This window comes from Salmo trutta, chromosome 10 (assembly GCF_901001165.1).
Source record: "Salmo trutta chromosome 10, fSalTru1.1, whole genome shotgun sequence".
NCBI classification, from domain to species: domain Eukaryota; kingdom Metazoa; phylum Chordata; class Actinopteri; order Salmoniformes; family Salmonidae; genus Salmo; species Salmo trutta.
Window position 1 is genome coordinate 27,048,773 of NC_042966.1, and position 72,089 is coordinate 27,120,861.

At 40.9% G+C, this 72,089-nt stretch overlaps 1 protein-coding gene and 1 long non-coding RNA gene across 4 annotated transcripts; one reads left to right on the forward strand and one right to left on the reverse strand.

The window, feature by feature from the left end:
* Positions 1 to 7,982: 7,982 nt before the first annotated feature.
* Positions 7,983 to 9,376, reverse strand: LOC115200861 (uncharacterized). The gene is made up of 3 exons (XR_003879621.1): positions 9,304 to 9,376; positions 8,606 to 8,664; positions 7,983 to 8,479 (listed from the first exon to the last, which is right to left on the reverse strand). It is a non-coding gene; the product is annotated as an uncharacterized LOC115200861 (long non-coding RNA).
* A 12,165-nt stretch (positions 9,377 to 21,541) lies between these two features.
* Positions 21,542 to 60,169, forward strand: rgs17 (regulator of G protein signaling 17). 3 transcript variants are annotated; one of them, XM_029765148.1, is made up of 6 exons: positions 21,542 to 21,724; positions 28,374 to 28,508; positions 35,827 to 35,957; positions 53,769 to 53,840; positions 56,316 to 56,547; positions 56,868 to 60,169. In XM_029765148.1, the coding sequence occupies exons 2-6, from the start codon at positions 28,506 to 28,508 to the stop codon at positions 57,054 to 57,056; spliced, it is 627 nt and encodes a 208-aa protein (XP_029621008.1). In that variant the 5' UTR covers positions 21,542 to 21,724; positions 28,374 to 28,505; the 3' UTR covers positions 57,057 to 60,169. The 3 variants fall into 3 exon arrangements, with proteins under 3 accessions (XP_029621008.1, XP_029621006.1, XP_029621005.1); XM_029765146.1 differs by having other exon boundaries at positions 21,543 to 21,724; positions 28,374 to 28,646; XM_029765145.1 differs by lacking the exons at positions 21,542 to 21,724; positions 28,374 to 28,508 and adding an exon at positions 30,962 to 31,192.
* Positions 60,170 to 72,089: the final 11,920 nt, after the last annotated feature.

Consider the following 72,089-nt stretch of genomic DNA (forward strand, 5'->3'; position numbering starts at 1 on the left):
GCCTTTATACATCTTCTTGTAGTATACCTATATGTATTTAGACTAGAGAATATAAAGTTAGTTCATCCCTATTTCTAGAAGTATGTAAATGAATCATGGTCCACTCATTTCATGTGAAGGATTTTAGGAATTTAAATAGAAACCAAACTGAAAAATGTCCAATGTTGGCTGTGACTAAGTAAAAACAAGGTGAATGCACCAATTTGTAAGTAGCTCTGGGTAAGAGCGTCTGCTAAATGATGTAAATGTAAATGTAACAAGTTACTGAAGAGTTCTCTCCCCCATTAGAGCTGTCAGGCCTGTAATTGTGCCTTGATAAACACCCATTTCCTAAATTCCCAGGAGAAGGACAATCTAGTCTGCCGTAATAGACTATACTATCAGCTCAATTGGTGTCTATTGGACATATCCACAAGTGACTTTCCAGAAGCCCGCTTTCCAGGAAGCTATTATTACTGACTCATAGACCTACTCAAACATTCCATTAATTCCATGTTCCAAGTATGGCTTAGCTTTTTCCAGTCATCGCTGTTATTCTCACTTGTATGCACTTGCCTTTTGCATTATTCTTGTGTTTTTTTGTATTTGTGTGTGTGTTCTTTGAAGATTAATTAACATTTAATTAATGGGCAATGTACCACTGTTTTTGATTGAAGCCAAGGTTAATTAATGGTATAAATGGAACTGAGACTCTATAGGTGTGATTGATTAGACCAGTGGAGCCTAATAGCCCAACAGTGATTTCCTCTGGGAGCTGATGCAGTGTTTCTCTAGCTTTTTGTGCTAGGAACACACTTTAATAGAGCTGAATCGATCCCGTCTAATCTGTTGGGAAGACAGGATATGGTGGTGGGCAATATTTAACTCGAACAAAATGTTCAAAAAAATGTCCATTAAAAACGCAGCAGCATTCCTGATTGCAGAAGTATTATGGGATGCAATAAAGGTACACACGTGTCTAACATTGGACTGCAGTACCCAATTTGACCAATGTCCAATTTTAAACACACTTTGGTTATTAATTATTTAAATGAAGAATGTATGATGGAAATAAAGAAGAACCCAGTTTGTCGTGTTAATTGTTTCATCATGAACAGTTTCTGGGTTAGAGAAGGTTAATTGGTGAATGTGAGACAGGTAATGTTATGTAAACTCCAATCCTAGCAGATGTATTACATAATACTGGCACATACAGTACACTCTTAATACATTCACATGAACACTAACACTGTTAATGTGAGTGTATTAAGAGTGTACTGTATGTGCCAGTATTATGTAATACATCTGCTGGGATTGGAGTTTACATAACATTACCTGTGTCATATACAGCCAGTGTTAAGTAGCAGTAAATGTAAATTAGACACTGAGGGGAGCAATTTTCTCTACTGAGGGATGTTATGGTTTTTAATCCTTGCTTGTTTTGTGTAATGTAATTATGTAGAGCTCTCTTAATGAGTGTTTGCTGTACTTTCACTATTGGTCATTTCAATTACCTATTAAATCCAGTTGGTAATTACATATTGTGATAATGCTAATCCAGTGATCCAGCATGGTACTAGCAAGGGCCCCCCCTTTTTGCCATGGGGCAGAGAGGAAAATGTGTAGTTTTATAGCTAATCTCATGCTATTTTTTTTTTTAATTCCCCCACAAAGACCAAAGTATCAGCTATCATACCATGTAAAGAAACAACCTAAATGTATTTTTTTTCCATAAAATACAACTAACTGTATTTATGTGACCTTCATCAGTGTCACGTCCTGGCCAGTATATAAGGTTAATTGTTTTGTAGTTTGGTCAGGGCGTGACAGAGGGTATTTGTTTTATGTGGTTCAGGGTGGTGTGTTTTGTTAAAAGGGTGTTTGTTTTAGTAATTCCGGGTGTTGGTTTATGTTTAGGTATTTCTATGGGGAGTCTAGTGAATGTATGTCTATGTTTGGTTAATTGGGGTTGGGACTCTCAGTTGAAGGCAGGTGTTGTCTATCTGCCTTTGATTGAGAGTCTCATATAGTAGGGTGTGTTTGTGTTTGGGATTTGTGGGTGATTGTGCTGTGTTGAGCTTTGCTTTGCAGACTGTCAGTGTATTGTTCGTTTTCTTGTTTGTTGTTTTTGTATTCGTGTTGAATTTCATTAAATGTTCAAGATGAACTCTATCGACTCTGCTGCGTATTGGTCTACCTTTTCCGACGATGATTTCGTTATATCGTCTGAAGACGAAGATATTCGTGACAGAATCACCCACCACTCAAGGACCAAGCAGCAGAGGAAGGAGCAGACGGCGTTCGAGGAGGACAAACGAGAGAGATGGACTTGGGAGGAGATCTTGGAGGGAGAAGGCTCCTACACTTGGGAGGAGATCCAAGCAGGGAAAGATCGCCTTCCTTGGAAACAGGTGGTACGCGAGAGAGAGGATAGGAGTAAGGCTGGTATGGACCGGGAACGTTTCCGAGGGACAAGACTGGCGTTGAAGCACGAGAGGCACCCCCAAGAATTTTTTTTGGGGGGGCACACGGGTAGTTTGGCTAGGCCTAGGAAGAGCCGGAAGCCAGCTACCCGTGGTTATATGGAGGAGCGTATGAGGTGGGGAGCGCCATGTTTTGCTGAGAAGCGCACTATCTCACCCATACGCACGCACAGTCCGGTGCGAGTTATTCCAGCCCCTCGCAGGTGCCGTGCTAGAGCGGGCATCCAGCCTGGTAGGAGGATGCCTGCGCAGCGCATCTGGTCGCCGGTACGCCTCCGAGGACCAGGCTACCCAACTCCCGCTCTACGCACGGCTACCATCAGGCCCCTGCACAGCCCAGTCTGCCCTGTACGAGCACTCCGCTCGTACAGGGCTACTAGTTCCATCCAGCCAAGGCGGGTTGTGCAGGAGGTAAGATCTAGACCGGCTGTGCGCCTCCATAGCCCTGGGTTTCCAGCTCCTGTCTCTCGTGCGGACCCGGAAGTGCGTCCACCCAGTCCGACTCGTCCTGTTCCCGCTCCCCGCACTAAACGGCAGGTGCGTAAACCCAGCCTCGCCAGTCAACAGTCGTCGGAGCTGCCCGCCAGTCAACAGTCGTCGGAGCTGCCCGCCAGTCAGTCGTCGGAGCTGCCCGCCAGTCAACAGTCGTCGGAGCTGCCCGCCAGTCAACAGTCGTCGGAGCTGCCCGCCAGTCAACAGTCGTCGGAGCTGCCCGCCAGTCAACAGTCGTCGGAGCTGCCCGTCAGTCAACAGTCGTCGGAGCTGCCCGTCAGTCAATAGTCGCCGGAGTGGTCAGACTGCGCTGAACTGCCGGAGTGGCCAGACTGCGCTGAACTGCCGGAGTGGCCAGACTGCGCTGAACTGCCGGAGTGGCCAGACTGCGCTGAACTGCCGGAGTGGCCAGACTGCGCTGAACTGCCGGAGTGGCCAGACTGCCCTGAACTGCCGGAGTGGCCAGACTGCCCTGAACTGCCGGAGTGGCCAGACTGCCCTGACCTGCCGGAGTGGCCAGACTGCCCTGACCTGCCGGAGTGGCCAGACTGCCCTGACCTGCCGGAGTGGCCAGACTGCCCTGACCTGTCGGAGTGGCCAGACTGCCCTGACCTGCCGGAGTGGCCAGACTGCCCTGACCTGCCGGAGTGGACAGACTGCCCTGACCTGCCCCGAGTTGCCAGACTGCCCAGACTGTCCCGAGTTGCCAGACTGCCCAGACTGTCCCGAGTTGCCAGACTGCCCAGACTGCCCCGAGTTGCCAGACTGCCCAGACTGCCCCGAGCTGCCAGACTGCCCAGACAGCCTGGAACGGCCTGAGCCGGAGCCACCTCCAAAAAATAGGTGGGTTGGGGAGGGGGGGTGTAGCACAGTGCCGTCGTTGACGGCAGCCACCCTCCCTTCCCTCCCTTTAGTAAGGGGGAAATTTTCTTTTGGGTATTGTTTGGGGGTATTTTTTATTTTTTTTGTTAAGGTGCTTCCGGGGTAACACCTTTAAGGGGGGGTACTGTCACGTCCTGGCCAGTATATAAGGTTAATTGTTTTGTAGTTTGGTCAGGGCGTGACAGAGGGTATTTGTTTTATGTGGTTCAGGGTGGTGTGTTTTGTTAAAAGGGTGTTTGTTTTAGTAATTCCGGGTGTTGGTTTATGTTTAGGTATTTCTATGGGGAGTCTAGTGAATGTATGTCTATGTTTGGTTAATTGGGGTTGGGACTCTCAGTTGAAGGCAGGTGTTGTCTATCTGCCTTTGATTGAGAGTCTCATATAGTAGGGTGTGTTTGTGTTTGGGATTTGTGGGTGATTGTGCTGTGTTGAGCTTTGCTTTGCAGACTGTCAGTGTATCGTTCGTTTTCTTGTTTGTTGTTTTTGTATTCGTGTTGAATTTCATTAAATGTTCAAGATGAACTCTATCGACTCTGCTGCGTATTGGTCTACCTTTTCCGACGATGATTTCGTTATATCGTCTGAAGACGAAGATATTCGTGACAATCAGACACCATAAAAGGCATTTTATTTGTACAATTTTTGTTCAACAAGTGTTTGAAGGCCTTGCTTGTTTAATTCTGACATTAGATTATTTAAATATGTCATACAAATTTCTAAACATCTTTTTCTTTAGTTTTATAGCCCTATTAAGTGCTCCAGGGCTAATTTTGTTAGCATTCTGGCATGTTGTACTAGATTTAGAACTTAAAACAACATTTCTAAAATAAACATTATCCCTTAGGTTTAGCACAGCAAATGCTTCAATTGTTTAAGCATATGTTGCAGAGAAGTTAATAAAATATTTGTTCATAATTTTGACACCGAAAAAAACAACTTTATGGTTATTAGCCATCAGTTGACAAGCCATTGACGGAGTTGTTAACAGATATTCAAAACAGACATATTTTAGCCTCTAAAAATAAAAGTTCAATACAAACATTTGCAAAATATAGAAAATTATTCATTTGAAAATCCTTAATGAAAACATATCCATTCTCAGATCTTTCAGCACTCTGATGGAGTTGACGTTAGACACAAATATGACGGAGTTCATGTTTTACAAAGTTGACATAAATTGCATTTTTCTTCTTCATTCAAGTGTTATACACAGTAGCAATCTAGATTTTCCTAAATTGCTTTATAACTCTAAATCCTAATTAAATGTAAGATATTTGAACCAAAATGTATATTCTATTGTAATCTATCATTCAGATGGATTTGACAGTTAATGGTTGTGACTGTGACCATACCATGGTGCTTCCAATATTGTTTGTTTAAATCTATCAAAAGTAGAGAACTTTACAGACCATGTGTGGTCTTGTTGCACTACATGCAATGAAGACATGAATAGGGGGTCCTTATGGTATAGCTGACCCTGCTCATTCCTGATTCATTTAGGATTTTAGACAAATCTGACGGAATAAATCAAATCTCTGGACATCTTTTAGAAATCACTGTTTTGAGATACATTTTCATTAAAGATAATTTTTCAGTTGTTATCCATTATTGCCTGTTTTTAGAATTTTATACACTGTTTTGGAGCGTTTGAAATTGGAATCTTTTGCTCCAGACGGGCATTTCTAAGCATAGAACCAAAATGGAAATACACAATATTGAAAGTATTTAGAAAATTCCCAAAACAAATCTTTTCCTGATAAAATTATTTGGCCTCCTGGGAGCATACACCATTTGTCAGTCAGCTGACAGCTAGTTTCAACAGGTTTCTCACAAACTTAGAAAAAAAGTTCCTTAACGAAACAAAAAGGGTTCTATCGCTTGCTTCATATATGGAACCTCTAAAAGTTCTATACAGAACCATTTCATAGGGTTATTTGATCAGAACCCTAAAGGTTCTTCTTCACTGAACCTAAATGAACCTGCCCACTGCACTGAGGATAGGAAACTCTGTCACCACCGATAAGCCCACTATAATTGAGAATTTCAATAAGCATTTTTCTACGGCTGGCCATGCTTTCCACCTTACTACCCCTACTGCATTCAACAGCACTGCACCCCCCACAGCTACTCGCCCAAGCCTCCCCCATTTCTCCTTCTCCCAAATCCATTCAGCTGATGTTCTGAAAGAGCTGCAAAATCTGGACCCCTACAAATCAGCTGGGCTTGACAATCTGGACCCTTTCTTTCTAAAATTATCTGCCGAAATTATTGCAACCCCTATTACTAGCCTGTTCAACCTCTCTTTCGTGTCGTCTGAGATTCCCATAGATTGGAAAGCAGCTGCTGTCATCCCCCTCTTCAAAGGAGGTGACACTCTTGACCCAAGTTGCTACAGACCTATATCCATCCTACCCTGCCTTTCTAAGGTCTTCGAAAGCCAAGTCAACAAACAGATTACCGACTATTTTAAATCCCACCGCACCCTCTCCGCTATGCAATCTGGTTTCAGAGCTGGTCATGGGTGCACCTCAGTCACGCTCAAGGTCCTAAACGACATCGTAACCGCCATCGATAAGAAACATTACTGTGCTGCCGTATTCATTGACCTGGCCAAAGCTTTTGACTCTGTTAATCACCACATCCTCATCGGCAGACTTAGTAGCCTTGGTTTCTCAAACGATTGCGTCGCCTGGTTCACCAACTACTTCTCTGACAGAGTTCAGTGTGTCAAATCGGAGGGCCTACTGTCTGGACCTCTGGCAGTCTCTATGGGGGTACCACAGGGTTCAATTCTTGGGCCAACTCTTTTCTCTGTATACATAAATGATGTCGCTCTTGCTGCTGGTGAATCTCTGATCCACCTCTACGCAGACGACACCATTCTGTATACTTCTGGCCCTTCTTTGGACACTGTGTTAACAACCCTCCAGACGAGCTTCAATGCCATTCAACTCTCCTTCCGTGGTCTCCAACTGCTCCTAAACACAAGTAAAACTAAATGCATGCTCTTCAACCGATCGCTGCCTGCACCTGCCCGCCCATCCAGCATAACTTCTCTGGACGGTTCTAACTTAGAATTTGTGGACAACTACAAATACCTAGGTGTCTGGTTAGACTGTAAACTCTCCTTCCAGACTCACATCAATCATCTCCAATCCAAAGTGAAATCTAGAATTGGCTTCCTATTTCGCAACAAAGCATCCTTCACTCATGCTGCCAAACATACCCTCGTAAAACTGACCATCCTACCAATCCTCGACTTCGGCGATGTCATTTACAAAATAGCCTCCAATACCCTACTCAACAAGCTGGATGCAGTCTATCACAGTGCCATCCGTTTTGTCACCAAAGCCCCATATACAACCCACCACTGTGACCTGTATGCTCTCGTTGGCTGGCCTTCACTTCATCATCGTCGCCAAACACATTGGCTCCAGGTCATCTACAAGACCCTGCTAGGTAAAGTCCCCCCTTATCTCCGCTCACTGGTCACCATAGCAGCACCCACCTGTAGCACGCGCTCCAGCAGGTATATCTCTCTGGTCACCCCTAAAGCCAACTCCTCCTTTGGTCGTCTCTCCTTCCAGTTCTCAGCTGCCAATGATTGGAACGAACTACAAAAATCTCTAAAACTGGAAACACTTATCTCCCTCACTAGCTTTAAGCACCAGCTGTCAGAGCAGCTCACAGATCTCTGCACCTGTACATATCCCATCTTTAATTGAGCCCAAACTACTACCTTTTCCCCTACTGTATTTATTTATTTTATTTATTTTGCTCCTTTGCACCATATTATTTATATTTTAACTTTTAACTTTCTTCAAACTACAAATCTACCATTCCAGTGTTTTTTTCTTGCCATACTTTATTTACTTTGCCACCATGGCATTTTTTTTTTTTTTGCCTTTACCTCCATTATCTCACATCATTTGCTCACATTGTATATAGTCTTATTTTTTTTCTACTGCATCATTGATTGTATGTTGTTTTACTCCATGTGTAACTCTGTGTTTTTGTATGTTGTCGAACTGCTTTGCTTTATCTTGGCCAGGTCGCAATTGTAAATGAGAACTTGTTCTCAACTTGCCTACCTGGTTAAATAAAATAAATAAAATAAATAAATAAAATGATTCCATATAGAATCCTGCATGGTGCCATTTTATGAATTATGGCTGCTACTATTAAATAGTAATATTTTTTAACTAACAGCATCATTTAATAAACTATTCAATAACGGAAAAAAATATACCAGCATAGTTTTAGGAATGTATTGTCATTATATTCAAACATAGTTTGAAAATTTGCACTGGTGGCCAGGGAGCCATCTCTTTGTTTGAATGATGGCCCATGTCAACCCTGGCTGACTTCTTTAGAATACAATACAATGCAATCCAATACAACTTTGCCCATTAGTTACAATGAACAACAAAAATGTGTCTTCTGCTCCATTCTCAACCCCCATAAACAGCAGACCTCACACATACAGTTGAGACGAGCATAGGTTCAAGCTGCAGTGCAGCAGCCCTCCAATTGTTAGATCAATTCCACTTTTCGGCCACAGGTCAAACTCCTGCATCAGGAACCACTCATAAACCGCTAGGCAGCCTTCCGCCAGTACAGTATGGGTTGTTGCAAGACTGGTTCTAGAGAAGAAGAAAAAAGGAGCAAAAACATAAATTAATCTTCAGAAATAAGCTTGAGTTAATCTGCCAAAACGAAGACAAAAGCCTATGCAGACATAATTATTAAGATGTAGAAGAACAACTTACAAGCAGTGGCTGTCAGTAGCAGCAGCAGCCAAAAGAGAGATCCTCAGCCTCTGATAGTTCTAAGTTAATGCCAGACAGAGCAGAGGCTATTGAATCACCAAAACATGTTATACATAATCTATTATAAATCATTTATACATACCTCAGTCTTCTAATGGCTTCATGAAACATTTTCATTTATACATTTTTTTATTTAACCTTTATTTAACTAGGCAAGTCAGTTAAGAACAAATTCTTATTTACAATGATGGCCCAGGAACAGTGGGTTAACTGCCTTGTTCAGGAGCAGAACGACAGATTTTCACCTTGTCAGCTCGGGGATTCAATCCACCAACCTTTCGGTTACTAGTCCAATGCTCTTACCACTACGCTACCTGCCGCACAACATAGTCCCCTCAATGAATTCCACATTGAAATACTGAAATAAAAGTAACAATTGCTAATTGACAATGTCAGGCTGGGTCTGTAGCTGTATTTGGCATATCCCATAATAACAAATAATATTTATTTGAAAGAGTTTGCTGGCTAGCTAGTAAAGTGGTGAATTAGCCTAAAGTGGCCTTGCTTTTTCTGTTTAGCTAGCTAAGTTTACAAACATGCTCACATTCTAATCAAGTTTCAACTTTATTTATCAAGCCTATAGTTTATCATATGACTTTGGTCTCATATATTTGAAATAAATAATAAACTTTGCTTACCTTAATACATTGAAAAATAATGTGCTTATTGGTAGGCTACTTCCAAGTTGGTTCAACAATCATCCCCTTGAATGGTCATGCTGGAATGGCAGTTGGTTTTATAATAGGAATGGCAGTTACATTTTGAATTGACCAACATTTTCTATAAATGTAACATCTTTTTGATCTAAGGGTGCATTCCTAAATTCACTCTGGCTATCTACTCCGATTCCAGAGCACTTAGTGTGCCAGAGCGCAGAATAACTGATGAATTTACGAACATGCAACACTCACTGAATATATGACCGGTGTCAGTGAACTCAGCAAAACAACATCATTAAATTGTTGCCAGCAGCACAGTTACAGTCACCAACTCCAGATAACATGAAAACAGCCTAACCAGCTCTTCTCTGGCGAGTTAAATGGTCAGAGTAAGGTGTTCTCTCATTTGTGTCTGGAAGTAGCTAGCAAGGTAGCCATTTTTAGCCTGTTAGCTTGGGTGCTTGACTGCCTTTGTGAGGTCAAAATGCTCGGATCAACGCTATTCCTCGGCCAGTGTCCAGTGCAGTGTGCGCTCTGAACGCTCCAAGAGCGAACTTAAATCTTACAGTACATTGCTCTGCATGTACGAACGCCCAGAGCGCACTTTCGAACACACCCTGTTTCTATGAACCTTGTTGTTTGTCACTCAGACCTCGGCAACAATGTTGCAAACTATGAATTCCATCTCCCCCTCTGCCATAGAGAGCTAATGGTGTCAGACATCAGCTAGCCATTTTTCTGACCAGGCAAAATCATACAGCAGAATCGTTAATATGAATATAAATATCAATGCAAAACAGCTAAAACAAATGAAAACAGAGATAATCAGCTGTCATTTCAGAATTTGATGTGACTGGCTTAGCTTTTGTTATCTGTTGTTGTCTAAAATCCCCATTACACAAGGGGGAAGAGACATCATCCTCAAGGTTGTTTGCCTTCACTGGGTACACAGCATACACCTTTACTTTATCCACATTTTGTTGTGTTACAGCCTGAATTTAATATGTATTACATTTAGATTTTGTGTCACACTGATCTACACACAATACCCCATAATGTCAAAGTGGAATTTTGTTTGTCTGTATTCAACCCCTTTGTTATGGCAAGCCTAAATAACATTTACATTTACATTTAAGTCATTTAGCAGACGCTCTTATCCAGAGCGACTTACAAATTGGTGCATTCACCTTATGATATCCAGTGGAACAACCACTTTACAATAGTGCATCTAAATCTTTTAAGGGGGGGGGGGGGTTAGAAGGATTACTTTATCCTATCCCAGGTATTCCTTAAAGAGGTGGGGTTTCAGGTGTCTCCGGAAGGTGGTGATTGACTCCGCTGTCCTGGCGTCGTGAGGGAGCTTGTTCCACCATAGGGGTGCCAGAGCAGCGAACAGTTTTGACTGGGCTGAGCGGGAACTGTGCTTCCTCAGAGGTAGGGGGGCCAGCAGGCCAGAGGTGGATGAACGCAGTGCCCTCGTTTGGGTGTAGGGCCTGATCAGAGCCTGAAGGTACGGAGGTGCCGTTCCCCTCACAGCTCCGTAGGCAAGCACCATGGTCTTGTAGCGGATGCGAGCTTCAACTGGAAACCAGTGGAGAGAGCGGAGGAGCGGGGGAGCGGGGTGACTAAATAAGGTCAGGAGTACAAATGTGCTTAACAAATCGCATAATAACTTGCATTGACTCATTCTGTGTTCTGTAATAGTGGTTAACATGATTTTTGAATGACTACCCCATCTCTACACATCACATATACAATTATCTGTAAGGTATCTTAATCAAATAGTGAATTTCAAGTCCAGATTCAAACACAAAGTCCAGGGAGGATTTTCAATGCCTCGCAAAGAAGGACACCGATTGGTAGATGCTGAATATCCCCTTTGAGCATGGTGAAGTTATTAATTAGGCTTTGGATAGTGTATCAATACACCCAGTCACTGGCAAGACTTGAAAATGGCTGTCTAGCAATGATCATTAATCAACATGACAGAGCTTGAAGATTTTTTTCAAGAATAATTGGCAAATATTGTACAATCCAGGTGTGCAAAGCTCTTAGAGACTTACCCAAAAAGACTCACAGCTGTAATCACAGCCAAAGGTGCTTCTACAAAGTATTGACACAGGGGTGTGAATACTTATGAAAATGAGATATATCTGTATTTCATTTTTTTATAAATTCAGGCTGTAACACAACAAAATGTAGAATAAGTCAAGGGGTATGAATACTTTCTGAAGGCACTGTATATATATAACCTTTTTCAGTAAAGGGTTCTTTAAACTCATCCAAAGAATCATAAGGTTCTATACACCTCAAGTAACCCTTTTTTTCTAATAGTGCATGGCTTTTCAATAGTGCATGGCTTTTTGCCCTTTCTCTCTCTCTCTCTCTTCCGAAAGGGATTCCAAATGCCAGATTGTTTTCTAGTTTTTGTGAAAGCATGGGTGCCTTGAGGCGAGCAGTGAGGTTTTGTTTTTGGTGGGGGATTTTCTTTTCTAATTTGAAGCTTAATCTGCATTTCCCTGATTGCTAAGAACAATGGCTTTGGAATGCATCTGTATGGTTTGAATTTATTTGCTTGAATGAGGAAGAGAATGACTGCCCAGACCTGATATCCACAAGCAAATGATGAGGATCAATGATTAAGGACAAATCTTTTGTTTACACAAGGACATTTAAAAGTGAGTTAATTGAGTTGCCATGGAGGGACAGTATATTATAAAGGCAATGCATTTGATTGCTTTGGTTTTGTTGTAACCTTTAATAAAATAGATTTTGTTATCATCTCTGTTCACATTTGGGAAGGGCCTGTAGTGGCAGTTTAGGCAGATTGAACTTCTTTATGCCAATTTCTGTAAGTAGGAAGCTACCCTGCTTTGGTTCAATATGTCATATTGCAGTTCATCTTTCATGTCATTAATACATTTCATGCCGTATCTTTGTCCATAGGCTGTGGATGTCAAACTAGATTCAGTACGATAGTGTGTGACAGACATCTCATCTGTATTCCGTATGAAATGTCAAGTGGATAAGAGAGAGGGATGATTTCATCTGGGGGATTCTGAGCCTATCATTATGTTTGAAAGCATGAAACTGCAAGCAAACCTTGTTATCCTTGGACACTGAACAAGATTCCAGGACTTCATTTTAATCGCTACCCTCTATAAATCAGCTAAGCCTGCTCCCTTGCTGTGTGAATTGACTACAGCATATTTAGAGGTGGAAATCAAATCAAAGGTATAGCATATTGGTAACTATTCAATTTGCCCTGGATCAAACATTCCATTCAGTTACAAGGGTATGAATCCTATTCAAGACAGGCTCTGTAGTGTGTGAAACTTAGACTAAAGATGCTATAGTTCATGTCAAGCTGTTAAACTTTTACTCACTTTCTTGCATCCACAATACGTTACATATTAATGTTATATTTGATAAGGACTAGGGAGTTTTTTAGGATGAAAAAAACCCGGAATCGAGCTAAGCACAGGCAAAATCCTAGAGGAAAACCTGTTTCAGTCTGCTTTCCAACAGACACTTGGAGACCAATTCACCTTTCAGCAGGATAATAACCTAAAACACAAGGCCAAATATACACTGGAGTTGCTTACCAAGACAACATTGAATGTTCCTGATTGGCAAAGTTCCAGTTTTGACTTAAATCGGCTTGAAAATCTATGGCAAGACTTGAAAATGGTTGTCTAGAAATGATCATCAACCAACTTGACAGAGCTTGAAGAATTCTAAAAAGAATAATGTGCAAATATTTTACAATATAATTGATGCTCCAAATACATCACATAACTGGTAAGTACTCTCAATTAAAGAGGAATAAAGTATGGATATGTTTGAAGTCTATAAACAAAGAATATTAAGGAAGCTTAGTAAATGAAAACATAAGTCACCTTCATTGCCTTTAACAATGCAATTAGCAAGCAGCATTTTAATTATCTTTCAACTCTCTAAAGAAATATAAGATACCTCTGATTTCTAAGTAAGCAAATTAACACATTTTGCTGTGGCTATTCCTTCATGAACATCTCACATTCATTTCAGTCTGATGAAGCTGTCACCTTGACGACGCTGGCACCTAAGGCCCACTCATTGCAATATAAACAGCTCCACAAAACTGAAAACCTAAGTGTTGATCTATTATAGCACTAAATGGATTTTATTGAAATCAAACTTTTATTTCCCTAAAGCTTCACTTGAAATATCCAAATGCTATTGTAAAGTGGTTGTTCCACTGGATATCATAAGGTGAATGCACCAATTTGTAAGTCGCTCTGGATAAGAGCGTCTGCTAAATGACTTAAATGTAAATGTAATACAGTATCATAAATGGCCAGTCCTTACATCCATAGCTCTGCCTATCAATTTGAGAGTGGTTACATTTCTCCAGCTCCAACCCTCAGCTGTTTACTAAAACAGTGGCGGGATGTACGCTCTGTTAATGTGTGAATTTCAGATTGCCTGACATTAACGATGGTCCCTCCCTGATCTTAATTCTGTGTGAGAACATCCTGACAAGGACATTCAAGGACATTCAAAGTCACTTGTGACATCATCCCCTCAGTCCATCATCTTTACCAATTTTTCAATGACTCAGACTCACTGAAGGAAAGTTTTGTTCTTTGAATTTACTTGTGCAATTTCAATACTTTCTTTCAGCGATTCTTTCTCTTAGAGCAGCATAATAATTGCGCAGTATTGGGGAGAGTAATACATTTTTTCTGAACACAATGATTAAAAAGGAAAAATAGCTGCTTGCAAGCTAAGTAAATTCTGAATATTGCATAACTAAAAAACTATTCTGAATTTTTATTCTCTTTAATTACAAGTTTTTATTTTGACTAAATAAGAAAAGTAAGCTCCATTATTAATCGTTATACATTTTTTGTTTACTGAGTGGTGGCCATCATCCCCTGTGTTTTAATGCCAGCCAGTACATAGATTACCTTTTTCGAATAGCATCTATACCAAGTCATCACAACCTTATAGTTTTTACTAATTCGAGGGCACCAGCACTTTGTTTTTCATATTTATTTATTATTGTGTAGCAAACAAGTTCACTTCATGACACCATGACTCACAATGTAGTGAAACACATTTTGCAACCTTCCATTTGCTCCTTTGTACCTTAACCAGTGGCGTCATTCGTCCCGAGCCTTTTGATCAAATGTTTTTTTACATTTCAGTCTGATATGAGATTAAATAACCACAAATCACTTACGTTTTACTGACACATTTTTATGACAAAAATAAAAACTACAATATACTGCACTAGAAAGTAGCTGGCATTACAAGAAGCCCCTGGAGTGACGAGGTGTCTGCTGTGTTTAGTTGAGATTTCACATCACAGTGGACCTCTCCCATCCCTTGACCCCTCACCCACCCCTACAGCACCGGTTAGATATCAATGTGGCATCGATATGAGTCAAAAACATTTATTCTACTATCAAAATTGACTACAAAGTGTAAAAAGTACAATTTCGGTCATGCAGTCTTCTCCAAAACTGAGTTGTGTGAGACTTGTGGTTGTGACTGCATCACAACATAAATTAAGGTTGGATGTGTTTCAATCCTGCCCACATGCCCACAGCTGGCAACAGGCAAGTAAATATCAATTCAGAGTGCAGCTACATGCAACACAATTGTAATGCCTGTGGTAAATTTGGGTTGACTTTGAATATCCCTTTGGGGCTAGTTAGGGACCATTGGCAAATTACACAATGTACATGGGACAACATGTTCAAATTCCAATAGCTCTAAACTTAAAAACCTCAAACCAACTATGAATTGTAGAAATTCATATACAAATATTGAAAGCATTTAATGAGAAAACTTAAAGGTGTGCTACATGAAAATATTGTCTCATTTACATGTATTTATTAACGGTCCTTAACTAGCCCCAGAGATAGGCAATCTAAAGTCAAAGTCAGGTCGCACACCAGCCAGCTGAAGCTAATTTGCTAAATAATTTGGCTATCTCATCCCACCTACAAACACACACACAAGACACCCACATCAAACCACACCCCGAAACCAACTCACATTTGAATTTACTCATGGCCGCTAGCATTTCTTAATTTCTTACCTTATTTACATAAGTATTCAGACCTTTTGCTATGAGTCTCGAAATTGAGCTCAGATGCATCCTGTTTCCATTGATCATCCTTGAGATGTTTTGACAACATGATTGGAGTCCACCTGAGGTAAATTCAATTGTTTGGACATGATTTGGAAAGGCACACACCTGTCTATATAAGGTCCAACAGCTGACAATGCATGTCAGAGCAAAACCAAGCCATGAGGTCGAAGGAATTGTCCGTAGAGCTCCGAGACAGGATTGTGTTGAGGCACAGATCTGGGGAAGGGTACCAAAAAATGTCTGCAGCATTGAAGGTCACCAAGAACACAGTGGCCTCCATCATTTCTAAATGGAAGAAGTTTGGAACCACTAAGACTCTTCCTAGAGCAGGCCGCCCGGCCAAACTGAGCAATCGGGGGAGAAGGGCCTTGGTCAGGGAGGTGACCAAGAACTCGGTGGTTACTCTGACAGAGCTCTAGAGTTCCTCTGTGGTGATGGGAGAACCTTCCAGAAGGACAACCATCTCTGCAGCACTCCATCAATCAGGCCTTTATGGTAGAGTGGCCAGATGGAAGCCATTCCTCAGTAAAAGGCACATGACAGCCCGCTTTAACAATTTTTAGGGCCTTCCTCTTACACCGCCTGGTATAGAGATCCTGGAAGGCAGGGAGCTCAGCACCAGTGATGTGCTGGGCCGTGGCCTACGCACTAACCTCTCTAGGGCCTTACGGTCGGATGCTAAGCAGTTGCCATACCAAGCGGTGATGTAGCCGGTCAAGATGCTCTCAGTGGTGCAGCTGTAAAACTTTTTGAAGATCTGAGGGCCCCTGACAAATCTTTTCAGTCTCCTGAGTGGGAAGAGAAGTTGTCGTGCCCTCTTCCCAACTGTGTTGGTGTGTTTGAACCATGATAGGTCCTTAGTGATGTGGACCCCGAGGAACTTAAAGCTCTTGACCCGCTCCATTACAGCCCCATCGATGTGAATGGGGTGTGCTCTGCCCTCCATTTTCTATAGTTCACAATCAGGTCCTTTGTCTTATTGACGTTGAGGGAGAGGTTGTTGTCCTGGCACCACACTGCCAGGTCTCTGACCTCTTCCCTATAGGCTGTCTCATCGTTGTCTGTGATTAGGCCTACCACCGTCGTGTCGTTGGCAAAGTTAATAATGGTGTTGGAGTCATGCACGGCCACACAGTTGTGGGTGAACATGGATTACAGAAGGGAACTAAGAATGCACCCGAGGGGCCCCCGTGCCTACCCTCAACACCTGGGGCCGGCCCGTCAGGAAGTCCAGGATCCAGTTGCAGAGGGAGGTGTTCAGCCCCAGGGTCCGTAGCTTAGTGATGAGCTTGGAGGGCACTATGGTGTTGAACGTTGAGCTGTAGTCAATAAACAGCATTCTCAAGTAGGTGTTCCTTTTGTCAAGGGGGAAAGGGCAGTGTGGAGTGCAATAGAGATTGCGTCGTCTGTGGATCTGTTGGGGCGGTATGCAAATTGGAGTTGGTCCAGGGTGTCTGGAATGATGGTGTTGATGTGAGCCATGACCAGCCTTTCAAAGCATTTCATGGCTACAGATGTGAGTGCTACTGGGCGATAGTTATTTAGACATTCTTGAGCACAGGTACTATGGTGGTCTGCTTGAAAAATGTAGGTATTACAGACCGGGTTGGGGAGAGGTTGAAAATGTCAGTGAAAACACGTGCCAGCTGGTCAGCACATGCTCTGAGTATGCGTCCTGGTATCCGTCTGGACCTGCGGCCTTGAGAATGTTAAACTGTTTAAAGGTCTTACTCACATCTGCTTACGGAGAGCGCGATCACACAGTTGTCCAAAACACCTGGTGCTCTCATGTATGGTTCAGTGTTGTTAGCCTCGAAGCGAGCATAGAAGGCATTTAGCTCTTCTGGTAGGCTTGCGTTACTGGGCAGCTCACGGCTGGGTTGTCCCTTGTAATCTGTGACAGTTTGCAAGCCCTGACACATCTGACGAGCGTCAGAGCCAGTGTAGTAGGATTCTATCTTAGTCCTGTATTGATGCTTTGCCTGTTTGATGGTTCGTTGGGCATAGCAGGATTTCTTATAAGCGTCCTGATTAGTGTCCCACTCCTTGAAAGCGGCAGCTCTAGCCTTTAACAGTGAGGATGTTGCCTGTAATCCATGGCTTCTGGTTGGGATAGATACGTACAGTCACTGTGGGGACGATATCATTGATGCACTTATTAATGAAGCCGGTGACTGATGTGGTAAACTCCTCAATTCCATCCGATGAATCCCGGGACATATTCCAGTCTGTTCTAGCAAAACAGTCCTGTAGCTTAGCATCCGCTTCATCGGACCACTTCCGTATTCAGCGCATCACTGGTACTTCCTGTTTGAGTTTTTGCTTGTAAGCAGGAACCAGGAGGATAGCGTTATAGTCAGATTTGTCAAATGGAAACCGGCCAGTGAATGAAACCTGTATCTCCTCTGCACCACAAGACTGTGTTAGGAGATAAAGCCTAGCTTGTGGAGCTAATAATGTAGGTCTTCAGGTCTCAGACAAGGTTACTCATCATGCAAGCATGATTCCAATCCGCCTTCGTTACACTTCACTCTCCTTTGACCTTGTGGTCGTTTGACCCATTCCAGTCATGGCACAAAACTTTTTTTAAAGCCAGGTTGAACCCCGGTCTCCTGAGCACCTGCTCGTGTGATGAAGCAAGGTTACTTATCACGCAGGCGTTGTTCCAAACCACCTTCGTTATATTTACAAGACAAGGAAAATAATTAACCTATGTTTTCTCGACAGAAGCAACAACTGCTTCTACCCTTCTTGCCGCTTATCCTCCCGTAAATACCATGGGTCTAATAATGATTTGATTATTGTTTGGCTATTGAGAAAGTTAATAACTTATTTGACAGACTTTCCTGTTTTCAGAAGACAGTAATGTCAGTGAACTATTAACCTTTTCAATGCAAATCCTAAGTGGCTGATGGTTCTTGTCTCGTTAAAAGGTCCTTTCAGGCTAGTCCATCAAAGGTCATTTCAGGCCAGTCTAATCAATCAAATCCATTTAATTATGACAATCAGAAACATCATGTGCTGTGCATCCTTCCTAGGTTATCGATTTATTAGTTAGTTACAAGATAGAATTAGGAATTATAATACTATTAATTTAATAGGATCTGCATGAGCAGTGGTGGAAAAAGTACGCAATTGTCATACTTGAGTAAAAGTAAAGAAACCTTAATAGAAAATAACTCAAGTAAAAATGAAAGTCACCCAGTAAAATGCTACTTGAGAAAAAGTTTAAAAGTATTTGGTTTTAAATATACTTTAGTAATCAAAATAAATGTAATTGCTTAAATATACTTAAATATCAAAAGTAAAAGTAAAAGTATGAATAAGAAAACATTCCTTATTTTAAGAAAACCAGACGGCACAATTTTTATGTTTTTTTATATTTACGGATAGCCAGGGGCACACTGCAAACACTCAGACCATTTACAAATGAAGCATTTGTGTTTAGTGAGTCCGCCAGATCAGAGGCAATAGCGATGACCAGGGTTGTTCTCTTGATAAGTGTGTGAATTGGACCAATTTCTGTCCTACTAAGCATTCAAAATGTAACGAGTACTTTTGGGTGTCAATGTATGGAATAAAAAGTACATTATTTTCTTTAGGAATGTAGTGAAGTAAAAGTAGTCAAAATATAAATAGTAAAGTACAGATAGCCAAAAAAACAGGGGGTATCTGAAGTCGGAATTTGAAGTCGGAAGTTTACATACACTTAGGTTGGAGTCATTAAAACTTGTTTTTCAACCACTCCACAAATCTCTTGTTAACAAACTATAGTTTGGGCAAGTCGGTTAGGACATCTACTTTGTGCATGTGTCACGCTTGTCGTCGTAGAGAGAATGGGATCAAGGCGCAGCGGGTTTCGTGCTCAACATATTTATTTATAAAATAATGCGAACACCACGGAAGAAAACAATAAACAAACTAGCGACATGAAACAGTGAACGCAGGCTCAACAAAAAGCAGTGCTCTCAAACAACTACCCATGAAAAACAAAGACAAACACACCCTACTATATAGGACTCCCAATCAAAGACAACTCAACACACCTGCCTTCAATTGAGAGTCCAACCCCAATCAACTAGACATAGAAACACAGACATAGACCAGTGACAAACCCCATAATACATACATCAACTACCCTCTGCCACGTCCTGACCAAACTACAATAACCAAATATACTCTATACTGGTCAGGACGTGACAGCATGACACAAGTCATTTTTCCAACAATTGTTTACAGACAGAGTATTTCACTTATAATTCACTGTATCACAATTCCAGTGGGTCAGAAGTTTACATACACTAAGTTGACTGTGCCTTTAAACAGCTTGGAAAATTCCAGAAAATGATGTCATGTCTTTAGAAGCTTCTGATAGGCTAATTGACATCATTTGAGTCAAATGGAGGAGTACCTATGGATGTATTTCAAGGCCTACCTTCAATATCAGTGCCTCTGCTTGACATCATGAGAAAATCCCCAAAAATAATAAATTGGGATTTCATCTGGGCCCGCTGCCTTATGGGTTTTCACCTTCTGTAGCTTTCTGTAGACTTCCCAGGCTTGGACTGTTGGAGCAGGGCATGCTGGTAAAAAGGAGGGCAGCAGGGCTGGGTGGTAGGGACTGTGCTACTTTTGATATTGCTTTGATCATTTCATTTGCTGCACCATGTCTATCGTCTGGTCTAAGACCCTCTTTGTGGAAGGTTGCCTCAGTTTGGGAGAGGTTGGCTAATTCTTTGATGTTGTTATGCCACTGGGCATAATGAAATGACATTCACTGTTACTTAACCCCTGTATTGATTAGCCTACATTAGGCCTTATAAATGTATTCTATAATATGATAAGGCCTCTATAATTTCCTCTTCGAGTTGTACAGAAGAAATAGGCTATACTTTTTAATGAGTCACTACTATCACATTATACAGTAACACCATGAATTTTCAGAATATAATTTCTATTGCCCTCCATTTAACAATAGGCATGATTTACCCATTGTAGTCATCGGAATTAGAAGGCAACATGGTTTTGATGCCTCCCAGTGGAGGATTAGAGCAAACATTTGTTGCACTTCCCATCTCTCACAAAGTGAAACTGCAATGTCCACTGGATTTTGTCTAGAAGGGATACAGTTTATGTCCAAATAGATTTTTGTAGCAGGTTAGAACTTACGCAGCAGGTTAGGAGAATTAACTTAACAGGTTAGGAAAATTAGGTTATGGTTAGGAAAAGGGTTAGGGTTAGCAAAAATAAAATAAAAAAATAATTTTTTTACCATCAATTTGACAAAAGTTGTATCCCATCTAGACATGACCTGTCCACTGGCACTGAAGCCCTCATACAAAGATAGTAGTCTACAACATCAACCACAATTAGTAAAGTGTGATGGAGGGGCTTGAAAGCACACAGGGCTCTTTTCTATCTCCGGTGAGAACAAACTCTCATTCCCATTTATGTTGGATATTTGTCAGGGTACTTCTATGGTGCAAATATGAGAAAAGATCATTACCTTTTCTATAAAAATGTCACTCGTATTATTTAATTTTTGTTAAATGTCTGCATCCATTTTATGATAAGATTGTTTAAGATCATGTTGAAGTTTTAATGTGTTCTATAATAATCAGCTGGTGATACAAAATGCCTATTCCTATTGCAATTTAATATCCAAATGATTACAAACACAAGATTAAAAAAAAAACATTCTGTTAAAGATGGGAATACTTAATATCTTGTTAGAGCCAAACAATTGTTCATCTTGGTTCAGAAAAATATTGTATACATTCCATATGCAAACACATGTTTTAGTTTCAGATACTTGAGCAACAACTAGCTTGTGCTTAGATTGACATAAGTATCGAACCAATGGTGTAAGCAGGAATTGTAAAAACTTGGGTAAGAATGAAATTAGCAACTGTATTTCAGACTACATTAAGGTGTGCCAACCGGTGGCCATCTATGTGGCAAAGACACTGGGAAACTTACAGTAAATGTTTCAATATTACTTCTCCATCTTTGAAAAATCAATGTAAGCAGCTCCCTTTCCCGCACCCTGCCTGGCCAGCGTTGGGCTGACAGTAGCACGCATGCGCAGTATATCAACTGTTTCGGTGTCGGTGCTGAAGTTGGGCGGATGGAAGAAAAACACCGCCGATGGAGATTATACGGCAGGATGTATCTTTACTGTGCGATCTAACAAGCATCAACATAAAACACATATAAAGTAACCACTATAGACGACTGACAACCAGAATTAAAAGGGTAAGATGATGGATATTCTTATGTTAAATGTCCCACGAGCTAGCACTAGCCATGCTAGTCTCAGTAGCTAGCTGCCGCCTCTTCGCAGCACAGAACATGAGAACGGTCTGACGGTGGAGGGCTAGCTAGCTATACAGAAAGTGGGTGTTATTCGTAGTTTTTTTGATGCGACAATAAGGCACTATCGTATCTTTGTAGTGGTTTTGCATTATAATTTGGTGTTTTGCCATGCGGAATCAGGTTGTCTTTGCAGCTGACGTTACCTGCAATGATTTAGCTAGCTAGCTAGTTCAGATTCTTCGAATCACAGCTGCAAGACAGTGAGAGACCATGCAAAACACCCAAGGATGAGCAGCAGGCAACGACCGCTATGTTGCGAATGCTTTAGGAAGTTATGACAAGAATGCATATGCTTTAACATGTATTTAGCTCTAAAATGTACGATTGTACTACAGTTCATTAGCTAACTTATTTCTTCATGCATTTAATTAGGCGAGTCAGTTTATTTGTTATTAACGAACTAGGGGTTGTCACAAGTTACGACAGCCACAAAGTCCAAATTTGCTACTGGCTTATCGTAAACATTCATGGAAACAAATATTTTATTTTTGTCTTAATTTAAGGTTAGGCATAAGGTTAGAAGTGTGGTTAAGGTTAAAGGGATACTTCGGGATTTTGGCAATGATGCCCTTGTCTACTTCCCCAGAGTCAGATGAAATCGTGGATACAATTTTTATGTCTGTATCCAGTATGACGTAAGTTAAGAGGTCGTTATGCTAGCCATAGACTTCATCATGATGCGCTGATTCTTGTTAGCAATTGCAATAGTACTAGTTAGCAGCTTCATTCAAACCGCATGCAGAGACATAAAAATGGTATCCACAAGTTCATCTGACAAGGGAGGTAGATAAGTGCATCATTGGTTAGGGTTGAACCAGAATCTGTACTTACAGGAGGCGAAATTTCGTTCCATAGGAAGTGGGGGCAATTTCACAATAGTGTGTGATTGCAGCCGCAATTCAGGGCGTTCCTGTATCTGCAGGAACATCCCATTGGTGCACGTGATCTTCATGCTTGTGTTACACTTGATAGTATGGATATCCCCTGATTGTCTCTGCGATTCAAATGTGGTCAAAAGGGAAATATAAATATTTTTGGTGCTTTTCATGGGCGAAGGACATTGTCTACCGGTGTCCTAGCTAGCTACCTACCTGTGTCGCCCTCGCCTCCCGCCTGGTGTGTACCGGAGTCCTAGCTAGCTAACTAGCTACCTGCCCTCACAGTCGTTAACAGAACTGCGGGAAAAAAGTGCCGGACAGGAGGTGGGCGAAGTACACTGTCTACCGGTGTGCTAGCTTGCTACCTATCCTGCCTCCCACCTGCTCTGTACTGGAGTCCTCCTAGCTAGCTAGCAAACAAGTTAGCACACAGTGTCCTACGCTCCCACCTTCCAAACACCTGCCCTCGCCGTCATTAACAGAACTGCGGGAAAGCAGTGCCTGACAGGCAAGGGCAAAGGACACTGTCTAGCTGTCGTTAGCTAGCTAGCTACCTATCCCGCCTGCTGTGTACTGGAGTCCTACCTGCCCTTGCTGTCGTTCACAGAACTGTGGGAAAACAGTGCCTAACAGGTGGGGGCGAAGTAGTCTTGTCTACTGGTGGCCAAGCTAGCTACCGTTGTCGCCCCCTACTCCAGGCTGTATCACATCCGGCTGTGATTGGGAGTCCCATAGGGCGGCGCACAATTGGCCCAGCGTTGTCCGGGCATGTCTGGGGTAGGTCATCGTTCTATACAATAATTTGTTCTTAACTGACTTGCCAAGTTAAATAAAGGTTAAATAAAAATAAACATTTTCTCATCTGATATTTTAGTTAAAAGACTCAGGTAAAAAAAAATCTAATGAAATTTAGCAATATATCACATTACATTTTAAGTAATTATGGCAAAAATATTTTGGCTGCTAAAAAATCTGAGTGGCTGGTAGATTTTTTTTTCATCTACCTACCACAGTGGCTGATAGACCAAAAAGTGAATTTTAGGCCCTGCTCTGAGCCCTTACCAAAATACAAAACATGGCGGACAATTTCTCTTGCCTCGGATCTGAAACCAATAGTAACCCCCAACTTCAATGACAGTTAACATAAAACAAAAATACGAATTTGACATTCCCACGCCCCAATGACATTGGCGCAGAGGAGGGCTTGCTAGCTAGCTATAGTGTTTGATTCATATCAGCCGTTTTCTTATAAAACAGCTCAGCTAGCGAAATGCAAATTCGTAAATCATACCAGATGTGAAAAGAATGTCTGTCCATATTTCTAGATTGAGTTCTTAACTTCTATGGGCTAGCGTCCCACCCGTGGTACACACTATCAACAGCCAGTGAAATACAAAACAGCAAAAATTTCATTTTCTCAAACAATCAACTATTTTACACCATTTTAAAGATAAACTTCTTGTTAATCGAACCACATTGTCCGATTTCAAAAAGGCTTTACGGCGAAAGCATAAAATTAGATTATGTTAGGACATAAACTTCACAAGAAAAACCACACAGCCATTTTCCAAGCAAGGACATGCATCACAAAAAACAAAAATACAGCTAAAATATTCACTAACCTTTGATGATCTTCATCAGATGGCACTCATAGGACTTCATGTTACACAATACATGTATGTTTTGCTCGATAAAGGTCATATTTATATCCAAAAACCCCATTTTACATTGGCACGTGATGTTCAGAAAATGTATTCCCACCAAAACATCCGGTGAATGAGCACATCAATTTACAAAAATACTCATCATAAACGTTGATAAAATGTACAACAGTTATTGAAAGAATTATAGATATACCTATCCTTAATGCAACCACTGTGTCAGATTTTAAAATAGCTTTACGGAGAAAGCACGTTTTTCAATATTCTTAGTACATAGCTCAACCATCAAAGCAAGCTATACAGATACCCGCCAAGTTCTGGGGTCAACTAAACTCAGAATTAGTATTATAAATATTCTCTTACCTTTGCTGATCTTCGTCAGAATGGACTCCTACTTCCACAAGAAATGTTATTTTTGTTCGAAATACTCCATATTTATGTCCAAATACCTCCGTTTTATTCATGCGCTCAGATCACTATCCAAAGGCATAAATCCAGACACAAAGTCAAATAGTTCCATTACCGTTCGTAGAAACATGTCAAACGTTGTTTACAATCAAACCTTAGGGTCTTTTTTTTAACATAAAACGTTGATAATATTCCAACCGGACAATAGCATATTCATTACAGAGGAAAAAGAAGGAGCGGCGCACCAATTGTGCCTGCGCAGTAAACAACTCACTGGTCCCAGGCAGTCCACTCATTGACTGAGCTCCTATTTTCTGCCTAGTAACAGGAGAAGGATGAAACACGTTTCTAAAGGCTGTTGACAGCCAATGGAAGCCTTAGGAAGTGCAACGTGACCCCACAGACACTGTAGTTTCGATAGGGATTCAAAAGAAGAACTACAATTCTCAGATTTCCCACTTCCTAGTTGGATTTTTCTCAGGTTTTTGCCTGCCATATGAGTTCTGTTATACTCACAGACATCATTCAAACAGTTTTAGAAACGTCAGAGTGTTTTCTACCCAAATCTGAGTGTTTTTTTATCCAAATCTCATTAATAATATGCAAATATTTGACCCTGGGCCCGAGTATAAGGCAGTTTACTCTGGGCACGCTTTTCATCCGAAAATGAAAATACTTCCCCCTATACCTTAAAAAGTTAAGGGTGTGAGGGGTCTCCCCTATTTAAGTCATGAGCACACCTTCACCATCACCATTGGCTAAGCTAAATGGTTGAACTGGCTAACTAAGCGGACCCACACAATGAATGGTTGGAAATGTGGTTGAACACTCAATTAGGCTAGCCACTACAACTTTAAAAAGTTCCTGCTACATCTCACTTATGGAAGATTCTTGTTGTTTAACACTGACTGACTAAGCTACCGTAAATCATTCAATTACAATGGAAGAAGGGGACGTAAGGAGACATTCAGCGATTTGACCATTGGCGACTGGTTTGAATGCGCAAACTTCGCAATAACAAATTCGAAGATGGATGCTGTCGCTAGCCATAGATCGACCACCACCAACTCGCTGTATAGAAAGCAATGATGTGAATCCTCTGTTGGGACTGCAGAGAAATCGTGTGGATGTGAATCCTCTGTTGGGACTGCGGAGAGGTCCTGGGGATGTGAATCCTCTGTTGGGACTGCGGAGAGGTCCTGGGGATGTGAATCCTATGTTGGGACTGCGGAGAGGTCCTGGGGATGTGAATCCTCTGTTGGGACTGCGGAGAGGTCCTGGGGATGTGAATCCTCTGTTGGGACTGCGGAGAGCTCCTGGGGATGTGAATCCTCTGTTGGGACTGCGGAGAGCTCCTGGGGATGTGAATCCTCTGTTGGGACTGCGGAGAGGTCCTGGGGATGTGAATCCTCTGTTGGGACTGCGGAGAGGTCCTGGGGATGTGAATCCTCTGTTGCGACTGCGGAGAGGTCCTGGGGATGTGAATCCTCTGTTGGGACTGCGGAGAGGTCCTGGGGATGTGAATCCTCTGTTGCGACTGCGGAGAGGTCCTGGGGATGTGAATCCTCTGTTGGGACTGCGGAGAGGTCGTGGGGATATGAATCCTTTGTTGCGACTGCGGAGAGGTCCTGAGGATGTGCAGCAGCTTGTTTCTGTATTGTCAATGTTAGCAGAGCCTTTACTTCGACTACCATTTAGGGTTTTATCTTCCTTTTTTTTAAAGGAGTGGGGCAGTCCCACTCTTTACGTATGTCTATTTTTTGTTTATTGAATATTAAAGAAGTAGAGAGGAAAGATGGAGGAGAGGGTTGCTGAAATAGCAGTGGGCCAGATTCTAAAGTTTTAAGTTCCTCGGCGTACACATCACAGACAAACTGAAATGGTCCACTCACACAGACAGTGTGGTGAATATGCCTCTTCAACCGCAGGAGGGTGAAGAAATTTGGCTTGTCACCCAAATCCCTGACAAACTTTTACAGATGCACAATCGAGAGCATCCTGTTGGGTTGTATCACAGCCTGGTACGGCAACTGCATCGCCCTCAACCGCAAGTCTCTCCAGAGGGTGGTGCAGTCTGCACAATGCATCACCAGGGGCAAACTACCTGCCCTCCCATGACACCTACAGCACCCGATGTCACAGGAATGCCAAAAAGATCATCAAGGACATCAACTACCTGAGCCACAGCCTGTTCACCCTGCTTCCATCCAGAAGGCGAGGTCAGTACAGGTGCATCAAAGCTGGGACCGAGAGACTGAAAAACAGCTTCTATCTCAAGGCCATCAGACTGCTAAACAGCAATCACTAACTCAGAGAGGCTGCTGCCTACTTTGAGACCCAATCACTGGCCACTTTAATAAATGGATCACTAGTCACGTCATACAATGCACTCTAAATAATGCCACTTTAATAATGTTTACATGTCTTACATTACTCATATCACGTGTATATACTGTATTTTATACCATCTATTGCACCTTGCCTATGCCGCTCGGGCATCACTCATCCATATACTTACATGTACATACTCTCATTCACCCCTTTTGATTTGTGTGCATTAGGTAGTTGTTGGGGAATTGTTAGATTACGTGTTAGATATTACTGCACTGTCGTAACTAGAAGCACAAGCATTTCGCTACACTTGCATTAACATCTGTTAACCATGTGTATGTGACAAATAAAATTTGATTTGATTTTAAACCCATGCTGCTGTGGTATAGGCTATGTAATCTGGATGCAGCGGCCCAGACCACTAAACTTCCCTAGGCTACTAGGCACTGTTTCCTGACCAAGCTAATTTTGACTTGTGAGTATATGTAATAATGTCTTTATTGTGAACCTCCTGAGCCTCTGACACAGATCTCGGCTAGGCAGGGTACTGTACAGTGGCCCTCCCCAGGCCACGTTAGAAACCAGATGAGGAAGTGTGTCTGTTTGTAGTTGTCAAGGAGATGACAATCTAGACCTCTGCGGTCATGTGCTTGCAGTAGTTTTGCAGTCGGAATATACAAACATACTGTAGGCCCATGCTATAGCTAGCCTAAAGGCCTAAAACTGTAGAACACAAACTCACATGTGATATACTGTCTATAACAGTCACTTTTTAAAACTGTTGGGATATATCCTACATTATGCACAGTGGTAAGAGACAGACCTAGATTTTTGGTGGACTGTACTATTTTGTTTTATATAATAGGCTATTCCAAATCACCAAAAAAGAGTGAAAAGTAAGCCTAATTTAGGGGTGTCAAAAGTCGCTCTGGATAAGAGCGTCTGCTAAATGACTTAAATGTAAATGTACATTCCTGGAGGGCCGTGTGTCTGCTGGTTTTGTTGTTTCCTTTCAATTAGTTTCCAATTAAGACCTAAACAACCTGGTGAGGGAAGTTCCTAATTAATCAATGACCTTAATTAATCAAATACAGGGGAGGAGCGAAAACCCATAGACACACGGTCCTCCAGGAATTTATTTTGACACCCCTGGCCTAATACTTTAGTGGCACAAGATCAAAGGTTAATATAAACCCACTGTCTGTCTGTACAATATTACAATGCACTGTATTTCTCTTTTGTGTTTTTCAGATGGTTTATTGTTGCTCCTCGTGCGATCAACACTGCAAATGATCCACCCACTGAGTCCCTGAACTCTGCTGAGACCCAGGCGGAAACCGCTGTCCTCCTTATCCCTCCTCACTTCCTGGCCCTCCGTCAGGGATGGTGAGAACAACAATACTACCCTGTAGACACACCCTAGTGCTTTACTTCTGAACCCACCCAAGTTCAACCAACCACTTACCTCAACGCCATGATTCACCTGCCTGGTCTGTCTGTGGAAGCAACTGACTAATTTTTATGGTAGGTTACTTAGGACAGATTTCCAAGACCTTATAGTAGTGAATGTGACTGTTAAGTTTCATTACATTTTATCTGTACATCATTGAAAGAAATTCTGTATGTTACGACCGTAAAACTTAAATTAATAGCCCAGGCGTTTATTTGCTTAAATCACTGAACACGAGGCGCTTGCTTATTAGAGACGGCCTTCTACAGTGCCTTCAGAAAGTATTGATACCCCTTGACTTAGTCCACATTTCGTTGTGTTACAGCCTGAATTCAAAATGGATTAAATATAACTTTTTTCTTACCCATCTATACACAATACCCCATAATGACAAAGTGAAAACATGTTTTTTGAAATTGTAACAAATTTATTGAAATGCAGAAATATGTAATTTACATAAGTATTCACATCCCTGAGTCAATACTTTGTAGAAGTAGCGATTACAGCTGTGAGTCTTTCTGGGTAAGTCTCAAAGAGCTTTCCATACCTGGATTGTGTAACATTTGCCCATTATCCTTTTAAAAATTCTTTAAGCTCTGTCAAATCATTGCTTGATAACCATTTTCAGGTCTTGCCATAGATTTTCAAGTAGATTTAAGACTCAGGAACATTAACTGTTAGTCATTCATAAATCATGTTAAACACTGTTATTGCACACAGAGTGAGTTCATGTCATTTATTATGCGACTTGTTAAGCACATTTTTACTCCTGAAGTTATTTAGGCTTGCCATAACAAAGGAGTTGAATACTTACTTGACTCAAGACATTTCAGCTTTTCATTTTTTTAAATTAATTTGTAAGAATTTTGAAAAACATAATTCTACTTTGAGGTGGGGTATTGTGTGTAGGCCAGCAACAAAGAAATCTACCTTTTAATCAATTTTAAATTCAGGCTGTAACACAACAAAATGTGGAAAACGTCTAGGGGTGTGAATACTTTGTGAAGGCACTGTATTTGAGCCAGGTGTCTCTTTCCTTAATGAACACAGCGTTTGCTAATTTGCATAGTTCATTGTTTCTAATTTGCGTAGTTCATTGTTTCTAATTTGCGTAGTTCATTGTTTCTAATTTGCGTAGTTCATTGTTTCTAATTTGCGTAGTTCATTGTTTCTAATTTGCGTAGTTCATTGTTTAATTCCAGCATTCACTTCCAGCATTTTAATACATTTCCTCATTTCCTGCACTCATGTGTTATCATTTACACACTGTGTCACGTTTCTTTTGTCTTAGTATCTCTATAAAAAAATATAAGCAACTTTTCCTTGACAGAATAATTATTCACCACTTTGACTAGAGGTCGATCGGTAGATTTCTAGGGGTCTACTCCCGAAGTTGTTAACTGGCAAGCAAAAAAAACAGTCATCTAGCGTTTCTCAGCTGTTAGCAGCCAATGGCTAGCAGTTTCATAATGGCGATAAAAACGCTGATTGCCATAATTTTGTCTAGTCATTACTGAATTATTTAATGTAACAAATCAAACGTTAAACCTTGTAAACAATTCATGGTAATACATGTGAACCTCGTAAACAATTCATTTAGACCATGCGTTTATTTGAAACGTGCGTTAATTCGCTGAAATGTGTACCGTTGCCAGGCTATTTATAGGGACAGGCGGCAATTTCAGACTAGGCGTTTAATACCTTTTTTGCACTATTGGTTAGAGCCTGTAAGTAAGCATTTCACTGTAAGGTCTACACCTGATGTATTCGGCGCACGTGAAAAATAAACTTTGATTTGATTTAAGTTTTACAGTATTTGAATTCTCTGAATTCTCTTCAGCTGTATGCATCAGACAGGTGTAGACTAATTTATTCTGACAGTCACAGCATAAATGTAGTAGATCTAATTTAAGGCTTTTTTGTCATGCACTACCAGTCCTGGTAATGCATGACCTCTCTGGGTGGAGACTGGAGAGTGGCAGGCGGAGGAGGATCCTCTTGTGCAGTGGGCCGTAACCCTTGCTCTGCATCACTGGCTGCTGCTTTAGAACGGCTAGGACCATGAGCTGTTAATATTGAATAAATTAGCCTTACATTTAAAGAGAGTCCTATTTGCCATTGAACAAAATGATGTGTGCCTCTGCTGTATTTTGTGCCACAGCAAGATCAAAGGACATTACATTTCCCAAATGGCTAATAGAATAGAATTTCTCCTCACTGTAGTTCGACAATAGAATTAAAATAAGAAATTAATCCTGGCCAAAATGATGGAGATGCAGAATGAAAATTAGGTTCTTTGGCTAAGCCTATATTTGTCTTTCCACATGGAGGGATCCTTTATTTGCATTTCTTTTCAGTGGCTTGGACATATCCCCAGCTAGAACAAAGGTGTTTGTCACTGTATTTTGCATCAATGTGCATGTTTTCCACCGGTAGAAGGTGAATAACCGATGGCTGCTCAAGTGACCAACTCAGGATTTGCATGTTTGGTTTATTGGTTCATATATGACCCCTATCATGAATGTCAAAGTGTAGGCCACACAGAGAGACAGACAACATTCTCACTGTTCATTGTTAGTGTCCATAAATACGGAGCAAAAGTTGAATGATGACTTTGCAGGTAAGACAATCCTTTATTTAATAGTTTTGGGATTCAAGAGCAAAGTTTAAAAGTAGTGAAATGAAGTAGAATCACAGGAGAGATCAAATGAGAGCAGAGAAGACATTTATTTTTTAAGTTTAGCCAACATGTACCATCTACAGTACTTGGGGCCCGTGTTCCACACCCAGATTGTGCAGAATGGTATTTATTAACCTGTCATAATTATTATAATTATATTAATAATGATCTGTTCTTTGGGATTGATTGAAACAAGCATTATTGTACCATTCCTTACCAGGATGTTAATAATCGTGGTGATAGTAACCATTCTCTGAAATAAGTACCAGAAAGAATCCAATGTTAGCACATATTTTCAAAATTGCTCCTCTTATTTCCTAGGGATGTTCCCAATAGGCCATTTTTTGGTTTTTCAGGGGGGGGGTAGATTGTAGCTCCCATCAATGTAATTGTCCTCATCATTTCCAATCCCCCATATATTTTTTGGTAAAAGAAAAATATATACTGTACCAGTCAAAAGTTTGGACACACCTACTCATTCAAGGGTTTTTCTTTATCTCTACTATTTTCTACATTGTAGAATAATGGTGAACACATCAAAACGATGAAATAACACAATCTTGTAGTAACCAACCAAATGTTAAACAAATCAAAATATATTTTATATTTAAGATTCTTCAAAGTAGCCACCCTTTGCCTTGATGACAGCTTTGCACACTCTTGCCATTCTCTCAACCAGCTTCACCTGTATTGCTTTTCCTCACTCTCCAGTCCAACTCATCCCAAACCATCTCAATTGGGTTGAGGTCAGGTGATTGAGGAGGCCAGGTCATCTGATGCAGCACTCCATCACTCTCCTTCTTGGTCAAATAGCCCTTACACAGCCTGGAGGTGTGTTTTGGGTCATTGTCCTGTTGAAAAACAAATGATAGTCCCACTAAGCGCAAACCAGGTGGTATGGCGTATCGCTGCAGAATGCTGTGGTTGCCATGCTGGTTAAGTGTGCCTTGAATTCTAAATAAATCACTGACAGTGTCACCAGCAAAGCACCCCCCCACCATCATACCCCCTCCTCCATGCTTCACGGTGGGAACCACACATGCGGAGATCATCCGTTCACCTACTCTGCTTCTCATAAAGACACGGCGGTTGGAACCAAAAATCTCAAATTCGGACTCATTAGACCAAAGGACAGATTTCCACCGGTTTAATGTCCATTGCTTGTGTTTCTTGGACCAAGCAAGTCTCTTCTTGTTATTGGTGTCCTTTAGTAGTGGTTTCTTTGCAGCAATTCGAGCATGAAGGCCTGATTTGACGCAGTCTCCTCTGAACAGTTGATGTTGAGATGTTACTTGAACTCTGTGAAGCATTTATTTGGGCTGCAATCTGAGGTGCAGTTAACTCTAATGAACTTATCCTCTGCCGCAAAGCTAACTCTGGGTCTTCCTTTCCTGTGTCGGTTCTCATGAGAGCCAGTTTCATCATAGCGCTTGATGGTTTTTGCGACTGCACTTGAAGGAACTTTAAAAATTCTTGAAATTTTCCACATTGACTGACATTCATGCTTTAAAGTAATGATGGATTGCTGTTTTTTTGTTTGTTGCTTATTTGATATTTTCTTGCCATAGTACAGACTTGGTATTTTACCAAATAGGGCGATCTTCTATATACCAACCTTGTCACTACACAACTGATTGGCTCAAACACGTTAAGAAGGAAATACATTTCACAAACTAATTTTTAACAAGGCACACCTGTTAATTGAAATGCATTCCAGGTGACTACCTCATGAAACTGGTTGAGAGAATGCCAAGAGAGTGCAAAGTTGTCATCAAGGCAACGGGTGGCTACTTTAAAGACTCTCAAATATAAAATACATTTTGCTTAACACTTTTTTTTCTGTTACTACATTATTATATTTATTTTACCTTTATTTAACTAGGCAAGTCAGTGAAGAACAAATTCTTATTTTCAATGACGGCCTAGGAACAGTGGGTTAACTGCCTTGGTCAGGGGCAGAACGACAGATTTTTACCTTGTCAGCCCGGGGATTTGATCTTGCAACCTTTCGGTTACTAGTCCAACGCTCTAACCACTAGGCTACCCTGCCGCCCCGGGGTAATGACTCCAACCTATGTAAACTTCCGACTTCAACTGTATATCATTGTAACAGAGAAACATATTATGTTTGTCCCCATTGACAAGGAGCACAAATCAAGGGCCTGTCTATAGCTTATTAGGCCTTTATGTGTGAAGGGGAGTAAACAAGTGGACATAAGCTAGCCTAAAGGTTGCAGTGCAATAGCTGTGTGCAATACCACCATTGTGAAACCCAACAAAAGTAGGATACAAAGGCATTTACCTACTTTAGGCAGTGGGTCAGAAGTTTACATACACTAAGTTGACTGTGCCTTTAAACAGCTTGGAAAATTCCAGAAAATGATGTCATGGCTTTAGAAGCTTCTGATAAGGTAATTGACATCATTTGAGTCAATTGGAGGAGTACCTGTTGATGTATTTCAAGGCCTACCTTCAAACTCAGTGCCTCTTTGCTTGACATCATGGGAAAATCTAAAGAAATCAGCCAAGACCTCCACAGATGGTAGACCTCCACAAGTCTGGTTCATCCTTGGGAGCAATTTCCAAACACCTGAAGGTACCACGTTCATCTGTGCAAACAATAGTATGCATGTATAAACACCATGGGACCGCGCAGCCGTCATACCGCTCAGGAAGGAGACGCGTTCTGTCTCTTAGAGATGAACGTACTTTGGTGCGAAAAGTGCAAATCAATCCCAGAATAACAGCAAAGGGCCTTGTGAAGATGCTGGAGGAAACGGGTATTAAAGTATCTATATCCACAGTAAAACGAGTCCTATATCGACATGACCTGAAAGACCGCTCAGCAAGGAAGAAGCCACTGCTCCTAAACCGCCATAAAAAAGCCAGACTACGGTTTGCAACTGCACATGGGGGACAAAGATCGTACTTTTTGGAGAAATGTCCTCTGGTCTGATGAAACAAAAATAGAATTGTTTGGCCATAATGACCATTGTTATGTTTGGAGGAAAAAGGGGGATGCTTGCAAGCCGAAGGACACCATCCCAACCATGAAGCACGGGGGTGGCAGCATTAAATTGTGGGGGTGCTTTGCTTCAGGAGGGACTGGTGCATTTCACAAAATAGATGGCATCATGAGGTAGGAAGATTATGTGGATATATTGAAGCAACATCTCAAGACATCAGTCAGGAAGTTAAAGCTTGATCGCAAATGGGTCTTCCAAATGGACAATGACCCCAAGCATACTTCCAAAGTTGTGGCAAAATGGCTTAAGGACAAGAAAGTCAAGGTATTGGAGTGGCCATCACAAAGCCCTGACCTCAATCCTATAGAAAATTTGTGGGCAGAACTGAAACAGCGGGTGCGAGCAAGGAGGCCTACAAACCTGACTCAGTTACACCAGCTCTGTAAGGAGGAATAGGCCATAATTCACCCAACTTATTGTGGGAAGCTTGTGGAAGGCTACCCAAAACGTTTGACCCAAGTTAAACTATTTAAAGGCAATGCTATCAAATACTAATTGAATGTATGTAAACTTCTGACCCATTTGGGAATGTGATGAAAGATATTAAAGCTGAAATAAATAATTATCTCTGCTATTATTCTGACATTTCACATTCTTAAAATAAAGTGGTGATCCTAAGACAGGGAATTTTTACAAGGATTAAATGTCAGGAATTGTGAAAAACTGAGTTTAAATGTATTTGGCTAAAGTGTATGTAAACTTCCGACTTCAACTGTACCTTTCTGTTTTTTGAGGGGTAAATTGCTATGCATGTTTTTTATTTTGGTATCTATTTAGGCACTCACAGCAGACGCATAATGTAGCACAGACTGAGCATCTTCTGCTCGTGTGTAAAGACATGTGAGACCTCACACATCTCCCTCAGTGTTTGCTATGTGTGTGTGTGTGTGTGTGTGTGTGTGTGTGTGTGTGTGTGTGTGTGTGTGTGTGTGTGTGTGTGTGTGTGTGTGTACCAATCTCTTGCTCACACAGCAGAGCAGATTTGTCACGGTGCCAAGCAAGGCCAGCTCCAGGAGGGAATCCTCTGTCTCATTCTTTCACCACCTCTTTCTATCATTCTATCTATTTTTCACTCCATCCTCGCCCTCTATCTTTCTCTTTGGGCTTGTGCAGCCTAAAATGTTCTATGTTGGCCTCTGAGTTTGAATGTCAATATTGTTGAATTTAATTTATTCTGGGTAACGGACATATATACAACAAAGTGTACAATGTGGACCCAGAGGATATCACTTGAAAGTATTAATAAAATGTATTTTTTCCAAAGTGGTCCTTGATGGTTGTTGACATGGTTTGACTGTGATTGCCACACACACAATACCTTGTTTTAAAATGTATTTTGTTGAAATTATAAAAAGTTGACCGCATGAATGAGTGGCAAAGATAAAACATTTTTTTTAGAAAAGAACCAGTGAAAAAATACCTTTTCACGTCCATATTGATTTCTGTATGAAATTCACCTAGTTCATGTTCTCTCAATGTTGTGGTATTCATACATCTATGAGGAAGATGGCATAGTCCTTAACCAATGTGTTTGGATTTTGTCCACAGCCCCGAAGTTTAAGCGGTGTTGATATGAGAAAACGGCAGCAGCCACACATTGAAGGACCTCCCCAGGCGCCTGGCCATCCAAGGCCCAACAACTGCTGCATGTGCTGGTGTGGTTGTTGTAAATGCCTCTGGTACGTCAATCCTCGCTTTCTGTTTACTTACCCCATGCCTCCTCCATATTCAAAGGGCAATGGCTGTCTAAATGCCCTTTAGAATTATGAGAAATTGTGTTTCGATTTTCCTGAAATATAGACAGAAAAAAGCACCTGGTCATATTACCTTCAAGACCACATCCCTTTCAGTGTTTTTTTATTAGTGGGGGAAAGTATTGTAGACTGTAGTTATCAGCACTTTAGGCCAAAATAACCAATACTCGTACATTTGGAATTATTGTCGTTATTCACCCAATGTTGAGGCCGATCACATTGTTTATAGATTAAAGTAATGAATGCTGAAAGACTCTAGGTCTCCAGGTAAAACATGACTCGATGCTTGAAGTCTTTTTCCTCTCATAGTTTTCAGTACTGTGGGTGCATAAACATTGTTTATCAGACCAATTATCTGATGCCTGGGAAAAGGGTGAGCTTAGGAAAAGAGACTCCCATATACAACTGTATGATTACTACTCTTCATGTTTCCGTGGAGAAAACAGCAGGGGCGCATTAGCTTTTAATAATCTGCATTTTCAAAATGCAGACCATCAAGAAAATCTGCATTTTAAACCATTTCACCTGCATTTTATATTGAAAGTCAGTGTTTGTGTTTATTTGCTTCAGTAGAGTCATCAGGGGCATGCAACTATAGTTTTTCTTCACACAAAATAAATTAATGCAACACATTTGGTAGAAAATAGCATGGTTTTCATCAGATGACTATAAAAGTGCAACACTATTTGGCTAGCAGCCACACATAAGTAAATTAGCTTACAATGAAAAAGTATGGTATTTTTTGCAGTTCAACTTCTAGTTTTGATTTATATTTCGTTGAGTTTTCAACTAACATTAATCCAACGTGAAATCAAGAAAGAAATGCAACATGTCATTGGATTTTGGTTAAAAGTTGGGTAAATAAAGGCGAAATGCCCTTACATGCTGACCACACCGCTTGCGTCGCATGCGCGAGTGTTGCAAAATAAATGTACACATACATGTTATTCAGTCATTTCAGGCGCTAAAATAGAACTTGGTTCTATTTGTGACACTTGATGCGCTGCCAGTCCCGCCTCTCCCATTTCCTCATTGTTTTTTAGGATCATATACCCACGTGCCATCTCCTCATTGGTTTTAAGGAGCACATACCCACGTGCCATCTCCTCATTGGTTTGAAGGAGGATATACCCACGTAGGTGATTGAAAGATGAGGTCCACACTCCAGTTCAGTTGGTAGTGGTAATGCACCTACAAACTTTTACCCTTTTATTTGTGGATACATTTTTGGAGTAGAGGACCTTGTACATTTCAGGTAAAATAACAACCCAATGTTTATATCCCAGGACAAATTAGCTAGTAACAGCAAGCTAGCTAGCTAATTGCCATACATTTTTTTATGCTTTTCGACCTGTTCCTAAGTTAATATAGTTGGTTTAGAGTTTGTTTTGATATTTCAACCTGCGTGTCCTGATCGCGTCTGGTGTGGGTGGACAAAATCAACATGCGTACGTGCGGTCTGGTCTGCATGTTACATTGATGACTTTTTGCAAATCCAATCAGTCCAACAGTGCTCTGATGTACTTTCTTCCGTGTAGTTTTTCTCCGGGAGCAAGTTAAAATGCAAGATGAACTTCAAGTAAAACATTAGGAAATGTAGCTGGCTACATTATTTCTATGATAAACATGAGAAATCTGATGCCCCACCCCCTGGACAAAAACTGGTTGAATCAATGATGTTTCCACATTTCAATGTGAGGATGTTGAATCTAAACTCAGCAAAAAAAGAAACGTTGCTTTTTCAGGACTCTGTCTTTCAAAGATAATTCATTAAACTCCAAATAACTTCACAGATCTTCATTGTAAAGGGTTTAAACACTGTTTCCTATGCTTGTTCAATGAACCATAAGCAATTAATGAACATGCACCTGTGGAACGGTTGTTAAGACACTAACAGCTAACAGACGGTAGGCAATTAAGGTCACAGTTATGAAAACTTAGGATATTGAAGAGGCCTTTGTTCAGGGACACATTATTCCATTTCTGTTAGTCACATGTCTGTGGAACTTGTTCAGTTTATGTCTCAGTTGTTGAATATTGTTATGTTCATACAAATATTTACACATGTTAAGTTTGCTGAAAATAAACGCAGTTGACAGTGAGGACGTTTCTTTTTTTGCTGAGTTTACGTGGAAACAATGTTGAGTCAACCAGTTTTTGCCCAGTGAGTGGACATCAGATTTGTCATGGTTATCATAGAAAGAATGTACCCTGCTACATTTCCTAATATTTTGTAAGATTTTTTTTTAGCTTACATTTTAACTTGCTACCGGAGAGAAACTATACCAGAGAAAGTATATCAGTCAGAGTGCTGTCTGCTGATCGAATGACCGTTTCTGAATGCGGGAATCTGATTCATGAAGACAGAAAATATTTATCATCCAAGTGGAGAAGTGTAACTGGAGCACGAAATTAAGCCGAGTAGAAAATACAATAAGAAGCATTTTAGATCTATGTTTACAAAACGCAGCAATATATTTTTTCTGTGTTATATCTTTCTTTTTTCACAGAATTCTGTGTTAACACAATCCCTAAATGTGAAAAGAACAATGTAAATATTAACGGATATCATTGGTTGTAGTTTGCATAGTGTATTGATAAGCCATCCTTTGCATTTCCATAAAATGGGTGAAGTTTGTGATGACAACATGAGCAAACAGTAATTTGCAGTTTAAGAGTAATATATTAAAAAACTGATCAAAGGTTAAGCAAAGCTCTAAGATTGTAAGAATAATGTGTGACTGACCAGCTCAAATCGGTCTTATGCAGCAACATTTGAAATTGTGTCTTTTACATTGGATAAAAGTAGAGACTCAGAGCTACAAAATGGTATATCATACACTGCAATTGAGGAACAATGGGAAAGTCATTCTGCTTTGAAAGTTGATCAACTCACTTTTGAGAAAAGGGCCTTGAAAGTTGTGAGACCTACTGGAGTGCTCTCCTTTGTCTACACCCATTCAGCATTGTTCACACCCTCTTAAGCCAGCCCCACCCATCTCTTTAAGGATTCACATGTCATGTGCTAAACACTGAGTAGTGTAGTAAAGATTAAGACTAAAAGTGGTAGTAGACTACAATAAGGAACCATTCCAGGTAAACATAGTGTCCAGATAAAAAATGTATAAATATTAGACACTTACCCAGACACACTTGTCTAAATTGATGGGTCATGTGAAATAAATGCTATAACCCCCAGCCATATCCAGTGGTGGAACAAGTACTAAATTGTCATAGAGTAAAAGTATAAATCATTTCAAATTCCTTATATTAAACCAGATGGCACAATTATTTTATTTTTATTGACGATAGCCAGGGGCACACTCCAACACTGAGACGTAATTCACAACGAAGCATTTGTGCCAGATCAGAGGCAGTAGGGGTGACCAGAGATGTTCTCTTGATAAGTGTGTGAATTGGACAATTTTCCTGTCAAAATGTAACAAGTACTTTTGGGTGTCAAGGAAAATGTATTGTGTAAAAAGTACATTAGTAAAGAAAATAATGTAGTGAAGTAAAAGTACCAAAAATATGAAATAGTTAAGTAATGTACAGATACCACAAAAACTACTTAAGTAGTACTTTCAAGTATTTTTACTTAAGTACTTTACACCACTGCCCAAATGCCTTCACACCAGTACATTAGCATACTTTATATACCGTTAAACATGCACTTATCACATAGTATTCCATACATAAGTTAAGGCCATGCAATCGGAGTTGAAACCTGAGTGAGGTGCACATGTACAGTACATTAACAGATGCATGCGCCATATATTTATGTGGTGGACACTTGATACGGTCACATGTATGTACAAGAACAATATCAGTGATAGACGAGGTAGTTATATGCATACGATCAGGGATAATGTGGCTGAGCTGCAGGATAAAAAAAATATAGTAGCAGCAACATATGGCGTGTGTGTGTTAGGAGAAAGTCATGTGAATAGAAGCACTGCGGATAGTGCTGATGACTGGTCCGTCCAAACCACGCATGAACAAGGGAATCTATATTCGGAGAGCCTGTTTCTGTCCTGCCCTTGACTTTGGTGCAGGGCATGTGATGTCCATAGCCTCTTCGTTACAAAACTCCCTGATCTTCTCAAAAATATAAGTTTGTCTAGCTGTGTCCAGTCCAGGTGGTGCTTGTACTGGCAGACCATCTATGGGAGGAAGGATGCGCAGCAGCTGAAACCTGGTCCCGACAGTCCGAACGCTCCTTGGCGACAACACCAGGCTCCAGAGCATCGAAGCTGTAAAAAGGGAATAACCAAAAAATCAGAAGACATTACAACCCTGAAGAAAACATCAATTCACCTCCCAAGTTTAGATAAGAATAACCTCATACAATGAAAATCATTTTTTACCTCAAGTGCTGGTACTGCTTGATCTGTGGCAGCGGCCTGAAGTACAGAGTCAGGTGTTTTTGCCAGCCATAGCTTTCCACCAGCACCGTACCATCCTCCAGTCCAACCAGCTGTGGGATGTTGACCCCTGTCACAGTGCTGTCCTTCACAACACCAGCAATCTCAGACAAAGTGTTCACTCTGGTCTTTCTGAAGCGCTGCTTGATGAGGCCGAAGCACCAGTCATGGGCAAACTTGTTGTGGCCTGTGATCAGGAAGTGAAGGTCCAGATTGTGGTGGAGCTTGTGCATGGTCCACCGGGCACAATACCAGAGCACAAACTTGTTCTTGTTTTGGCCACTGCAGTTATCACAATTCAGGTCCACACGTGTTTTCCCAACTCCCTAGTTGGTGAAGAAAGGGTGCAAGTAGTTGATGACTGTGCTGCTGCCTTTGCTTGCTTAGGCCAGCTCTCTTTTTGATGACTGTATGACTGGTGGATTAGAGTCAGGGATGTTCTACTGATTGATGCTGAAAGACAAATTCCAGATACAAATATTTTAGCATTATTATACAATAGATGCAAAGTGGCATTCTGAGATCACTACACACCGTTCATACTGGGAATGTTAGCTACTGTAGCTAGCCAGCCATCTAACATCAGCTGGCTAGCTAACAGCAAGCTTTAACTAGAAATACAAACCGATTGTCATAGCTAGCTAAAGTTAACCAATAGGTTCAATGTTAGCTATCTAACATTAGGCTATAACTAGCAATGCGAAATGGCATTCTGAGAAAAATACACTAACGTTACACACACTTTATACACATAAGTTCATGTTAGCTAGCCAGCCACCTAACCTTAGCTGACGTTAGCTAGCTAACAGCAAGCTTTAACTTGGTCTTTTGTTTAGACATGTCACGTTAACGTTAGCTAGCTAGCTAAAATATGAAATATAATCCCAATCCATAGAGTAACGTTACTAGCAATACAAACCAATTGTCATAGCAAGCTAAAGTTAACCAAATAACAGGTTCATTGTTAGTTAGCAATCCAGCCATCAAACTCCAGCTTGCAATGAAAACAACTTTCTGACAAACGTTAGAAACGTATAATATCTGAATCTGTAGCTAGATTCTTACCTGTATACATGGATGAAAGCTTCACGGCAGACTGCAACCCCTTTATAAGACATCCTGTGTTTCCGTTTAGTTTGCACAGCTTGTTTGGCCGGTTGTGTTCCACTGATTTCAAAATGTGTAATTTTCAGAGTGAGAGAGAGTTGCATGGCACGATCGTCGTCCAGAAAGTAGTCTGACACAACTTTTTCCCCATTCACCTTTGTTGATAGCGCCTGATAAATTCAGGGCAGCAAGTTATTGAGAGCAGTAGCAACATATTTGCAGTTCTCCATGGCTAAAGTTATATATTTTGAGAAAAAAACTGCAGTAGACAGGACTATCTACGCATTACAAGCAGCTCATTTTATAGACACAAGATGCAACACCGCAGACCAATCCAAACTCATCTCTCGGCATGTCCAGCCCACTCATTATCTCAACCAATCATGGCTAGCGGGAAGGTTGCTGGCTTTTTCTGTGGCTAAACCAACTAGGCACGTAATTGAACAATTTTATTCGTATTTACAGATGACATACAAGTTTGATATTAAGGCACATGAAAGTTCACATGTCCGAGAAGGCATTTCTTCCAAAAAACGCATTTAGATAAAAAAAAACATTTTTACGTTCAAAAGGCTCTCCTGTGAAGTTGTGACTTGCGACATACGCCTAGTTTCCTGAATCAGGTCACATATAATACAAGGTAATCTTTTAGGACTCAGAATATGTCTGTTCTCATAAGTGTTAGCATGGAATGGTACATCCATACAGTTCCTTGATCTACAGATGTAGGATGATCATTTGAGCCAGTTTGCTACAGCAAACAAATAATCCTGCAGAAACCGGAAATGTTAATTTTTATGTGGATTTATATTTAAGGGACATTTTTGTAGTGGTTGATACATTTTTTGTAAGTGGAAATTACAAACTTCAGAAGTTTTTCTAAAACTTCAAATAAACTACACGTTTTAAATGTCCTGCACTGCAGGAAGGTTATCCTGCAAGAGTGATCGAATTAAAATCCTACATCTGCATTGTGATAGGTGATGACTGTGGAGCTTTGAGAAACTCATGTCCTTGATGTTGAAGTCAATATGTCATGTGTTTGGAGGCAATTGATATTTGGAACACAACTTCTGAGAGTTCTGCCAGTCAGAGTTGCATTGTAATTTTACATTTCTCGACCACTGTAACACGTGTGGGTCTCAGGTATGCATGACTGACCTGAGAAGGCCAAAGGCAAAGGCAGAATGACTTGAGCAACACTATCTACAGATCAGAACAAGCCATCGATGACTCCTGGATCCGTATTCACAAAGAGTCTTAGAGTAGGAGTGCAGATCGAGGATCAAGTCCCCCCCGTCCATATAATTATGATCTAAAAGGCAAAACTGATCCTAAGTTTGCACACGTACTCTGAGATGCTTTAGGAAGTCAAGGTCTTGCTCCATTAAAGGCAAAAAGCTTTTTCCAATTGGGGACACCAAACAATAGAAGCGGTGCTCAATAAAAACTCATTGTGGAGGTAGCCTACCATAAGCAAGTGTTAGCCTATAACACAAACTGGACAACTGTGTTACAGCTGTAAATACAGTACTTTTATTAGGTAATAATGGCCTATACTATAACTACAGTGGTTGCTCAACTAAAAGTTAGTGATTATGCTGCAGGACTTTGAGGTAATTTGTTGTTAAGTACGGTACCCTGCGTCACTACTTCATTGCTCCAGACCAGCGCAAGAGGGAGTTAGAGCACTGATTATGCTTTTGTGTCCCAAGGTGCAAAAGCATGTGTCTCTAACTGACAATGAATGGGCGGCATAAACCAAATAGAAACTGATAATTGTGCATGACTTCAGTATCACTTACTAAAACTGTTGTTACACTAAGGTTTTTATTCTAAGAGGAACTTCGACTACAATTAGGGTGTTGAAATGTTAGGATTATTTTGCTCTTACTGTAGTACTGTAGTCTACTCCCAACCGGTCACGTTGTACAGCGCCCGAGTGTCACAGCGGTCTAAGACTCTGCATTGCAGTGCAAACTGCGTTGCTACAGATGCTGGTTCAATACCCGTGCCAGCCGTGACTGGGAGACCAATGAGGCGACTGTAGGCTTTTGGTTTCTCTCCCTCTAAAAACAGAAATAAATCATTCTAAATAACAATCTGGCTTTATTTACAAATTAGTAACAATGTCTCACCCCATGTTCAAGAATGGCTTTTTTCTTACTCACTTTAGGTTATTTGAAAACTAAATCATCTCCAAAATATCATTATTTTTAAACAAAGCAATTATTATTAATTCATTTTCAATTATTTAAAAGCCTCTTAGATATTCTCACAGATCAGATTTTCCCAAACGAAAAATGCCCCTTAGATATTAATTTAGAATCCTCCAATCCTCTAAATCTAATTAAAGGCTGAGAGTCATGTCATTGCAAAAAAATATTTTTCGATATACTGTTGGCCTACTGTAGGCGACATGAGTCTCACTAGTGTTGAGTAATGTGCTGTTAAAAGTGGTGTAGGTCTTATTTATTTAAAAAGCATATTGAAGATGGAAGCTATAGGATTTGAAGCAATAGTCTACCCGCTGTGGTAAACTATTTCAGCACCGTTTTGCGTTGCTCTGAGACAAGCATGGGGACTGGTCTTGATAAATCAATGAGATTTTTATTTTCACTGAATCTCCGTTTGGGTATTGGTTAGACTACAATTAGGGCGTGGAAATGTTATGCTCTTAGTACTGTAGCCTACTCCCGACCGTCACGTTGTACAGCGCCATATTTTCCGTTCCATCCTAACGGAAACCCTGAGGGTTTAGTTTGTAGTTTTTCTTGGAATAGAAACACCATATTATTCATCAAATTAATTAAGCAATATTTCTTAAAATCAATCCCATATACTATGTTCTTATGAAAAAGGTTCAACATTTTCTAGTACAGCCACTATTGAAGGCTATCAAATGCTTCTCAAAGATGCCCTCTGGTGGTCAAACTAACACTAACTAGCATTAATGGTAAGAATGGCTGACAATTAAATAATGTGCCATAGAATTCTTGGCAGCCCACAAGGTGTGCTGCAGTATGACACAACTTTTAGAGGAACCACTGTAGTATTCACACCCCTTCACTTTTTTCACAATTTGTTGTTTTACAGCCTGAATTTAACATGTATTAAATTGCTCTTTTTTTGGTCACTGGCCTACACACAATTCTCCATAATGTCAAAGTGAAATTGTATTTAAAATAATTGTAGAATTAACAAAGAATTAAAAGCTAAAATGTCTTGAGTCAATAAGAATTCAATCCCTTTGTGGCAAGGGGTTGGCAAGTGTAAATAACTTCAGGGGCGAACATGTGCTTAACAAGTCACATAATAAGTTGCATGAAATCTCTCTCTGTGCAATAATAGTGTTTAACATGATTTTTGTAATGACTTACTCATCTCTATACCCCACACATACAATTATCTGTAAGGTCCCTCAGGCAAGCAATGAATTTCCGACACAGATTCAACCACAAAGACCAGGGAGGTTTTCCAATGCCTCGCAAAGAAGGGCACCTATTGGTAGATGGGTAAAAATGTAAAAAAGTTGACATTTGAATATCCCTTTGAGCATGGGGAAGTTAGTAATTACACTTTGGATGGTGTATCAATACACCAAGTTACTACAAAGATACAGGTGTCCTTCCTAACTCAGTTACCGGAGAGGAATAAAACTGCTCAGGGATTTGAGGCCAATGGTGACTTTAAAACAGTTAGAGTTGAATGGCTGTGATAGGAGAAAACTGAGGATGGATCAACAACATTGTAGTTACTGTGGGGGAAATTCTAACCAAGTGAGAGAGACTTTGTTATTTCTTCAAACAATCAATCTTTATTTTTGTTTAAGAATTGCAATAATGAAGCTGGTCAACAACCACCCATCGGTAATCGTTGAGAGCCCAATGAGCAGATTTGGGTTACAGCTCTTTATAGCAAAGTACATCCTCCTGAATGTTCATGACAAACAACAGATGCCTGGAATGGGTCAAAAGGTTAGGATTTGTATGTGAGAAAGGAGTAACCCCCCAGTCAGATAGCATTTGCTGTGAAGACTGTTCCAATTGTATAGAAATCAGGGTTTGGCACCTAAGACAAGGTTCCTCCCATCAGCCGTCTACACCAGAGACATCTCCTCCCTTGTACCTAATATTAGATAATGTTTACATAACCTACATTATTCATCTCATATGTATATACTGTACACTATACCATCTACTGCATCTTGCCATCTTGATGTATTAGATGTATCACTAGCCACTTTAAACAATGCCACTTTATATAATGTTTTCATTAACCTACATTACTCATCTCATATGTATATACTGTACTCTATGCCTTCCTGATGTAATGTATCACTAGCCACCTTAAACAATGCCGTTTATATGTTTTCATACCCTACAATACTCATCACATGTATATACTGTACTCCATACCATCTATTACATCTTGCCTACGCCGTTCGGCCATCACTCATTTATATATTTTTATGTACATATTCGTATTCATTCCTTTACACTTGTGTGTACAAGGTAGTTGTTGTGGAATTGGTAGATTACTTGTTAGATATTACTGCATGGTCGGAACTAGAAGCACAAGCATTTCGCTACACTTGCATTAACACCTGCTAACCATGTGTATGTGACAAATAAATTTGATTTGATTTAATACACAAACACCAACTCATTCTATGGAATGCAGGCTGTAGGTTCTATCCCCAAGCCATCATCATTTTATTGCCAGCGCCAAGCCCCAGAGGCCCAACTGTCCCACAGACACAGATGAGAGAGTACTAACAAATGTTTTTCGATGCATAAACAGTATTATAACTTCATCTTGTAATTTTTTTATCATATTACTCCACAATACTAACCTAATTGACAGAGTGAAAAAAAGGAAGCCTGTATAGAATAAAAAATATTCCAAAACACTTTTCCTTTTTGCAACAAGGCACTAAAGTAATACTGCAAAAAAATGTGTCAAAGCAATTCACTTTTTGTCCTGAATACAAAGTGTTATGTTTGGGGCAAATACAATACAAAACATTGCTGAGTACCACTCTCCATCTTTTCAAGAATAGTGGTGGCTGCATCATGTTATGGGTATGCTTGTAATCATTAACAAAAAAATGTTTTAATTACGAATGGAGCTAAGCACAGGCAAAATCCTAGAGGAAAACCTGGTTTAGTCTACATTCCACCAGAAACGGGGAGATTAATTCACCTTTCAGCAGGACAATAACTTAAAACACAAGGCCAAATCTACACTGGAGTTGGTTACCAAGGAGACAGTGAATGTTCCTGAGTGGCCGAGTTACTGTTTTGACTTAAATCTACTTGAAAATCTATGGCAATAATCAACAACCAATTTGACATAGCTTTTAGAATTTCTAAAAGAATAATGGGCAAATGTTGCACAATCGAGGTGTGGAAAGCTCTTAGAGACTTACCCAGAAAGACTCACAGCCATAATCGCTGCCAAAGGTGATTTTTACATGTTTTGATTCAGGGGGTTAAATACGCATCTAATCAAGATACGTTTGTGTTTTTTTTATTTCTTTTTACCAATGTTTGAATTTTTCTTCCACTTTGACATTAGTATTTTGTGTAAATTGTTGACAATTTTTTTTATCCATTTTAATCCCAATTTGTAACACAACAAAATTTGGTAGAAGTCTAGGGCTGTGAATACTTTCTGAAGGCACTGTACATGGTATCTGTCTCTAAAACTACCATGTAAGTAAATAGTTTTAGCACCACTTAATATGAAATGGGCCTAACTTTGAACCTACTGTATGTTTAAGACCAAGGCTGAACAAAGCAAGCTTCAGGACGCCATCACAGCCAAGTCTGTCTTGGACAGTGAACCCACAATATAGGCCTAAAAAACAATGGCTTGAAATAATGAAAACATTGAAGAAAGCATAATTGTAAGACCCGTTTCTAAAATGCGGCCTCCACAACCCTTCCCAATTATATGTTGACCTTATCTTCTCTATAAACAGCCAGCCTATTTCCATCTTCACATCACATGCAAAATAGCTGTGAAGAACATGTTTTATATTTAGAGCCATCTCAGGAGGTGTAGAGCCTGTGGCTAGCCAGCTCAATTATGTCAGCACAAAGGATACTTTGATGAAGATACTAAGAGGAAGCTAATATTCACCACTGTGCGACTCCCAGTATATGACATATAATATATGTAGGAAGAGACATGCCATGTATGGGTACAGATGAAGATTAGGAGGGGTTTTCTGAATGCTTAGCGCTCATTCTGGAACCTAGCTGCATGAAGGGCTCAATTCAATTGGGGTACTTTTTTGTGCATTAGCAAAAATAAATAAAGGGGGAGCGGGATTCCTGTTGTAAACTCCGTCACAGGTAGATGCTTCCTGCTTTCAGAATAACATAGGTCCACAAAGTACACAGGCGGAAGTTTGTAAACAAAGATACTACATATAGCCTAATTTTATTAGGTTTGATTGGATACGGTAGCCCCATGGCTTAAGAACACTCCCTCAAGTGCTTTTATAACCCAAAGACAAATAGAGCTTTGAGATAAAGAAGAGGAACTTATTATCTCAAGCTCTTTGAGAGACGCTGCTGTGCCCCTAGGCAGAAGCACATTATAGCAGCACTTACTAGCATGGCACTAGGAATCTGCTGTCAGAGATGCACAAGTCAATCCAATCTACTTTGTGCTCTGTGTCTGTAGCTAGGTTTTCCATCCAATTGGCGACAGATTTCCATATGTGACTCATTTTTAAATCAAAATGTTTTTTGGGGGGCAGAAATGCCTTCTGGAACGTGTCAACGTTCATGTGCCTTAATAACAAACTTGTATGCCATCTGTAAATACAAATACAATTGTTAAATTACGAGCCTAGTTGGCTTAGCCACAGAAAAAGGCTGCAACCTTCCCACTAGCCATGATTGGCTGAGATAATGATTGCACTGGACATGCCGAGAGATGAGTTCGGATTGGTCTGCCATGTAGCACGCTTCTGTCTATTTGAGCTGGTCAGTATGTGTAGGTAATCCTGTTTTAACACTGCTTTTAAAAAAATATATTGCGTAGTAGAACTGCATAAGTGCTGATGTCCTCTTTCTGGAGGACTGAGATTTGAAATCAGTGGAATTAGAGTAGGATAGCTAACGAGATGGAGAAAACCCTTGTCTCTGGATTACATCTTCAAACTAAGGGCAACCATGGCATCTGTGTGACAGAGAGGGAGAAGCATCCATCCATGTATACGGGTAAAATAGTCTAGCTAGCTACATTTTCAGATATTACACGTTTCTAATTTAGTCAGTCATTTTATTTTCATGGCTGGCTCGCTAGCTAACGTTACGTTTATGCTCTGTGTAGTAATATTCTTCGTATCTCAGAGCCATTTGCTTTGCTAGTTATAGCCTAGTGTTAACTAGCTAACGTTGAATCTGGTTGATTAGCTACCTGCAAATTCATGCAGGGTAGTAACGTCATGAGTTGGGATTATGGTTCATTGTTTAGCTAGTTAGCTACATTTCTTAACAAAAGACTCCACTATGCAAGTAAGCTTTTCAATAGAATGTTAATGATGTCACTGCGACATCTGTTGATAGATGTAGCTGGTAAATTTGATCTGGCTATCTACTCCGATTTCAGAGCACTCTCTTCTGAGTTTGCCAGAGCGCAGAATAATTTACGAATTTACGAACGCTCAACAACCGTCAGTAAAAAAGCGTCAATTGTTGCCAGCATCACAGTTGCAGTCGCCAACGCTCTGGATAACAGACTGACCAGGTCTGTTAGGGCGAGTAAAATTGTCAGAGTGAGCTGTTCTCTCATTTGTGTTTGGATGTAGCTAGCCAACATTAGCCAGTTAGCTTGGGTGCTTGACTGCTGCTGTTAGGACAGAACGCTCAGATCAACCTTAAAGAGTTGGGTGGTGATAAAGCTTATGAGGGTGTGAACGGTGCTGAATGGGTGTAGACAAAGAAGAGCTCTGCAGTATGTGTACCAAAACATTCTAAGGCCATTTTCTCAAAAGTGAGGTTACAAGTTTATCAACTTTCGAAGCAGAATTACTTTCCCATTGTTCCTCAACTGATGTACCATTTTCTAGATCTGAGTCTCTACTTTTATCCAATGTAAAAAATTACAATTTCAAATATTGCTACATAAGACCGAATCAAGCCGGTCGATCATATTTTCTAGTCTGCATTGAGAAAATATGTGAATTTTCCCATTAGAGGTGTTTTTTTTTTTTTTTTGCTTTACTTTTTAGCAGATAAAATGCTGTGCGTGATGACGTAGTGCACATAAAAGCACATTTGTTTTAGTTTTCAGGTACTGAATAATAAAACAGAAGTTTGTGTTTCCATTGCAATTTCAACTCTACAGATGGTTTTCTCACAACAACTGTTGCCATAAATAGCATACTTGCCCAATTTGGTTTTGCCTCATGCTCTATTGACAACAGTTCGCTGATGAAGTGGACAGGGTAGATTATATGAGATATGGATAAAATGTTTTAATTGGCAGCCATGCACCGATCATCATGTGACCATCATCATTCAAATGAAAGTTACAAGCTTGGCACACCTGTATTTGGGGAGTTTCTCCCATTCTTCTCTGCAGATCCTCTCAAGCTCTGTCAGGTTGGATGGGGAGCGTCGCTGCACAGCTATTTTCAGGTCTCTCCAAAGATGTTAGATCGGGTTCAAGTCCGGGCTCTGGCTCAAGGACATTTGAAGACTTCCCCCAAAGCCACTCCTGCGTTGTCTTGGCTGTGTGCTTAGGGTCATTGTCCTGTTGGAAGGTGAACCTTAGCCCCTCTCTGAGGTCCTGAGTGCTCTAGAGCAGGTGTTCATCAAGGATCTCTCTGTACTTTGCTCCGTTCATCTTTCCCTTGATCCTGACTAGTCTGCCAGTCCCTGCTGCTGAAAAACATCCCCACAGCATGATGCTGCCACCTCATGCTTGACCGTTGGGATGGTGCCAGGTTTCCTCCAGACGTGATGCTTGGCATTCAGGCCAAAGAGTTCAATCTTGGTTTCTTCAGACCAGAGAATCTTGTTTCTCATGGTTTTAGAGTCCTTTAGGTGCCTTTTGGGGAAACTCCAAGTGGGCTGTCATGTACCCTTTACTGAGGAGTGGCTTCCATCTGGCCACTCTACCATAAAGGCCTGATTGTTTGAGTGCTGCAGAGATGGTTGTATTTCTGGAAGGTTCTCCCATGTCTACAGAGGAACTGTGGAGCTCTGTCATATTGACCATTGGGTTCTTAGTCACATCCCTGACCAAGGCACTTCTCCACCGATTGCTCAGTTTGCCCGGGTGGCCAGCTCTAGGAAGAGTCTTGGTGGTTCCAAACTTCTTCCATTTAAGAATGATGGAGGACACTGTTCTTGGGGACCTTCAATGCTGCAGACATTTTTTGGTTTTCTTCCCCAGATCTGTGCCATGACACAATCCTGTCTATGAGCTCTACGGACAATTCCTTCGACCTCATGGCTTGGTTTTTTTCTCTGACATGCACTATCAACTGTGGGACCTTACATAGACAAAGGGAAGGGGTCTAAATACTTTCTGAATGCACTGTACAGGGGAAAGCTAAATCTGAGTTGGTATGAAACCGAGTGCTGTGATGGCTAAATGAGGCTAAACACTGAAATGTTCAGATTTTTAGGCTACATTAGTATTGACTGTCTGATGATTGACAACCATTATCGATGGTGATGACATTGTGATGTGACAAATGGTGGTTTAGCCTATTTGAACTTAACTGGCGCTGTGCAGTAAAGAACACACAAATGACATTGAGTGATTTGCCTATTCCTTTTTGCTTTAGCCTATTTCAATATATATATATACAGAACGCAAGATAGGAATGTAGGCTAGACAGAGTGGAGAATTCCACCAAAGCAGTCCAGTCAGAAAATATTGTTTCTTTCTCTCTCTCTCTCTCTCTCTCTCTCTCTCTCTCTCTCTCTCTCTCTCTCTCTCTCTCTCTCTCTCTCTCTCTCTCTCTCTCTCTCTCTCTCTCTCTCTCTCTCTCTCTCTCTCTCTCTCTCTCTCTCTCTCTCTCTCTCTCTCTCTCTCTCTCTCTCTCTCTCTCTCTCTCTCTCTCTCTCTCTCTCTCTCTCTCTCTCTCTCTCTCTCTCCTCTCTCTCCTCTCTCTCTCTCTCTCTCTCTCTCTCTCTCTCTCTCTCTCTCTCTCTCTCTCTCATATTCATATATGCGTGGGCCTTATAGCCTAAACCTATTCATTTTTTCTATATAATGGACACCCCATAGTTCACTCAAATTACAAAATGACATATTGGTTTCATTACCCTGCAAGCAGTCTTTGGACAAAGTAGAGCTGGGCGATATGGACAAAAATCCATATTATGATAAAACATTTTTGGGGGGAGGTGCTAGAGCTGGGCGTTATGAACAAAAAGTAATATTGCGATAAATGTAACTTTTTTTTGCTCGATAAAACAAATAGAACGCTACATATTTAGTTTTTTTGAACAGTTACTTTACATTGGCTGCAGGGCTCTAGACACATGTTTCTAGTGCCAAGTAAGACAATTAAAATGGTAGCCTATGATTCAAAAAGTAAGCTGTTTCATCTAACATATCCAGGAAATGCATTATTGATATTTTGATGGAATCCAGAATGATCAGATTTATTTTTTGATCCTCAGAGAATTTTCTGACATCTTTGTGCAAATTGGCCTTAAGGCTATATTATTGTTATTAGGAAGTGGGAACTCAAAACACTAAGCTAGATTGCTAACTCTGATATTGTTGCTATAAAGCCATGTGGGCTGATTGATTAATCACTCAGTAAATCTAGGCTAATGTCCTAAAAAGATTCCCGTGCTAGGCCTAGGCTACTGGATGTAGGCCTATTCACTGCAAATGGCGCGCTCCGGCTCAACTCCTCAGGTGCATCAGAACCATACTACACAGATTACTCTGGTTGTAAATTGGTGCCATGAACTCAATATTAAGAGGTAAGAAATACATTCTATATACTCCCAGAAAGCTGTGACTCTCCTCTCTAACTAGAACAACAGTAGTTGCTTTGAAAACTGTATTTTTCCCCAATAGCATTTTGAGCAACGGTCATATGCTTGTGCTTCTCAGAATGCAGCTCTCCCTCCTATGTGCGCACAGTGGGGAAAGGGAGTAAGAGTAAGCAGCTGACAGCGAAACAGGGACAGGCAAATACTTTCATAGCAGGAATCAACATAATGCTTATATTACTGTTGACCAAAGAATTGTTTTAGAAAAATCTACAGGAACGTTGTGTAGCAAAATCACCTAAAATTACTGACAAGCAAAATGCTTCGATAAGAGGAAGGCAATGTCGGTGTCTAGTTTTTGGTTTATCGTCCCAGCTCTAGGACAAGGTATGACAGCAACCCATGCTTTGGCTTAGTTTCCATGGCACTGTTTCCACATGCTAACGTTTTAGCATTTGCGGCACAAATCCCATTCAAGTCATGGGACCGATATTAGCATTTTTCGCACATCACGTTCAAATCATCTATATTGGACTTTGTTGAGCTTCACAATCAATTTGAGATGATTTGGACATGATTGTGTATGTAGGTGTTTAGTGTGAAAGTAATGATCGTATGACACAGGCTGAACCAATAGGCCTATACTAGGCTACATCCAAGCGCAATTAAGTCAAATCTGCATAGCAGTATTTACACAGTGGCATATAAATGTGCCGTTTCTCCAATACATCCCTACTTGAAATTTTACACAGAATTAACACATTCCGTTTGCATGGCAGTTGAAATTTCTTGATAACCTCTTTCCAATACATTTGTAATGTATTTAGGAACAGAACATGCACCTCAAACTAGCTTTTCAGGTGTTTGTGAAAGGACAGACAGCTGGAATGTATTGTTAATGTGTTACAGTTCAATTTGTGTCACAATATAATTTGTTATTGTGTATCCAACATGTGTTGAACATGTACATTTCCGGTATAGCGATGTTGTAAAGGTTTTGTGTACTGTAAATAGCAGTCTCACTCCACTCACAGGTTGTTTTCACGACTAGTTTTCACTGGTTTTCAGAAGAATACATACCTGTTCTCAGGCAGTAGTTCAACAAAGAGACTACATGAACATCCAACCTTGAGACTGCCATATGAATAAGTATGTTTGAATATGGAATATGTTTGAAAACAATAGTAATGTTTGATCTCTCTCTGCTTCTCCTTTTCCAGGAATGAGGACCGCATGGAGCGCTCCGAACGGGCATGCACTAAAATGGATAGTATTGAAGCCACGGAGGAGCAGTGAGTTGCCAGCTATGCCTTTTTCCATAGGTTGTCTCTGAGAAAATACCAAACCGTTTTGATATCATGTCACATTTTGGTAATTTAGCAGATGCTCTTATCCAGAGCAACTTACAGTAGATAAGACAACCACATATGACAGTCATAGTAAAACGTTCCTCAACAAAGCAGCTATTAGCAAAATCAGTCTTAGTACGAAAAGACAAGTGCAAGAAAGGGAAGTACAACAGTGAGGTGTTATTTTTGTTTTCATGTTGTCAGATAAGCTGATGACCTTTGGTCACATCTGTTCATCCCTGTCTTTGAAGGCATTATACAGTACATAGACATTATACATAAAGACTGTCTACCTCAAGAAAGGATGCCAGAAAATATGCCAGAAAATTTAATTATTGCATGCAAGATATTAGCCAGAATGTATGCCAGAAATTTTGCAGTCTAATTATTTTGCCTGTTTCGTTTTACTGCTTTGGCCCATTCATTTTCTCTCTTTACATTGCTGCTGTGTCAATATCTATTCCTGTGTGTTGCTCACTCATTTGCTGTATTAGCCAATTAGAGCATGAGTTTTTTTCTCTCCACCTCTCACAATTTCAGTTATTTGACTGAAACGTCTCTTAACTGAGGACACACAAGGACATCATTTTCATCCACCCCAAAGGAGCAGGTCCATTATAGAGTATAGGGCTCAGCTCTACGGTATATTGTGTGCTTATTATTTGCGTGATATGTAAAATTGTCAGATTTCAGCATTCAGCTGCATTTACACGTTGTAGCCTGTCTGGCTGCCCAAACAATTGTTCTCACATGGCTGTGGCTCACAATACTGTTCTCACATGGCTGTGGCCATGACACCAGGTTCAACCTGAGACTCTACCTTGGAACACTCATTCTTCATGTTGTTGTTATAATAAGTGAGATGGATTTTTCTCCTTATCACCTAGTCCTAATTGTAATAATGGTAACACTTTAGCATGTGACATGCTTAGCATGTTTTGTCGATTGAGACATGAAAATAGCAGGAAGGCCCGCACACTGAATGCTCCTAATTACCACCTTTTAATTTCAATCGGTCCCTGTAGCCATGACTCTTAGGCCTCAGACACACCAATAGCGTTTGCTGGCTGAGATTACTTAGCACCTGTGAACGTAATTTGCGAACCGAGTGACCACCAATTTTACATGTAGAATCAAGTGAAAAATGTTGGCAGTCAGACGTTTACAGTGGGTGGTCCCTAAACACAGCGCGCTGAACGATCGGCAGATGAACGCTAGATCCACATTCGGTGCGATGTGTGCGAGCCTTTAGGTCAAAAAGGCTCTTAGGGAGATGCTCTGGTTCAAAGTGTTGTCATTGAATGTGGTGATTAGGATCATACCAAAGTGTTCCACTAGTATATGCACGAGTCAGCCAAATTGAATGGTTGGTTGGTTACAGTGGCTCACCAAGGTATGGATTGCAGTCTCTTCATGTCTGCTTAGACTGCTTCAAGGTAAGCGGTCTACATTATAATGTGGGTCAACTATCGCTTTAAAAATAAGGCTTGAATAAAATAGTTTTCCCATAAGGGCCACACCCCTGGTCTATGTTTCCTAAGTGAAAATGTTCATGCTAAAACAATGACTTTCTCCAAATCACTCTACCTGGCTATAAATCTTCAGGTGGTTGAGGCTGACTACTTGCAGAAATGTGTCATCATATAACAGTAATTAGGTAAGATATTTGTTGTTGAGTCCCCCTACCATATCTGCCTATAGTAGCTTGTGCACAATACTGAAATGACATCTCTCTAAAATGACAAAGCAGGATGTTTGAGGTATGGGGTATTTCAATATAGCCTATTCTTGTTTTTATGACATATAATCAACACTGTCCTTGACCTAGTAGCTATATGAATGCCTACAAAAATGCATAGCCTCATTTAATTTATTTTCAAAGACACAAGTAGGTAAATCAGGTTTCAAATAAGTAATTACACTGGCAAAATTGTGAAGAAGTTAAATAATAAAATAAGTATGGGGAATAACAGTAGTGTTCTGACAAGCACATGAATTACCTGCGTACCCTTTTCCCTTTCTTCTTGTCCCATCTTCAACCAAATGTGTGCCTGTCAAGTTACCAGGTTGTTACCACCTAGCTAATATGGTAGCATGACTGAACAAGGTTGTTGGTTATCAAAATAATTATTAGGCTAGTTAGCGTCCCAGCGTCTATCAAATGTGTCCTGCGATTAAAAAAACAACAAACATACAGTGTGCAGGCCTTTGTTCTTTTCATGTTTATCATTAGCCCAGTACCTACGTTTTTCAAGGATGTGTGTATGACATATGACCGCTACTATTTCTATTGCTAATTGAAACAGCCTGTGGAAACGATGTTATTGCATCTCTGGAGAAAAAATAATGAATCTGTTTGTCTTGTGTATTGTGAGAGTCCAGACTGCTAACACTGGGTTCCTGGTATCCTGTGTTTAGGCAACCCACTCTAGACGAGGTGGTTGCCTGGGCCCGTAGCTTCGAGCTGGTGATGCGCTCCTCAGAAGGCAGGGAGATTTTCCGAGAATTTCTGCGCTCTGAGTACAGTGAAGAGAACCTGTTGTTCTGGCTGGCCTGTGAGGAGCTGAAGAAAGAGACAGACCTGACTGCGATCGATGAGAAAGCCAGGATCATCTACGAGGACTACGTCTCCATTCTATCGCCGAAAGAGGTAGGAGGCATCACGTTGGAAGCAGGAGTTTCACTGGCACCTAGTATCACTCGGCTGATATTTACTTTGCTTTCAGGACTATTCCATTGGTTCCATTTTGGAAAATGAAAGCACGTACAGCTGAAGTATTTGACTATGTTTGGAATACATGTATTTGACCCAGGTCTGATTCCAAGACATATTGAAACCCCAATCTCAAAGTGGTTGAAGAGGAGGTGGGAGGTGACCTTATCTCCATTGATAACATGACCTCCCTCCATTTCCGCTGTGGCTCTGTGTGATAGTAATGTCACTGTTCTCTCCCGCTCCTCTGCCTCCAGGTGAGCCTGGATTCGCGGGTGAGGGAAGGCATCAACCTGAGCCTGACGGAGCCCAGCAACGTGATGTACGAGGAGGCCCAGCTGCAGATCTACACTCTGATGCACAGAGACTCCTACCCCCGTTTCCTCAACTCCTCCGTTTACAGGAACCTTCTGGACAGCAAGAGAAGCTCCTGCCTAGACACCTAAAGTAACCCCCACCCCCCAAAAAAACAAGAAGACAATAAGGTGCCAAAACTGGGTTTGATATTTTCCTTTTTTGAAAAAGAAACAAGAAAATAATGAATAGTTTAAGCAATTTCAAGTGTCTGCTCGCAGGCAGCCCTGAGGTTTAGTACCTGGTTTAACTGCAGATAAGAGCTCCTCGGGCTACTATGACAAAGAGAAACAAAAGGAAGGACAGACCCATTGTTCCTGTACTGTACTTTTGAGAGTTCTCCTCCTTTCGCTCCCTCTTTCTCTCTCTATCTTGCTCTGTATTTTTCTCTCTCAAATTCTGTCCCATGCCTCAGCCATTTTTACAGTCCAAAAACAATGTATTTTTTACGATGGCTGTAGAGCTTGACGGTGGTGAGCAGGAAAATCAGACTTTGCATGTAACAAGGTAATGGAATTCGCTCTACAGTAGCTTGGTATTTTAGCAGTGGACTGCAAAGGTTCTTGAATATGAAATGTAATTTCTTCTGTTCTAGGGATATACCCTGTCAAGCTCTTGATGTGTTATGTGAAGGGAATATTGATATTTGCCAATTAGCTTGCAGTCGTTGATTTTGAGAAGGTTGAAAGTTTTACAGCAGTGTTAATATCCAAGCACTTGCCTTCTTTACAACTCTAAAACTGGGAGAAGGGCTAGAATTGTGGTTGGGCAGCTAAATGTCTTATGAACATTACTTTCCACGGGAAATCACAATGCCTTTATGTGAAAAAGGCAGCACAAGAGCTGCTTGTTATGGCAACAACCACAGTTTAGTAAACACAGAGTCCTTTCTATCCTTCCCACACCATCTCACCCTGAGAGAAGCACAGGTTATGTCAGAGGTTGGAATCCTTGTTGGAGAAAAAAGAAATCAAACATTCAATTCAGTCGTTTCATACAATAAATCATGAACACTTTACAGCTCTCGAGAATGAAAGAGAACCATTTACTTTTTAGTTTTTCTACTGCCTATAATATAAATAGTAGTAATCATGATGCCTTGGTTTGGAAGGTCAATTATAAGGTAGTGGTATGTCTAATGCATCACCATGAGGTCTAAGAGTGGTATGCATTGCTGACACATGGAATAATGAAGTAGGCCTATATGGCCTCTGGTTTTAAAGCTGTAGCTAGTCCTAGACTGAAGGGGGTCAGTACCAGCTAAGGAACAGCTCAGTTGAGGGCAGAAGAGGCCAGGTGGAGTCAGACGTATTTATATATAGGTTGTTTGGAGGTTTGCAGTCCTGTTCACCAGATGTGCGTCTGTCTTTAAGACTGGTTAGTGAGGCTCCAGTAAGGTGCTTGGGTACCGGTGAGCCCCATGCCTTTAACAGTCGGTGAGCCCCATGCCTTTAACAGTCGGTGAGCCCCATGCCTTTAACAGTCTCTGTGCTTTACAGAGTTGGACAGGGGAGGTGAATAGAGATTTTGGAGACGGGTCGGTATTTTCTTTCCTAAAATTGCCAGCACGCATTAATGTGTGTACCTGCCGTCCAGATACATACGTATCAAAACATTTTAAAGAGTTAACGTCCCATGAACATATAGGCCTAAAATATATGTTCAATGATTTTTTGTTGTTGTTGCAAGTGTGACATTTAAACATGGAGAAATGATTGCAGGCCTTTGTCACCTGTTGATGTGTAGAGGTCAGTGCATGAGTAAAGTATATTGTGAGAGGGAGAGTTGTGTGTATTATCACCACTGGTGGGTAATGATATTCAAGTGTCATTGAAGCAGTGCCACTCTTCTGTTTGAACATACTACCTGAAGTTCATGTGCCAAGGCCAGTTATTAAGGGTTTTAATAAAGCCCACATACTGAAGGTTATTGAAGTGCAATTGGATCAGATGTAGAGTCTTTCCGTTTGTATTCATTCACAAAAATGAACATATAGCATAGCCTAATGATATCAGCCGTTTTGAGCATCCAACAATATTCTAACGTTCCCTATATTTCGTTCACATTCAGCCACCTTTATAGATAGTTTCATTCGCAAGTGTTTGCATACTCTTTTTTTAATGAAGAGTGATACAGTATGCATGCACCACAGTGGTTACGTAGAGGATACCTTTTTATGTAGCTCTATTAATGACAACTGGCATTGAAATAATAAAAAAATAAATGACTTGCTCATTTTAGATATTATTTCAGCTGTAACTTCTGAATCAACCAGACAGGGAAATTATGGTTCAATCAAACCAAGTTTACATTCATGCGGTTAGCAATCATCCTGGAAACGCAAGAGAAGCCAATAGCAAAAAAATGTAGGTAGGAAAATGGTTGTGAATGATTCACAATTAGCATTTTACACTGGGTGAAGAGTAGTATTGCAGGTTTGTACGACGTGTTCTCTGGTGTCTCGGAGTAATTGATTATTTTCACTCCATGGAAAGAAATGGTTGTTCATTTTACTGACATTTCAACAAGGATTTAGCAATTAATGACATGAGGTGGTATCACAGGCATAGTGTCATGGTCAAATGTTGACTTTCAATTCAGAATGAATGGCTTTGAAAGGTGGCAGAGGTTTGTTGGCAGAATAAGATTTTTATCTAGAGTGTCAGAATTTATGTGATTAGAGAAGCATCGCCTTATCTACTGTGTTCTCCTTTAACTTTCATTAGGGATTTCACTACCTCTCATATTGGTTAATTTATTTCACATCTAGTTGTCAATGTACACTTTGTTTTTAGATCTACTTGAAGCCTAACACTGTAAACAAAATGTGCACAGAAAATATATGTATTAAGCGTTAAAGGACGATTAGCCTAGTTAACTTTTTTGTTTGTTTAATTGTGTTCAACTGGAAAAAGATTTTTAGATATATAAATAATTCAGGAAATACACTGTTTAAAGGGCTAATCTCATTTTGCCTATGCAAATATGTTACTGTTGAAATATGGGAAAGGATAGGTTAAGTTTGATGGAACATGGTTTACATTGCCCTTTGCTGATATTCATATCTTATTCAGCAAAAATGTATCGTTAGTTTTGTTTCTATATAAATATATAACAAGTAATATACAGAGAAAATAGTATATGCCTTCATGATGGAAAAAAAAAAACAACACTTGATAAATACTAATAAATATGTGTGTTGTCAGACCTGTGGCTGTGTTATGAGATGACAGTTCACTGCAAAATACACCTGATGACTGATCGACTAGTCCGAGACGCCCTCATCCAGAGAGGCTTTATTATCCATTCACAGTGTTTTCTTTCAGGCCAATGAGCATCTCTTTATCCAAGGAGCTATTCTATGTCATTATTGCTGTACGTAACCCATATTGTCAGTTGCAATCCTACCATTTCGAATTTCAAAACATTTCTACTGTACAATCAAGGGACAGTCTCGTTTCTTGTTGTTTCCAAGGGTGCTTCGTAGTCACATTCACAAAGGTTGAAGGGCTATTTTAGTCACTTAAACAAAGATGTTAAATCCACAAGAACAGAAACATCTACCTCTTGGTTGCTTTCCCAATCCTCCAAACCTGTAGGCTACTTCGGTACTTGGCCTTTTTTTGTCAGACCACCAGAATGTAATAAGACTGAAATAGCTGTACAAGAGCCAGGATGTCGTGGTAAAATTCTGTAGATATAAGGGTGCAGTTTTTCTTCGACTGCACACAACACATTAATAACCCATGAATAACACAATAACTCATTAATAAAAATACATTGAGCTAATAACTAATATTACTACTGACTGGCTGAATTAACATTTTCAATAAGTACATTCACTAATAACAAAACAACTGAAATGTGATGTCAATGTTCCCTTTTAAGATTTAATGTGGTACTACATTATTATGTCCAAGTGGGGTATAATGATCACTAGACCTATAAGTATTTTTCTGTATATCTAATCATACCCCTTGAGCTGTCTGTGTCTTCCTGACTGGTGGCTCTTTTTAAAATAAAATAAATATGCTTCTCTGCTAAAATCTGGGTAAAAGATTGAAAGGAATGAGAATCTTAATCAGTACATTTAGTTATTGCTTGCTTTTCTAAAGTCTACCAACTTTGCCAGCAGGCATGCCAGCTAAGATAGATAGACAAGCTAGCTACTATAACTTGATCGATAGACTGAAATGGCTTCTTGGTAGCTAGTTATGAGGTTGGGAGATAGGTTTCCAATCTGGGCTAGCTAAAGCTATCTTCATAAAATTGCTAGGTGGCTAGTAGTATTACAGAGAAAATAATATATATATACTAACGTTCAAAAGTTTGTGGTCACTTAGCTTTTCTTTCAAAATCAAGAACATTTATATTTTTTTTGTCCATTAAAATAACATCAAATTGATCAGAAATACAGTGTAGACATTGTAAATGACTATTGTAGCTGGAAACGGCTGATTTTAAAAAATATTTTATGGAATATCTACATAGGAGTACAGAGGCCCATTATCAGCAACCATCACTCCTGTGTCCCAATGGCATGTTGTGTTAGCTAATCCAAGTTGATCATTTGAAAACCCTTTTGCAATTATATTACCACAGCTGAAAACTTTTATTCTGATTAAAGAAGCAATAAAACTGGTCTTCTTTAGACTAGTTGAGTATCTGGAGCGTCAGCATTTGTGGGTCCGATTACAGGCTCAAATTGGCCAGTAACAAAGAACTTTCTCCCGAAACTCGTCTATTCTTGTTCTGAGAAATGAAGGCTATTCCATGCGAGAATTTGCCAAGAAACTGAAGATCTCGAACAACGCTGGGTACTACTCCCTTCACAGAACAGCGCAAACTGTCTCTAACCAGAATAGAATGAGTAGTGGGAGGCCCCGGTGCACAACTGAGCAAGAGGACAAGTACATTAGAGTGTCTAGTTTGAGAAACACGCCTCACAAGTCCTCAACTAGCAGCTTCATTAAATAGTACCCGCAAAACACCAGTCTCAACGTCAACAGTGAAGAGGCAACTCCGGGATGTTGGCCTTCTAGGCAGAGTTGTAAAGAAAAAGCCTTATCTCAGACTGGCCAATAAAAATAAAAGATTAAGATGGGCAAAAGAACACCGACACTGGACAGAGGAACTCTGTCTAGAAGGCCAGCATCCCAGGGTGTGCTTTTCTTTCAAAAACAAGGACATTTGTAAGTGACCCCAAACTTTTGAATGGTAGTGTATATATATTTTTTTTACAAAACAAATCTGAGGGGCCACGTGCCCCTTTGCCCCCTCTGGTCCGATGTACATTTTTTTGGTCCACTGGGTTATCTTTATGTTCAGATACTGAGAGAGCTTGGGTACTTGCTTTCAAAGGGTCATGCCTATAAACACCTGTCTTATTCGTTTGTTCAATTGTTTATTTTTTTCTCTATGCGCTAAACATGTTTTAATTATTCTCTTTCCTCTAACTCCATTAGAAACCATTTGTAATGTCCACGAAGGGACATTCGTGGTGACTCACTGTCACCCTGCCACACAAACATTGATTGAAATAATGCTATAATAATAAATATTATGAGTGAACTTGTCTTGCTGGGTTTTGTCTAATAGTATACATTACATATATTTTTTGTAATATAAATTGTAGAATGATTTTGGGAATTGGCAATACTAGTTTTCTGTCACAGGTACCTTTTTATATGCGTCCACCTATTTTGTCTGTTGACCACACCGATTTTATCCTCTGTTAAGTGTCATCCATACCTTACTCCCATCTCATCTCTCAACTGATTTCCAATGTCCAGTCATCTACAAAGATACAGAACATTGAGGCTTTTCAGGAATTACCAAAGAAAGAAGGCTATTTTCAACCACAAAATATTATTGGTCAATATTACCACCACAGGTGTCCGTCATTGATTCAGGCCATGATTTCAAGAGCACTAACTGCTAGATTAGTTCCTCGGATATTGTACTATTCTGATTATTCACTGTCTGCTTAAAACTGAGCACCGTTTGTTTAACATGACTCTGTAGGCCTAAATCTTGTTCCCGGTTACAAATGGCTATATACAGTCCTTTGGCTCCCATCCAAACTATTATTTTGCGGCAGGGAATGTGTAACCAGTCTTGAAGCTCTGTCTAAATGTTGATAATCCCTACATCTGATATGGTTTTGGAAACCTTTTGGAACTTTACTTTCATATCATCAAGTATTTTTTTTTTTTTTATATATATCTTTTTTTTTTTTTACAAATACCAAAGATACACTTACTGTACACTGTTTTAACACAGTTGCAGCTAACAGTATATTTCAGTTAAACACTTCTGGCTTCCTTCTTCCGTTATAAAAGGTTTTCGGAATGCTGGGTAGCTAATTAGAACAGGTCATCGCATCTCATGTAAACAATCCATAGAATTTGTGGAACATGGCAGTGTGGGATTCATGTTAAAAATGGGTATAGTAAATGTACCTTATTTTTTAACATTTAGACAGAGCGTTGGAACTGGTTACCTATTCACCACAAGCTAAATAATAATTTGGATTGGTTCCCAATGGCTGAATGATAACACTTTGTGACTGGGAGCAAGCCTCAATCATGAGATTAGATGCAGGTATGATATGGGCTGTTGGGAGGCAGCATGTCTGTAAACTGGAAGTGGCAGGTTTTCTCCATCATTTAATGTTCTCCATAATGTTTTTGCCCTTTTGTCTTTGCTCTTCAAGATAATGCATACGTCCCTTACCTCACTTTATGGATCTGGCTGTGACCAGACACAGTAACCGGCATAGATATAGAACGTTGCTGTATTGTTTATGTAAACCTTTTGCTATCGCTATCACTCCAGATAGCGATAGCAAAAGAGTAGGAAGGAGAATCCTCAAACACACATTTTATCTCGATCAGAGGCATTCATGACAATTGTGTCTTGCTTTGGGATGATAGGGATCACTTTGTACAGGTATTTCTCGAATTTCTTTTCAACGTACACAACTGGTGAGGCAATCAGAGCATGTTTATTGATTTAGAATGCCAGAACCTTCTTTTTGCAATGCCTTTGTAGATACCATCAATGATCTGGAATTAAAATAACTCTTTTAAAGGTCACTCAAGTAATTGAAAGTTCTATTTTATATTCAGCATGCTTTTGCTAAATAAAATAATAATTCAGTTATTTACCATAAAAAATACTGTATGAGTATGTATTAAAGTATTGCATTATGCAGACAGTAACGTTAGAACTCTTTTGAGAGATTATTTTACTTCTAGTATGTTTCACTAATATTGACAATATAAATATCTAAGTCTTTTTTTAGTATATTCTCGTCAATTGCCTGAATGACTTTAATCCTATTCATATGAATGAGATTAGATTATTGTAGTGTTACGAAACCAGCTAGCTGGCCTACTGATATTGCTACACTCGCTAAGTCTAGGAGTCCTAGGCCTAGCTAAATGGTAACCTGATGTAACCTGATTTAATGTGTTTGTTAACCTGAGAAGTCAGAGTATGTGGACCGTGTTGTATGCACTTGCCCCAGGAGACAGCACATTTTTTGGGGGTCCAGGGATGGCTCTGTTTTGACTCTGGTCAGCCAGCCCAAGCAGTATATTGTGTGTTCAGTTTATGTTGATGAAAATAAATACATACAAAAAGGTAACTGCAAAAAGGCATGTCCAAAACGAAAGAGATGACACAACACTGTCCGGCCGAGAATCTCATGTCCACTTCTCTCTGTTGATCCCTGATTGCCCCCACCTGTTTGCTTATCAAGGCTTGGCACAGCATATGGCCCGATTGCTGCTGCCACCTGGGGGTGGGGAGTGGAAATGGTAGTGTGCTGTTTATCTATGTGCTAACAAAAAACTACCCCCCATATCATAACAGTAGGTCACTTCAGATGATTTTACAGTATGCAGTTGCATGACTCAATAACTTTTATCTAAAGGCCATTTAACACGTGTTTGGGAACGCTCAATTGAACTCTCAAGGGCATCAAGAGGGATTGTTGTACGACAATGTAATGAAAGCAAACATTTGAGATATGTAATGTAAATATTTAGGTGCTTCATATATTCAAGAAAGACACCCTTTACTGACCCCTAAGTTTGACATTATCTGTGCTATTGTAGCTGCCCTCTTTCACAGTGACACATTTCTTCTTTAATAGGGGCATAGCCTACTGTAATTGGAGAGGTTGTGTTTAGGAAGTCATGGATTGGTGAGCATTGAGACGTTCTACGCGTCAAGTATCTTGTCAGTCACTATTTTCCTTTCTCAGCATGACCGTATTAATATGACAAAATCACACCAGGCTATTGGTTTAAATAAGCACTGGCTTTCCTGATTCTAGGTGGTTGTTATAGGCTGTCATTCTACCTGATATAATTTGGTCATGTAAATCTCATTTTATCTACGGAGTGCATCGTGAAGTTGCCAAACGTTCTCCTGTTGCTTATATTTGCTTTCTCTGCTAGAATGTGCCAAAACATTTACCGAAGGCTGAAATGGTCCTCTCAGTCCATTTCTAGACATTTGGGAAAAAATATCTGTTGGATTTTGATGGTGTCGTTTCTTTGCGGTCTGTTTGTAACAAACACAGAATAGCCTGTCATAAACCCACCCTCTTCACTTCACTGTCGTAGGCCCATGTGAAAAATAATGAAAACATATTTAACTTTTCCTCCTCAAAATTCATTTTCACACATAACCTTGACATTAGTCAACTCATTTGTCATTTGAGATAAAACATACAAGAACGTTTATATAATTAACAAGTACTGAACAATTATTGGGGCTTTGTTTGAATCTTTGTCAAGCAGGTCAACGTTTTGTAATATTTCAGAGAACCTGTGCTCCCACCCGAAACGGAATTGGAAAAATAGATTTTTAAAAGACTATGTGGTGTATATATCTGGTAATGATGAAATTGTAACATTTTTGTTGAATAATGCCATTCACATTTGCTGTTTTATTGTTTTGTTTTATTTATTTTAACTGGTCTATATTTCATTTGTTTTATAACTCATAAGACAGTGTTTATTAATGTTTAATTTATTTTTTAACATATGGAACATCTGTTAGAAATTGTCAAATTGTGGTAAGCATATGATGTAAAGTTCAGTTTTTTTCTTTGTTTACAAAACAACACCTTGCAAAAGAAAAAAAATCCAATCTTGTAACTGCCCTTGAATATCTGTGTCATTTAAATAGTGCTGCTAGAGAAATAAATACATTCTAAATGTAACATCTTACAATAAACACTTTTTAGACTTTTTCCCATATGTGATGTTCTTTTGAACTAAGTTTTCCTCCCATTATGTATCACTTACTAGGACTGAGCACTAATATACTGTACATTGTATACTGTATGTGTTACATCCTAGTTTAATAATTAACAAAACTGAGTAAAGGTAACAAGTACTATACAGTAGGCATATTCTACAATTACTAAATATGTGTACAGTATGTCTGCTTTCCAGCCCCCTCTTCCTCTGGAAATGACACAGAGAAGGCGTCCCCCTCTACAAAGGCCCCGTACCTCCCAAAATGCAGTGACTCTTCTGCATGTTCACATGTGGGCAACAAGTTCATTTTCATGGATTTGAGAGATACTTTTGTATATATAGTGTAAATGGACATCCCTTTTAAATTAGTGGATTCGGCTATTTCAGCCATACACGTTGCTGACCGGTGTATTAAATTGAGCACACAGCCATACAACTTCCATAGACAAACATTGGCAGTAGAATGGTCTTACTGAAGAGCTCAGTGACTTTCAACGTGGCACCGTCATAGGATGCCACCTTTCCAACAAGTCAGTTTGTCAAATTTCTGCCCTGAAAGAGCTGTCCCAGTCAACTGTAAGTGCTGTTATTGTGAAATGGAAACGTCTAGGAGCAACAGCGACTTAGCCGTGAAATGGTAGGCCACATAAGCTCACAGAACGGGACCGCCGAGTGCTAAAGCGCGTAAAAATCGTCTGTCCTCGGTTACAACACTCACTACCGAGTTCCAAACTGCCTCTGGAAGCAACATCAGCACAATAACTTTGTCGGGAGCTTCATGAAATGTGTTTCCATGGCTGAGCAGCCACGCACAAGCCTAAGATCACCATTTATTTTTATTGGTCGCATACACATTTAAGAGATGTTTTTGCGGGTGTAGCGAAATGCTTGTGTTCGTACCTCCAACAGTGCAGTAGTATCTAACAATACACACATCTAAAAGTAAAATAATGGAATTAAGAAACATATAAACATTATGACCAGCAATGTCGCAGTGGCATTGACTAGAATACAGTATGTAAACATTACAGTGACTAGTGTTTCATTATTAAAGTGACCAGTGATTCCATGTCTATGTACATAGGGCAGCAGGGTTGAGTAACTGGGGGGTAGCCGGCTAGTGACAGTGGCTAAGTGTTTTTCAGTCTCTTGGTCCCAGCTTTAATGCAGCTGTACTGACCTCGCCTTCTGGATGATAGCGGGGTGAACAGGCTGTGGCTCGGGTGGTTGATGTCCTTGATGATCTTTTTGGCCTTCCTGTGATATCAGGTGCTGTAGGTGTCCTGGAGGGGAGGCAGTGTTCCCCCAGTGATGCGTTGGGCAGACCGCACCACCTTCTGCAGAGCCCTGCGGTTGCGGGCGGAGCAGTTGCAGTACCAGGCGATGATACAGCACAGGATGCTCTCAATTATCCATCTGTAGAAGTTTGTGAGGGTCTTAGGGGCCAATACGAATTTCTTCAGCTTCCTGAAGAAGAGGCGTTGTTGCTCCTTCTTCACCACACTGTCTGTGTGTGTGGACCATTTCAGATTGTCAGTGATGTGTACACTGAGGAACTTGAAGCTTTTCACCTTCTCCACTGCGGTCCTGTCGACGTGGATGGGGCCGTGCTCCCTCTGCTGTCTCCTGAAGTCCATGATCAGCTCCTTTGTTTTGTTGAGGGGAAAGGTTATCTTCCTGGCACCATTCCGCCAAGCGTCGGCTGGAATGGTGTAAGCTTGCCGCCATTAGACTCTAGAGCAGTGGAAACGCGTTCTCTGGAGTGTTGAATCATGCTTCACCATCTGGCAGTCCGATGGACAAATCTGGGTTTGACGGATACCAGGAGAACGCTACCTGCCTGAATGCATACTGTCAACTGTAAAGTTTGGTGGAGGAGGAATAATGGTCTTGGGGCTATTTTCATGGTTCAGGCTAGGCCACTTAGTTCCAGTGAAGGGAAATGTTAACGCTACAGCATACTTTGTGGCAACAGTTTAGGGAAGGCCCTTTCCTCATCCAGCATGACAATGCCCCTGTGCACAAAGTGAGGTCCAGAAATGGTTTGTTGAGATCGATGTGGAAGAACGACTGGCCTGCACAGTGTCCTGACCTCTACTCCATCGAACATCTTTGGGATGAATTGGAACGGCGACTGCGAGCCAGGCCTAATCGCCAATCATCAGGGCCCGACCTCACTAATGCTTTTGTGGCTGAATGGAAGCAATTCCCCATCTCAATGTTCCAACATCTAGTGGAAAGCCTTCGCAGAAGAGTAGAGGCTGTTACAGCAGCAAAAGGGGGACCAACTCCACATTAATGCCCGTGACTTTGGAATGAGATTTTGGACGAGCAGGTGTCCACATACTTTTGGTCATGTAGTGTATATGACATATAAAAAAAATGCTATTTAACTGTGGCCTGGAGTAGTCCAATGGTCTAAGTCACTGCCTCTGTGTACGCTGCAAGTATGGATTCAAATCCGACCCACTGCTCTAGCACTATCTAGCACATTGTTTTACATTTACATTTAAGTCATTTAGCAGACGCTCTTATCCAGAGCGACTTACAAATTGGTGCATTCACCTTATGATATCCAGTGAAACAACCACTTTACAATAGTGCATCTAAATATTTTAAGGGGGGTGTTAGAAGGATTACTTTATCCTATCCTAGGTATTCCTTAAAGAGGTGGGGTTTCAGGTGTCTCCGGAAGGTGGTGATTGACTCCGCTGTCCTGGCGTCGTGAGGGAGCTTGTTCCACCATTGGGGTGCCAGAGCAGCGAACAGTTTTGACTGGGTTGAGCGGGAACTGTACTTCCTCAGAGGTAGGGAGGCGAGCAGGCCAGAGGTGGATGAACGCAGTGCCCTTGTTTGGGTGTAGGGCCTGATCAGAGCCTGAAGGTACGGAGGTGCCGTTCCCCTCACAGCTCCGTAGGCAAGCACCATGGTCTTGTAGCGGATGCGAGCTTCAACTGGAAGCCAGTGGAGAGAGCGGAGGAGCGGGGTGACGTGAGAGAACTTGGGAAGGTTGAACACCAGACGGGCTGCGGCGTTCTGGATGAGTTGTAGGGGTTTAATGGCACAGGCAGGGAGCCCAGCCAACAGCGAGTTGCAGTAATCCAGATGGGAGATGACAAGTGCCTGGATTAGGACCTGCGCCGCTTCCTGTGTGAGGCAGGGTCGTACTCTGCGAATGTTGTAGAGCATGAACCTACAGGATCGGGTCACCGCCTTGATGTTAGTTGAGAACGACAGGGTGTTGTCCAGGATCACGCCAAGGTTCTTAGCACTCTGGGAGGAGGACACAATGGAGTTGTCAACCGTGATGGCGAGATCATGGAACGGGCAGTCCTTCCCCGGGAGGAAGAGCAGCTCCGTCTTGCCGAGGTTCAGCTTGAGGTGATGATCCGTCATCCACACTGATATGTCTGCCAGACATGCAGAGATGTGATTCGCCACCTGGTTATCAGAAGGAGGAAAGGAGAAGATTAATTGTGTGTCGTCTGCATAGCAATGATAGGAGAGACCATGTGAGGATATGACAGAGCCAAGTGACTTGGTGTATAGCGAGAATAGGAGAGGGCCTAGAACAGAGCCCTGGGGGACACCAGTGGTGAGAGCACGTGGTGCGGAGACAGATTCTCGCCACGCCACCTGGTAGGAGCGACCTGTCAGGTAGGACGCAATCCAAGCGTGGGCCGCGCCGGAGATGCCCAACTCGGAGAGGGTGGAGAGGAGGATCTGATGGTTCACAGTATCAAAGGCAGCCGATAGGTCTAGAAGGATGAGAGCAGAGGAGAGAGAGTTAGCTTTAGCAGTGCGGAGCGCCTCCGTGACACAGAGAAGAGCAGTCTCAGTTGAATGACTAGTCTTGAAACCTGACTGATTAGGATCAAGAAGGTCATTCTGAGAGAGATAGCAGGAGAGCTGGCCAAGGACGGCACGTTCAAGAGTTTTGGAGAGAAAAGAAAGAAGGGATACTGGTCTGTAGTTGTTGACATCGGAGGGATCGAGTGTAGGTTTTTTCAGAAGGGGTGCAACTCTCGCTCTCTTGAAGACGGAAGGGACGTAGCCAGCGGTCAAGGATGAGTTGATGAGCGAGGTGAGGTAAGGGAGAAGGTCTCCCGGAAATGGTCTGGAGAAGAGAGGAGGGGATAGGGTCAAGCGGGCAGGTTGTTGGGCGGCCGGCCGTCACAAGACGCGAGATTTCATCTGGAGAGAGAGGGGAGAAAGAGGTCAAAGCACAGGGTAGGGCAGTGTGAGCAGGACCAGCGGTGTCGTTTGACTTAGCAAACGAGGATCGGATGTCGTCGACCTTCTTTTCAAAATGGTTGACGAAGTCATCCGCAGATAGGGAGGAGGGGGGGAGGATTCAGGAGGGAGGAGAAGGTGGCAAAGAGCTTCCTAGGGTTAGAGGCAGATTCTTGGAATTTAGAGTGGTAGAAAGTGGCTTTAGCAGCAGAGACAGAAGAGGAAAATGTAGAGAGGAGGGAGTGAGAGGATGCCAGGTCCGCAGGGAGGCGAGTTTTCCTCCATTTCCGCTTGGCTGCCCGGAGCCCTGTTCTCTGTTCTTGTCTCTGTTCAATAATCACAAAAACTACGAAAGGAGTGGTGCGGAGCCGGCCCTTGCCACCAAGCGACCGCTTAGGGCTCAGCGGCTGCTAGGGGGCCCCTGACCCAAATTTTGTTTGATTTGTTGTACATTTTTTAGGAACTCAGTCGGGGTCTCAACTTACTGTTGAGAGAAAGAACAGTAGAATACACAAATTTAAAATCGCACACAATAAGTTATAAGGATAATTTAGTCGCTAATGGCAGCTTGTAGTACCCTGGTCGGCCTTTAACTTGAGTTGCTCAATGAGAGGGGGCAGCATTGAGCGAGCAATGTCAGAGTGGCATAGATAAAAATACAGTAGAATAGAATCTATACATATGAGATGGGTAAAGCAAAAATATGCAAACATTATTAAAGTGACTAGTGTTCCATTATTAAAGTGGCCAGTGATTTCAAGTCTATGTATATAGAGCAGCAGCCTCTAAGGTGCAGGATTATGTAACTGGGTGGAAGCCGCCTACTGCTGGCTGTTTAACAGTCTGATGGCCTTGAGATATAAGCTGTTTTTCAATCTCTCTGTTTCTCCATTGGAGCACTGTGATTAGTTGCCCAAAATTCTGGGGTGGGGCTTAGTGAAATGTCAATTCAAGAACGATCCAACTAGCTAAAATACGAGTATTGTCTGCATCAGATTTTCTTACACCCTTGTCCTTCCCTTGATGGCATCCCAATCTCTTCTGCCCAATGGAAGATGGCTTCCAGTCTATGTCGGAAAGTAAAAAACAAATACAACATATCAGACAATAGGCTGTGGGCAGAGCTCATCCCTCCTCACCTGTTAGAGCAGTAGGCATTGCTTCTTTTCAACCTTGGTGGTCTTATCCAGAGCAACTTACAGTAGTGAGTGCATACATTTTCATACTGGTCCCCCATGGGCATTGAACCCATAACCCTGGTGTTGTAAGCACCATGCTCTACCAACTGAGCTACAAGGCACAACCTTGGTAGGATGTGGGCAGAGCACACTACTCCTCTCCCTTCCTCTCTCCTGCCCCTTTTTCCCTCCCTCCTCTCTCCATTTCTCTCCCTCCATTTTCCTCTCTCCCTCCAATTTCTCTCCCTCCCTCTTCCCCCCTTTCTCATGCTCCCATCCCTTTTCAACCTTAGTAGGCTGTAGGTGGTGCAATTCCTCCTTCTCTCCCTCTCCCTTCCTCTTTTCCTCCTCCCTGTAATTGCTGTCATCTGAGTAAATGATGTGGTTAGTTATTGATCTCCCCTTCAAGTAGATTTAGCCTACTTGGATTTACAAT

Bases quoted from the DNA above. Each gene is read 5' to 3' on its own strand.
- rgs17 (XM_029765145.1), top strand. The intron at 35,958-53,768 runs GTACGTCAATCC...CTCCTTTTCCAG, and splicing joins GGTTGTTGTAAATGCCTCTG to GAATGAGGACCGCATGGAGC. The intron at 53,841-56,315 runs GTGAGTTGCCAG...TCCTGTGTTTAG, and splicing joins ATTGAAGCCACGGAGGAGCA to GCAACCCACTCTAGACGAGG.